The sequence below is a fragment of the Eretmochelys imbricata genome, chromosome 1 (genome assembly GCF_965152235.1).
Source record: "Eretmochelys imbricata isolate rEreImb1 chromosome 1, rEreImb1.hap1, whole genome shotgun sequence".
NCBI classification, from domain to species: Eukaryota; Metazoa; Chordata; order Testudines; family Cheloniidae; genus Eretmochelys; species Eretmochelys imbricata.
In genome coordinates this window covers 185,467,246-185,539,334 of record NC_135572.1, presented here as the reverse complement: position 1 = coordinate 185,539,334, position 72,089 = coordinate 185,467,246, and the positions used below count along the sequence as shown (strand labels likewise).

Sequence of the window (72,089 nt, the reverse complement as noted above, 5' to 3'; positions counted from 1 at the left end):
AGCCTGCCTGGGAAGATGCTCTTCCCTTTCTTAGTTAGGTGGATCCCATCTCTTCCTAGCAATCCTTCTTCCTGGAACAATATCCCATGGTCGAAGAATCAAAGCCCTCACTCCGACACCACCTGCATAACCACGCATTTACCTCCACAATTTGATGGTCCCTACCTGGGCCTTTTCCTTCAACAGGGAGGATGGATGAGAATACGACTTGCACCTCAAACGCCTTTATCCTTCTTCGCAGAGCCATGTAGTCTGCAGTGACCATCTCAAGGTCATTCTTGGCAGTATCTTTGGTGCCCACGTGGAGAAGTAGGAAGGTGTAGTAGTCTGAGGGCTTTATCAGTCTCGGCAGACACTCTGTCACATCTTGAATTCTAGCTCCAGGCAAGCAACACTCTTCTCGAGTCTCCCAGTCTGGATGGTAGATGGATGATTCCGTTTCCCTTAGGAGGGAGTCCCTGACCACCATCACCCATCTCCTCCACTTGGGAGTGGTGGTCATGGAATGCCCATCCCTAGGACAATGCACCGCATGCCTTCCGGTCAATGGGGTCTCCTTCTGATCCCTTCCCTCATATGACTCTTCCAAACCATTCTCTGCTGTAGTACCTGTGCAGAGAGCCTGAAAACAGTTTCTTACCTCTATCTGCATTGGGGATACAGAGGGCATTGACTTCAATCATCACACTGAGAAGACATGCATGGCTTAGATCTTCTGGTCTTCCACCTGAAACCAGAGCACATGTGGAAAATATTCCATTTGAAGGTGATGATTTCTTCAGTGCAAGGATGAATGAAGTGCTAGAGAAGATGATCAACAGCTATGCTGCTAGGGGTTTATCAACCCCCAAGGAGCAGTTTTGAAGCTCCCGTCTTCGGATGTCATAGTCAGCAATACTCTTCTTCGCCCTCATATTCGTATTTCACACAGGTGCCACTATTAGCACCAACAGCTTCCTGCTCAACAACAGCAGGGGAGAAAGACATTCAAGCTCCACCTATATAGCAAGCAAAACACACCTTTGTCTTCTGTGCCAGGCCTTAGACTCCAGGCTTGATGTGAGGCTAGAGAGCTGCAGACCAGTCTTAATTGGTCATTCTCCCATGACTGCTAATCCTTTAATTATTGAAATACATCACCACAGACAAGTGAAACAGTACAAAGGGATTATTTCACACAATTCAACGCCATCCTTTCCACTAACCCGGCACTTCCCTCCCTATTCAGGGACCCCGATCACAACCAAGAAGAGAGACTTGCTCTTGGAAGAAGGACATATACAGGAAGTTACAATGGAATTCACAGGAAAGGGAATCTATTTCAGATTTTTCTAATTCTGAAGAAGGATAGAGGTCTCCGACCCACCTTAGATATGAGAAAGGCCAACTCCTCCATCAGGAAATTCAAATTCTGCATGTTGAGCCTAGCATCTTTAAGTCCCCCTGTATCCACCAAAGAGCAGTTCAGAGCTCTTCATTTATGGGAGGCATATTTCCACATCACTGTCAGGCCTTCACATCGCAAATACCATTGCTTCCTTTAGGGGGGAAGATTATTATCAGTAGAAAGCCTTCCCTTTGGTCTTTCTGCCACCCTTTGCATATTTACAAAGTGCCTATCTGTGGTGACACACAACTAAGACGAGTATATATACATTTTAGATGATTGGCTCCTAAAGACATCACAAGAATGCCTGTCCAAGGACATGCACATGCTCCCTTTTTGAGAAACTGGGACTCAGAATAAATTGGAAAAAGTCACACTTACACACTATGTGCCATTCATTGTGGCACTTTTGGATTTTCAAGCAGGAAGAGCCTTCATTCCTTGCTTGAAAGAGGAAAGACTCCTGAGAATTTAGTCAGCTATACACTAACTTCCAGAGAATGCCAACCAGACAATAATGGTCTTCCTCAGACTGATGGGTCTCATGGCCTCAGCTACATACAGAAACCCTTATGCTTAACTCAAGATGAGAGTTCTGTAGCACTGGCTAGCAAAACATTATCTGCAGAGCTCTCTCCCTGGGGAAGTACTTGTATCCATCTCATGCTGGACACACATCACACTGTTCTGAAAAAGGTAGCATTCAGTCCTCCTGTGCCATCAGTAACTGTGTCCTCCAGCGCTTCCAACATGGTATGGAGAGCCCACTTCAACAACCTAGAAGTTCACAGACATTGGAAGCTCTTGGTGAAGAAGATACATATCAACATACTAGAACTGAGGACAATTTTCTGGGTGCTCAAGTCTTTTCTTCCTCATTTGCAAGGCAAGGCAGTCAAACTTCTTACGGACAACATGACAAAAATGTGCTATGGGAACAAGCAAAGAGGAGTTCATTCAATTCAGCTGTGCAAAGAAAAGCTGTGGCTCTAAGGGACTGGTGTATCCATTACAATGTTTACACATACACCCTAACAGATCAGCTCAACAGGGTAGGAGAGAACTACATGAAAGGTCTCTAAATGCTTCTGGGATGGATGAGATCTTTGCTTGTGGTGTAATCCAGAAATAGATCTGTTTGCAACAAGGCACAATGCCCGAAGGCCAAAGTTCTGCTTGACAGAAGGAGCAGACAGTCAGTCCATTTTGGATGCTTTCCTACTCAACTGATGAATAGGTCTCTTCACCTTCTCCCATTTCCTCTCATCCAAAGAGTAATAAGGAAGTGTAGTGGGGTGGTCACCCGCTCCTGAAGGGCTTAAATCAGCCCTGGGAGAGGGCTGTGACTGGGAGCAAGCAGTTCCCAAGCTGTTTGGGGGAAGCAGGCTCATCCGTGGCCACACCCCAATGAGGGCTCAGCTGGCCCTTATAAGAGGGCAGTGGGCCAGGAGCAGACAGTCTTCTCTAGCTGTGGGGGGAGATGGGCCTGGCTGCTGGGGGAGTGTACCAGGGTACCTGAGGTGAAGCAGGGCTGGGGAAGGCCAGAGGAGCTGGGAGGCTCCAGACTGGAAAAGCCCCAGGCTGCAGGCCTGGCAGATGGCCTAAGACAGGGTACTGGAGTTACAACAGGGCAGCTCACGGGTAGGCAGAGGCAGCAGGTCCAAACCCTCCTTGCCTGTGATGATTGGCTGATACACTGCAATCCGCCCCAGTGTGCAGGGGCTCAGTGGTGACTGGCAGTAGCCAAAGACTGAGGCAAGGTGGGGATACTGGGTGGGGGTTCCCTGAGGAGGGGAGACCCAGAGACTGTGGAGGTACTGCCAGAGGGCAGCACCAGGGTCTGGGAGGGACACAGGGGCCAGCGGCAAGTGGGACACTGGCCTGCAGAGGGCGCTCTGGAGGCTGGAAGAGCTAATTCCCTGAGAGACCAGCAGGAGGCGCCACAGGGGTGAGTCCCGCACCGTGACAGAAAGATAAAGCAAGATGAAGCCAAAATAACTGATTTTCCCAGCGTGAGAGAGACATGGTTTCTAGACCACCTTCATCTTTCCAGAGCACTATATCATCCTCTTCCTGTGCCCACAGCCCTGTTGCCTCAGCAAAACAGCCAGATTTATCACCCAGACCCTCATCACAGTACCTGACAATGTAAGCCATAGGACTGACAGATTCAGAAAGGTCCTGTTCAGTCCCCTCAGCCTGTAGTCTGGGACTGTGCCGCTGTGCACCCCTGACTCTCGCCCCTGCTTGCTGGGAGCTGATCAAAAAAAACTAAGCAACAAGCTACAAGCCAAAAACTACCCAACAAGTAACTCACAAGCCAATTAAGCCAAAAACAAGCCCAATTTCTATGTTTTTTTGCAGGTTTGACATGTCTGCTCCTGTCGCAGGTGAGCAACTTTTATTTTCTACTTCTACCAGCTTGTGTTGTGACTTGAGTACTAAGTAGGGTGCTAATCAAGATTAGTATTTAAAAAAGAAAAAGAAGATAGTGAATCTAATGCTCATGAAAATTGTGGTATTGACAATCCTGAAGAATTAAGTGTTTTCTTTATACAGAGAAGAGGTGCAGCATGAATTCTGGCTATGCAAGCTTCTTTACTCCTCCCTATCAATCGGCTTCAGATCTCCAGGGCTGTAGTGAGATGTTAATTCAGGCTCCATGCTCAGGTTCATGAGAGCATATCTTTGCCTGTTAGGCCTTAGTTTTCATACTGATGCATGTTAAAACAAAAGCCCAAATGATCACTTGGTACCACCATACTCTATGTATTGTAATCTGTAAAGAGCTATGAATGTCCTTTTGGGATATAAGATGATAAATGAGCAAGTTATTATCAACATAAATTGTCAGAACTCTTGACTAATTTTCTCATGGCTCTTTCATGTGTACATTTTAAAATGACCACTACAACTGCCTTACAAAAACATTTATTTTAAAAAGAATTTTCATCTTTCTTCATGTCTCTTACAGTGTGAAAGGAAAAACAAGGGAAAGGATTTTTACACACTGCTCCTAATTTTTGGGCTTGTCAACAGATGTATTTTATTTTTGTTTCCATGACTTCTAAATAAGAGCTAATTTTAGGAGACTAACATTTGGTTGGAATGTGATTGTGTACACTTCTTTGGAGAGCATGTACGTGTAGTACAGATTTTTTTGTACTGGGCGATAAAATGAAAATGGTTATCCACATTTATGGCCAGATTCTGCTCACACAGTAGCACCTCATGTCACAAGTAGTTCCACTGATTTCAGAGGTAAAGTATTATTTAACATGATTAAAGGGATCAAAATATCATCCTTAATTAAGAACACCTGACACATTCAGAGACTGCAAAAGTCACTTGACGATCTCATATTTGTAATTTGCAGTGCTTCCGATAATATACCCTTATTTGTTTCCCCTCATTTCATTTCACGTCTGTGTATACTTTAGGTGGCAGAAGATCTTCTTGGTTTGGGCCAGAATCTGCCTCCCTTTACTCAGTCTCACGAGATAGAAAATTGAGAGGAAGGATGGTCCAGTGTGTAGGGTGATAGCATATGTTCCCTCTAATTTTTGACAGGCCGTTCACACAAAAAATGTCTTCTGTGCAAATTGTTGTGCTTCTGTGCAAATTTTGGTGCGCGTGTGCGCAGGGTTTAGGATCTGTGTGTGCGTGTGCACACACGCACAGCTTAGAGGGAACAGTGGACTGGTAGCCTGGGACTAGGCACTCTATGGTCAATTCCCTGCTCTGACACTGCTTCCTGTGTGACCTGGACAGTCTGAGTCTCTCTGTGCCTCACCTCCCATGTTGTAAAATGGGGATAATAACACTTCCCTACCTAACAAGTTCCAATGCATTAACGATTGTGAGGTGCTCCGATTCTGTGGTGATGGGGGCCAGATAAGTAGCTAATCTTCCTCCTGTGGCAGGAGCCCCATTACTCACAATGTAGTAATACCTGGCAAACAAAGGACTATACTATTCGATGTGATAAAAGGGGCAGAATCTGCCCCTTCATTTTTAAAGGAATAACTTTCTGAACTAAATAGTGCTCCACTGCTCCTCCAGGCTCCAGCAGCAGCTGCTGCTCTTCCCACTGCCTGGTGGCAGAGGCTGGTTACTGCAGGTAACCAGACTTTAGGTGGCTGGTCAACAGTGCTGACCAGGCACTATCAGGTTCCCTTTTTGACCGGACAGCTGGCAACTCTAGTTTGGGTGCATGTCCAGGTTTTTAAGGTCAGGCTTGACAAAGCCCTGGCTGGGATGATTTAACTGGGAATTGGTCCTGCTTTGAGCAGGGGGTTGGACTAGATGACCTTCTGGGGTCCCTTCCAACCCTGATATTCTATGATTCTGTGATTCCTCAAACAATCAGACTGTTACAGGAGGCTTTTGGTATAGGTGTAATTTCTTAAGGAAGAAGAGGAGGGCTGTATTTCGTTAAGAAGCCAAGTAGAGAGAGAGAGAGAGAGAGTGTGTGTAAGGAGTGGCTGTGAATAATATGCATTCACTGGAGAATCCAATCCATAGCTGGAGAAACAGGCCTGATTTTCAGTTACTCTGGTCCTGCGCTTGGGGACAGAAGCCCCATCCTGGAGCCTGCTCAGTCCTCGTGTAAAGTTAAAGAGGCTGTAGAGGCACTCTTATTCAAGGCCTGCTTCCCGCGACCCCTTGAGAAACAGATAGTAGCCATAGTGCAGTGCACTCCAATCTCATCCACTGGGGTCTGGAAGCAGTGCTGGAGCCTTGGTGCCAGTCCTACACCAGCTGGGAGGCCCTCTGTGCAGGGGTTATTTTCAGGGATCTGTTTTTTGGCCTCTCCTGCCAGAGAGTAGTACACAGGCTTAGCATAACTGAGAGTCAAGGTGTATGGGGTGGGAGAAATTCTTATTGAAGGATCTCACTTCCTATGAGAAGCTAAACAACCTGCATGATTTCAGCCCAGGCCTGGAACCAAGACCCTGACTACACCTCTGGTGTTGGGGAAGTCTCCTAACCCCATCAGCCTGCCTTTCTCCATCTATAAAATGGGTGCAAAAGTATGTATTTCATAGTGTTGTTGATTATTTACATAATCATATTTTGAAGATATACATTACTATAAGTTCTAAGCATCGTTCCTCTCTTTTTACACCACTCCCGTTCTGTGTGGGCTAACACTGGGAGGGTATTGTAGATAATGTGCAGCTCCTCTTATTAATAACTTAATAATAATAATAATAGATGATGGTAAATAGTTAAGAAGGATTGTTAGAGTAACTCTTCCCCTGCCAGACATACAAACTTCTCCAGAAGATGAGTAAACATGTAATAGCTAAACAGAAAACTGAACTCAGGAGATTACAAGAAACAGTTTTCATATAAACTGAAAGAAGGGTAACAATCATGACTATTGTGATGAAATCTAGAGTGGCAGTAAATGATGCTATTTATTATCCAGCTACTCTACTGCGTATGTTTGCTAAAAGCACAAATAAGAGGACATTTTGTTATGGGTAGTTAAGTGCATTTATAAACCTGCACTTTCCAGCAGCAAAACAACTTTCTTTACCTGCAGCATGTATAATCTGAAATGGAGAGTGGTACTTGATTTTAAAAATACTGCAGTGCTACCTGCAGTAAATATTTTCCATTCCTTAGGCCACTAGAAACTTCCCATCTATATAAGCTGGTCCATTCAGCAAAAGTTCTGCCATGTTCACTAATGACACCCCGAAAATACAATGAGCACTTCTAGCTAAATTTATACAGAAACCACTTGCAACAAGTGGAGAAAGAGAACAAAGAAAATGAATGTTTGTTTAAATGTTCACCAGGCAATTGCTTTTTTGCATAAAGAATGCTCTAAAGCAACCTAATTGGGAAAGGCCACACCTGTCACATCTGGCTATGATATTGTGTGATTGTGGTACTAATTTAGAGATAAAGTAGGAACACAAAAATGTTGCTATTTTTCTGCACACTGGGAGATGCAAATGCTAGATGGCAGCAAGCGTCAGTGAAGCCACTAGTTATCAATTAAGGAAACCCAGGAACCATTTATATTCAAAAACAGAAAGGGCCAGAATCTGATAACTTACTTACATTGAGTAGTTTCTTACTCTCTGAGCAGCTTCATAGTCACCAGTGGGACTAATTGCAGCATAAAGTGTTACTCAATATTATAAGGGCATCAGAATGTAGTCCACAGAACATTTAAGATCATATCTTCCCAGGCTTTTCAATCATGTTTTCAACACAACTGAACTATCAGATCATGTTAGCAACCAATGTAACAACAGTTGGATCCAGGCCTCCGAATTCACACTCCATAGGCATAGACAACTTTTTTTATTTTTGGAGAAAGGGGTGAAAAAGGGGACTAGAGTTTTGTCTATGTCCATGCACTCATTGTAGCCATGGAGTTGGAAGATAGGTGGCTATAAGTCCCCTTTCTGCACCTGTGATCCCAGGTCAGTCAGGGACCAAAACAGCCCTCAGTCTTTCTTGGAACAGCCCTGAAGATGTTCTAAGTTAGGATAGCTGCAGATCTAATGGAGCACTATGCACTACTCCAACAGGCTCCCATGTGGCAGGGGGAGGGCAGGGGATATAGAACCAGCTACACCAGGTTCGCACCACTTGAGGATTCCCCTGTCAGATGAAATTCTCAGCCTCCCCTTTAGTGCAGCTCTTCAGTTACTTTGCATGACATCACCATCCAAAGCAGATGCAAGAGGGCCCAAAGATTCAGCCCATTGAGATTAAAGCATGTCTAATACACTAATATGAAAAAGATCTGCTGAAAAAAATCCAGTATAGATGGGTGGGCTTTGGAGTCAGATTCCACCTAGAAATTTATGTGCACAGATCCCATTAAAGTCACTGAAAATTATTCACATCTCAGGGAGGAATTTGGACCTTTGACACAATTCCTTTTTTTCTTTGGGAGCCGAACATTTTCAGTGGTAATAGAGAATATTATAGCCAGGATAAATATAATGCAGTTGGGCACTAAAATGAGTAACAGTCCCTGCTCAGTTTGCTGAAGGTTGGCAGATGTGACAGTTTCTTGTGGCTTGAAGAAAGAAAGCTATTTACTGCAAGTAGCACTGCAGCCTTGCTTGTATCTCAAAAAGCAACCACCCTATAAAGGGGATTGATATTCATATGTGGGCAAAATCATCAGATGGTATGTATCAACATAGGTGCCACAATACATCGAGCCCACAGTCTGGCTGTAGTTTGGATGTTTTGTTGTCTTTGGAATTAAGTGTAAATAATATTTCATTAGCTTCTCTGTATGTCATATGCTTCACTATTAAAGGTGCTAAATTCCTGCCAGTCTCTGTCTGCAGGTTTTTGTCATTTCTAATTTTAAAAAGAATAAATAAAATTACTTGCCTTTCCATGAAGGACCTTTTTAACTGAACTAAATTTTATAATACCAGAATACACAAATGCACATGAAAGTAATTTCAGTTTGCAGTAATCATAAATTGTTACCATCTGATGGCTGTTTGGCCTATGCAGAATTAGCTGTTTGGTCTCTGGCCATTTTGCAAGGGACTCATGTTTACATCACAACAGGCACTAACAGGCCTCCTTACTGGTAATCTCAGCAAAGAGACAAAGGATTGAATGGAGACAGAAATGAGCTACCCTCTCACTTACAGGGTTTGATCCAGTGCCCATGGAATTCAATGGAAAGGCTTCTGTTGATTACACTGTATTGGATCATTTCCATAGTCCCTCGAGGTACGGGTTGACAGACTGTAGTGAGCATTTTAGGGAAGCTTCCATCACCAATGCCTATGATGTATCTCTTTTGTGGATTAACAGAAGACTTTGATGATTCATCAATCCCAAGCATTACATTCAGTGAATGTTTGCATCGGTACTTATATCCCCTCTTCCTCCATTGTAATAGTAGCGGAGTGCCTCACAAATGTTAATGAATTCATTTTTTTCCCCCAACAATCCTGTGAGGTAGAGAAATTCCTAAAATGGAGAACTGAGATATGAAGAAATTAACTTACGGCTTGCATACGGACATAGGGAAAGTTTATAGTGGAGGTAAGATTTGAACCTGGATCTGTCTGGGTCCTGGTGCAGTGCCTTAATCACAAAACCATACTTCCCCACTCTATAATGGAATTTGATTGGTGTTAGGTGCCTAGGCACCCTTGAAAATCCCACTGGATGCTTAGTTGCATCTTTAGGCAAAGAAGAAGAGAGAGCATTTTTCAATGAAAACAAACAAACAACAAACTTCAACCAGCTCTAACTGTGGCTAATTAATTTTTTTTTCCTTTGGGCATCAACCAGAGATGTTCAACTTCATATCCCCTCCTGAAACCTCTTATGAGATGCAGTTGCCACGGAATGACTGCTGCATTCCACTCCAGGGGTGACAGTACTTCAGTGATGGGTGCATGAGCTCGATGTATGCACCTGGTGGGCAAAGTGCTTTGGGTTCCTTTGGGATAAAAGGGACTATGTAAATGAAAAGTGGTGGTGGTGGTGTGAATTTATTTGATCCTCTATTTCCCTTCTCTCCTTTTATGTAAGGACAGTTATCCTTTCCTTATTTTCATTTTCTTCCGACATTGCATTTATTCTGATCTGCTCTCCTCATTTACTGAAAATGAAGAATGCTTTAAAATGCTTGTTTACATTTTTTACTCAGAGTATAAAACTGTTGGTGTCATCGCTGATTATTAAGTATTTATAGAATGCCAGCGGAAAGCTGAACCCAAGGAAGAGGTGGGGAAAAGATGCTTGCTGGTTGGTGTTGTTTTTAATTTCTATGGAATTGTTATGGTACTCTGCTATATCTCCCCAGGAAGATAGTTGCAATGAGACAAACACTATTTAATTATATATGAAATATATTAAAATATTTGAAATATTAGTAACTACCTTCAAACAGTTATTTAGACACCTAAATAAGTGGTCTTGTCCTTAGAAATGCTAAGCACCCACACCTCCCAGTGGGAGATACTCTTTTCAAAGCCTCTGTGAGGGACTTTGTCAAAGACTTTTGGAAAGTCCAAACAAACTATGCCAACTGTTTCTCATTTTTCTGCTATTTTCTTGTAGCCATCAAAGAATTGCAGTAGATGAAAGACCTGATTTTCCTTTATGGAAGCTGTGCAGATTTGTCCTATCACATTGTCTTAAACTGGTTGAAACAACATTTAAACATTATATCTGGTACCGAAGCAGGGCTTTCAGGTTTGTGTTTCCTAGGGTTGCCCTTAGCTGACTTTAATGAAGTTACACTGGGAATGAATCTGCCCTGTTGAATTTAGAAAACTAGAAGGTAGGATAAAGATCAATCAACATCACTGATGGGTTGTCATTTAAATCCTTTTCTATGTTAAAGAAGTTAATACTGGTGTAAAACCAGTGCATATCCCCATTTGATTTGATACACTGTATCATGGCTAAATTATTTTCATTAATGGTTTGATGCTGCTGATTGACATGATTCATCATGTCAAACATCTGCCTGCTAATGGTTCCATTCTGCTATTTGACATGAAGCATCATGTCACTGTTTTTCACCTTAAAAGAACCTCATGGAACTGAAATGATTCTGTCAAAAACAATATGGAATATGCAATAACTGAATATTTGAGCATTTTGGCATCTTGCAAAATAGTACATGTGTTTTACTTTCTTCTGTAAGCCTCCTGCATGCACTACATTTAGAAATCATTAAATTACTGTACTAGGCTGAAATATATCTTCCCTTGGTATAGTAAATTATATCATATTTTTTATTTTGGTCCAGTTCTGCTTTGAGAACCGGAATATCTTCTTCACAAACCTAGCAATCTATAGACACTGTATAAATACCACCATCCTCCTTAAGATATAATGTAGATAAGTACTATTCGCTCTCACTTTATCTGAAAGGTGAGGAGCTGCATTCTGCCTTAGCTGAAGCTTCTGATTAGTCTTCAAGGTTAGCACTCAGCAGAGCCCCTTTAATGAGATGTAGAAATTGTGAAAACTACTGTGGAGGGGGGAAAATTAAGTTTTATGACCAACAAATGAACTATTTAAAAATATATATAACTCCCTCAAGTCTGTAGGTCACTCCTGTCCAAAATAAAAGTCAAATCTCATTTGAGAAAATTTCCATATCTGTGAACCAGAATCTGAGTATGGTGACCCCAGTCCTGCAAACACTTTTATGCACCTTCTAACCTTTGTCCATGTTAACAGTCCCATTGCAGTCAAGTGATAAGAACCGAATGGGACTACTCACATGCATAAATGTAAGCACATATGTAAGTGTTTGCAGCATCTGGGACGTTATCATTAGCAGGCGCAGCAAAGAACAATAACTCAGTGCATCTCAGTCACGCCTTACCTTGTTCTCTGTCTGGCAGATACATCTATGGCCTGACAACTCCTGTTCAGTTGGTGGGAGTCTCACCCATTGTAGATTCATTTTCAGTCAGTTTAGAGTTTCTCCTTCTAGGCACGAAGGATTTGAGAGTGTTATATTGAGACATTTTTAAAAAATCAAACCCCTGCCCCCCCAACCTCGCTCACTATAAATTATTCCAATGCTTCTGGAGGAGCCTTGGTATACATGACTATGAAACTAAAAGAAACCCTTCAAAGTAGCCCCTCTTCTGCCCTCCTCCTCCCAACCAAAGAATAACAAGTGCAATTAGAAGAAAGGTTCATATAAAAAGAAAATGCAGTAGAAAACAACTAATCTACAATGAAACCTAGACTAAGGGACACATTCATCTGGCTACCTTATGCCTCACACTACTTTAAAGTGTTCTAAAGGCTTCTAGTGCAATTTAGCTTCACTTATGTAAAGATCGCGTGTCCCACTTCTACTAGGTAACCAATTTTTGATGGACCACCAAGGTGGTGAATTATGAGGTTTCTCTTCACTTGTGCAGAGAGAGAAGCAATGCTCTCATCTGAACTGGCTGCCAGTGGGACCAGAGGGAAATGAGCTGACTGCAGGATGGAGCCCAAAGTTTTCAGGGGAGGCACGGTAAAAAATACTTTGCTAAGATACTACATCTTTGAACCTCCCTTTAAGAAATCACGTTCAGGCCAAAGGCAGACAGCACCTGACTACCAAGGTGTAGCCCCACTGCTAGCGTCTCCCTGCAGACAGCGGGCAAGACTCCTGTCAGCTAGCTCCAATCCTCCTCCAGGTGCCACTGCCATCCTCTGGCGGCGTCTCTTAGGCTTCAGCGGCTGCAAGAGGACCCAGCGCCTCACAGGACCACAAACTGAAGAGGGGGCCGGTCACCCTTTCCGAGGACACGCCCCCTTTCTGGTCCACTCAGCTTCCGGCCCCGCTGTCCAGAAGCAAACTTGGCTCCAACCCGGAGGCAGCGGGGCGGAGTTTCGGGACTTTGGTTCCTTCTCCCCCTCCTGCGCTGGGCGCTGGCCATTGGCAGACCCCGGGGCTGCTCATTGTGTGTATGGTAATAAGCGGCTGCGGCGCTGTGCCCCGCTCCGGCTCCCCGGGGCTGCGCCGCCGCTGCCCTCGCCGTTCTGCGCCCAGCGCCGCCGCTGCCCCAGCTGCCCCGCCGCCGGGCTCCTGTATAAGGGTCGGAGCGGGACCCCGGCGGCTGCTGAAGATGAGGGCTCCGCCGCCTCCGTCCTCTCTGCAGAGCTCCGCGCTTCTGGCCGGCCGCCTGCCCGGGGAGAGCCCAGCCCAGCGCCCAGCAGCCGCGGCAGGGGGCCGCGCAGGGCAGCGGCGCAGGGAGTAGCTGCACAGCGCTGGCGGCTCCCCTGCCCCCGCGGCCGCTGCCATGAGCTGCTCCGACGTGGTGCTGCACCATTCCCCGGCGGCGTGTGGGGCGCCCCAGTATCTGCCAAGCCCGGGGGCGGCAGCCGCGTATTGCCCCCTTCCTGCGCCCAGCCAGCAGGTGAGCCGCCGCTCTCCGCGGGGGCTCGGGCCGAGCGAAGCGGGGAGGAGCGCTGGCCCGGGCGTGGGTCGGGAGGGGCAGGGTGGGACTCCCTCGGGCCAGAGGAGCCGGAGCCGGGGTGCTGCGGGATCTCTCCATCGGAGCGGCAGCGCTGGGGGGAATCCAGCCAAAGGGGGCACCCTCTGGGCGGGCACTGTCAGGGCGCCTCGCTCGGGGACTTCCCTGCGGAGCCCCACCTGTCTGGAGGGGCCGAGGCAGAGCGGCGCGCCTACAGCTGTGTGTGTGGACCATGCAGCGGGGCTGTCTCGGTGCACGGGGTGTTGGTGCGTGGAGGGAGTCTCCCTGCACCGCCCGTGCCTGTGTCCCGGCCGGGGCTGGTCGGCTCGTGAGTGGCACCGCCGCGTAGCTGCCGGGCTGTTCTCTGCGGTCCCGTGGGGACCGGCTCGCATCGCTGCGCCCCCACTCCCTGTGTTATTCCTCTGTCCCTAGCGCGGGGGCACCTTGCAAAGGACCAGGGAGCGCGGCTGGGCTGGGCTGACTCTGGGATGGGGGCTGCGAGATGAGCGAGCGGGGTCTGCCATCCCCGCGGCGGGCAGCTCTCCAAGCCCCGGGGGCTGGCAGTGGGGGGCGCTTCCCCACGTCCTGCTGTCAGTTCACTGAGGGGAAGTTGCCAACCTGCGATGACAACCAGGAGGGAGGAAGCGGCAGGCGTCAGGCTCCTGGGGTGAGTTTCCCTCGGATCCCGGGGCTTGGGCTTGGGCTGAGTCCGAGGGGACTGAGGCAGGGCGTGTCGGTTGCCTCCGGAGACCTTCGGAACCGAGACCTTGTGCTGATAGTGGACACATCGGGGCAATCTGGAAAGGAAAGGGAATCGCTCCGGGTTGGTGAGAGAATCTCCGCAGGCTGCCCTGGCTTTGAGAGCAGGAGTGAGTTAGCTGGCAGGTTTTCACCAGTCTCGGGGAATGTACTTGGCACTCATAGATATCAACGTGTGAAATATACATGACAAGCAAGCGGAGACGTTTAAGTCTCTCTTCAGAATATCTCGGGTGTAACATTGAGGGGAGGGGAGGTGAAGTGGGTGCTTAATTTGTAACGAAAGAGGTGCCTGGGCTCAAGCTAAACACATTTCTTTTTTTTACTTTCGTAATTGAGGGAGCAAGCCCAGAGGTGTCGGGGCTCAGCCCTGGCAAATCCTGACAAAAATTAAGCCCTGGGCAGGTGTGTTTCAAAGAGACATCTTTTAGGAACTAGTGAGGCGGGTTTTTTTTAAGCCTAGAAAGTTGTGTCTCATTTTAAAGGTGGGAGGAAGCCAATCTTTACCCCCTGTTCTCGTTTCCAGGCACACCCTAGTAAGCCCCATCCCACATAAGGTCTGCTGCTTTAAATAGAGTATTTTGTGTTTTAATGTTAATGGTTACTTGTATTTGATAGTTGTCAAATCTACACTGTGATTACAAAAATCACTATCTGTACTGAGGCACCTGATGCAGATACATAGCTGAAGATGTTTTAGGGATAGGACAGACTACTTCATATGAAGCATCCTGTTTTCTGAATCTGTGTTTTGCTTACAAAAAGGCATGTAATTTTATGCCCACCTAGCTTTACTTTCCAGTGCAGCTTTCAACTGGTGTAGCTGTTAAAGTCCATAAAATGCTAGTGGGGACAAGGGGAATTTTTGAACAAAACCTTGCTCTTTTGGAATATCAGCTAATTTTACACTTGAACTTGGTGATCTGAATCAGGAAATTCTTATCAGGCTGACAGCATTTTTAGACTATGCAGTGCGTGGGTGAAGTGGGACTAATATTGACTTGGCCCTAACGTAGTCATCTGAGAATACATTTTTTGGTTGTTGCTGCATTCCATAAGGTTTTATCATTATTATCCATGAAGATTGTTTTCTCCATACATGGGAAGTGACCCCTAATATCAACTTGCCTGGGAGACACAAATATGGACAAAAAAATTAAAATTCCTACTGAATGTTATTGTTTCCTTTTTATTGTTGTGTGTGTGAGAGAGAGTTTTTGCAGAAATTATACGAAAGCTGACTTTTCCAGGTTGCTCATGGGCAATAGGAAAGTGTGGTGTTTTTATCCATTGCAACATGCTTTCAAATTGATTTTTCAGATCTAGGTCAGAGCTTGCAGAATGGAAGGATCTAACTTGTCTGGGAATTGTAGTTTTAAATTTTTTTCTTGGTGTCTATAAGCGTACTTGTTAACTTTAAAAATATGTACTGAAAATAAAAATGCTCCATTTGACTGGAAGACCTAAAAGCTTAAAATTAGGGTTGAAAATGAGGTTTTAGGTTTTGTCTGATTTGGTTACATTGTTCTTAGGCTTTTGGTATAATGTGCACAGTACTTTTTGTAAGGAAATACATTAAACAGTCATTAGCTTTAACTAAACTACAGTTTGATGTAGCTGTACCTGCTGCTTCACACTTTAGATTGTGATTGTCTTCAAATGATAGAAAAATGAGCTTGCATTATGCATTTAAGGATATCAGAGGTTTTAAATATGAATATGATGTTTGCTCATCCACTATAAGTTCCACCAAGTATAAAATGTCCCAGAAGCACCACAATGAAAGCTTAGTTGCTAGTAATCTTATTTTATTAATAAAGAGAATTGTTGTTGGGTCAACTTTTATTACTGCTTTAACAATAAAAGGAATGGTGTTAAATATACAAGATGAGAGAACGTAGAGTTGAACCAATACAATTTATGGGTTACTGCAAATAAAAAAAATGCTGTTATTACAAAAGTTGTATCAATTATTTGTTTTTAATCAGTTCATCCCATTAAATAGTTCACACTACTTCTGTTGGAATCAGAGGGTTCGTTATGAACTGTTGAAATTCAGGCGGTAGGACTAGAAAGTAGAGCAGTTCTATAGCTCACTGAACCAGGAATTTTGGATGTTCTAACAACTGTGAAGTTTGGAGCAGTTCATAAATTTACGTTGTAGTGCCCTGAAATCCAACACTTAAAAATAAAACACAAAAACTATATAGTAGGTTTCTCTTCTATCTGTGCAATCACAGTGAAAAAAATTGTTGTTCAGACAGTATTCCATGCTGCACAAAACAGACAGGTTTCTTCAAAATCAGATTGCCAGGGATATTCACCCAATCAAGCAATTTGATTGCCTGACACTCCCTAATGCTTTATAAATGTAACTATTGCTGGGATTTTATTCCTCTTTTTGTGATCACCTTGTAATGCTCGTCTAAGTGCTTGGTAATATTTTAAGAAATATTTTAAAGAATTTTCTTCTTTACCAGAATTAAGAGGTTTTTTTTGGAAAAGTGCGTTAATGGGACATCTTAAAAACAAAACTCTGTATCAGAGCTAACGAGGCGGAGGGAGCTTATACTTGACATTTCCAAGAACTCGACCTACCTTTTCCAATGTCATTACACAACTGTTGTTGTGTTTTGTACTCAATTTGGAAAAAAAAAATCAATTTTATGATAAAGAAGAGTAATCTGTAGTGGATTCCTTTTGGCCTTGGAGTTTCAGATTCTTTGTAGGGATTCGGTGGTGTGTTCCTTTCGCTGAAGTTTAGGCCTCTTGAAGGATTTTTTGGGGAATAAAATCTGTGTTGCATACAAAAGTTTCTATACTTGTTTTTGCTATCTGGGTTGCATCTTTTAATAGATCTAGCTAGTTCCTCAGCTAGAGGAACTAATCTGTTTTACACAAGATGAAGATTTAACCCATAATAACTATTTGGAAAGATAATCCTCACTTATTTTTATTGATATTGTATAGGTGTGTTGGCAAGTGTGCTTTTGGCATGCAACTAACTGTTGTCACATCAGCCCTATTAGCTGTGAAAGGATTTTGAAGGTAATTTTTAAAAAAGGGGGTAAGAATGCAATGGCATCGTCTTTTATAGTAATCACATGATTCAGAATTATGGAATATCAAGTACTTGTTGCATGCAGAAGTGAAGTCTTGGGTAGATTTTTTTTTTTTAAAGTAAACGATTCATCACTCCTTTAAGAGTAATCCCTCTGCCCCTTTATTTCTATATCTGTAATTCTGCATGACCTAAAATCAATGCAGAATTTCTAGAGCCTTGGCTTTTCACAATTCTGTAGCCAAAAAAATCCCTTGATTGCAAACTAATTTAGCATGGGATTTTAAAAAGAGTTTAAGGGGATTAGAACCCAACAGCCATTAACATTCAGTGGGAGTTGGGTCCTAACACCCTTGGGTTTTATTTTTTAATTTTACCTAGATCTGTAGGAATGCTGAAGTCCAGGGCATCCATCCAAGAAAATAGATGGGGTATGCGTGTGTGCACGTACGCACACACAAAGTGCCAGGTTGGACAAGTGAAAGTGAGGTGCGACCCTGGATTAAGCATCCGTGTGCATATTGAGTTTTCCTTTTTTCCTCTTGCCAAAGTACCAAAGAGTTGAAAAGTACACTGTACCTGTATATGTGTGATAGTGTTATATGAGGGATATACTGCTCCTATTGATGTGCAGTCAGGACCCATGCTTATAGAATTCCACAGTATTCAAGATATTAAAATCTGTCTTCTCATTTTTTATCAAAATGCTTCCTCAGGACCTGATTCAAGTCCAATGGGAGCCTTTCCATTAACTTCATTGGGCTTTTGATCAAGCCCATAAGGGTCATCTTTAAAAGCATCTGTCAAGTTCACATTATACATATAGTTGGCCAAATCCTGCCATAATTTACACCCAATGCAATCCCATTAACATCAGTATATATGGGCTGGCATGCTGTATTCCTGCTATTGTTGCTAGTATGAGTTTCTTCCCAGGTCTACTCAGTATAAATAATTATACTTATCAAGTATATGCCCCCTCTTATTCTCATCCTCTGAATTGGTGGTTTCTTTCTCTTCCACTTGCTTTCCTCATCAGCTGAGATTGCCAACCAGGGTGACAATAGTTGAGTGGGCCATGACTGGTTTATTTGGGAACTGGAGTGAGATCTAAATTTTGTAGCCTCTCCATTTGACATGGGCCACCAACATACGGTCAGATGATATCTACTTCCATTCATTCCATCTCAAACCAGATTTAAGATAGTGACCTAAAGAAGAGAGGCTCAGTATCCCATTCCCAATCTGCCGACCCACCCAGTGTCCCTGCGGAAACTTTATTAACCCCAAGTATATATTGTTTAATTCAGGTATCTTCCAGGGAAATAGTTTATTAAACTGTATGGCCACCAGCCCAATACACTGTTTAACAAAGGGTCATTTTAACTGTGCCGGCCTCAGTTCCCTTTCCTCTGCACTGCAACTGATAATCCAAAGGTTCAGGTGAAAAAATTACACTAACTTTGCTGTGCGAGCTATTCTGCATATGCTCCATCTCCTTACTTATTCATTTGTAATTATAACAATTAGCGCTTTATATTTTCAAAGCACCCTGCAAATACTAACTTGTAGCCCAGAGCCGCATTAAGGAATCTAGCTAGTTAGCTAGCGTCTGATTATTTAAGAATGTCCTCTTTTTTCCCTGTTTTGTTAAATGCTTTATAATTTATGTACAGGAGCCTCTTTTACACAGAATTGTGCCACAGTTTGCTACTAAAATTCCTTTTTGGTGGCTTCTACTAGAATGACAGGCTTTTTCTTTTGAGGGGGTTATGTGCTGTTTTCTCAGCCGCCTTGCACAAGATTTTCAATCCATTTACACCAATAGAAAGTTTAGCAATTTCAGTTTGATTTCTTGATCAGTGTATATATTTATCCAAACCTCTGAATGCTCATCCAACCTGAACCTTCATATTTTTGATGGCTAACTTGTCCCTAATGATTTGCTATAGACTTTTTTTTTTTAACTAGGCATAGTAGGATCTAAAAATCAAGAACCCTATTTTTCTCCCTGTAGGACGGGCCTGCTTGTGAACAGATGTCAAAAATGTAGGTGACTGTACTTGTCCAAAGATCCAATGGCATATGAATATGATTTGACCCACTACCTTAAATGCCATGCTGGATTCCTGATCTATGACCTAATCTTAATAGAAGGCTGCTGCAGAGACTGAATTCCCTTATTGGCCACCCTTGTCCTGTGTGCTAAAATGAGCTTTAATTCTACCTTCTGGCACATGTAGAGACATAGGTTTCCAGAGACTATAAAACTTCAAAACAGATAGGAAGGCTTACAAGCTAGAGGTGGTAGGGAAATGGAAAGGAGGATGTCATGACTAGTACATGAGCATATCGGAAATCTGCACATAATTGGAAAGTGTGTTGTGTGAGATGAGATCTGATACATATTACTCCACATACAATGCCATACTTTTGGCTCTATCTAAAAGAGAAGACTAGCAGTCTTAGACTTTACTGATGATATTGTGCAATCTGCAGCTGCTTAAATACGTGGCAGAACTGATGGTATGACAAATGTGCAAGTGAAACTGGGTTAGCACAGACTGTGGTTACGTTATCAGCAGCTTAACCAACACAAGCAAAAATATGGGTAGGCAAACTCAGGCAATGGTCAAGAATCTTGCATATATTTCAAATAGCACTGATGCAAATATAAATGCTCACGAAGAGATCACTACTCACATCCAAAGAAGCAGCTCACCAGTAAGCTGGCAGGTAGAGAAGTTTGCAGGGGGAGAGAACAATTTGATTTCTGTTAAAGGAAATGTCCTCTGAGAAGGGAGATATGTCACCATTAAGTGATCTCATTAGAGCTTCTTATTCAATAGTATGCTGTATTTAGTGAAGAGAGGATTGACTGTAACTTGCATTTTGATTGTCAGAGCTTTCCACTTGTGGCATAAAATTGCATATGTCTTTTAAAAAAAACCAACCTGTTCAATAGTCTTTTCATAATGGTAAACAGAATCATTCATAGATCCTGAAAATTTTATTTTAACATAGAGCTCTTATTCTTTGCAAGAATCATCAATTGTGACTGTCAATCATTTCACATTAATCTGTGCCCAAAAGCTTACACTTGTCAATAATTGGAACTACTGACTTAAAAAGAGAGGAAGAATACCAAAGATTCAGTGTTTGCTAAAACCAATCAGACAACCGCTTAGAATAACTTGTAATAGTTCCTCTCGTGGACTAGAAAGGAAGATTGAAATGGAAAATAAATCAGATTCTTTGACTGTGGTAAGCAGAACATTCCTGCACAAAGAAGCAACTCGGGAGATCAGTTTTAATTTCCTGAACTCCAGTCTCTTTATAGGAACATTGAAAGACTTCCTTCCTGACAACTAAGTCAACCCAGAGGCTATATTAAACAGCGTATGTCTACATAGAATCATAGAATATCAGGGTTGGGAAGGACCTCAGGAGGTCATCTAGTCCAACCCCCTGCTCAAAGCAGGACCAATCCCCAATTAAATCATCCCAGCCAGGGCTTTGTCAAGCCTGACCTTAATTGTGTGCATGCATATGTATTCGTACATTTGCAGTGTAAATAAATGTGGTATATCCATGATATATATCAACTTCTACAGTGCTCTATACATACTTTATTAAGGTCTGGCATATAGCCTAGGGCAGGGGTAATCAATTATTTTTTGTCAGAGTCCAAATTTCTTGGTCAAGGTATAGTCAAAGTCCAGACTCCAGAGAAAATAATTTAAAAAAACCCATAGTGATAATAATAAGTAAATAAAAAGATTTCAGGGTCCGTTCAAAAGTATCTGGTGGTCTGGATTTGGCCTACAGTCTCCCTCTTGACTACTCCTGGCCTAGGGTCTGATATAGACCCTAATATATCAATATCTGTTAGATATCTATAAAACTTTCTCTCTTTGTTTAAAACAAACAACAATAAAAACTCGCACACTTCTGGCCTGGTTTTTAATGAGAACTGGGGTTCCTCTGCACTTCTAGAGTATGTGTAATGTTATGGCACTCTCATATATATGAAGTACAAGATATGTACTATATATTGTAAATTCTATAACCCCATATAGTGTATTAAGGCCTGATCCTTCAGTGCTTGCTTAAACAAAAATATTAACTTCATTGGAAGTCTTTCCTGAGTAAGAATTGCAAGATCAGACATTAGGAGAACATCATTTTATGAAATTTCTTTCAGGGTTTTTATTTTAAAAAACATTAATAACATATATTATGTTCTCATTGCCCAAAACTCCTCCATTCAAAAAAATTGCCTGACATAATTTAATACACAGTTAGCTATGTTTTCACTTTTAAAGTAAAGCAGTTCACTTTTAAAGTGAAACCATTCAGAGTTTTGCTATTATATTCTGCACATTTGTCTTTCCTCCCCCAGTTTGTGTATATGTGGAAGGGGCTTGGTATAAAATGTGTGTTCCTCTAACCTTATGTCTAAATAGACAATATTCCACTAAGCAATTGCTCAGTGAGACTTGCTCTCTATTAGCTTGAATTGAATTTCCAAAAGTCATTTAGGATCATCTGAATGACAAATAAAATAAAGTGACCTATGGCTATTATATCTACCATAGAATTTTGTGTAACATCATCAGAATTTGAAAGATTGCTTCATTGTTGCAGTGTTCAGTTAACTAAACTATTACCTTAATGATACAATCCAAGACTAGCTTCTGCAGTATGTTGACTCTATAATAAAATTGTGGATGTCAAGCTTATAGGTTTGTTAGTTCCATTTGCAGTATTTGGATTATGATGATTGTAGTGAATTGATTTAAATAACATCATTTTCTAGTAATCACTTAAGTAATAGTTGTGTTTCTACTTTATTTCACAGTAATTAAACGCTGTCTTTTTAAATATCTCAAATGTAACTGATTATGTAGTTTGCAAATTGCAATAGAGCTTCCGATGATATAAAATATTAAAATCAATTTAGTGTGCGGTTCTGCAGAAGGAAGTTCATAAACTATCTAGAAACCAAAATTTGCTATATAAATAATACATTTGTAGGAAAAGGTAATAGCCATAACCATGAGAAGATACTGATGGCGCTAAATGTTGCCAAGCAGATCATAATAAATGGGTCAAGCTCTACTTTTTAAAAGAAGCTACTGAGTACTGATGCATGTGCATTTCAGTCATGTCTGTGTTGCTGAATCTTGTCTGTTTGTAGAGTTGGTTGTTTAAATGGCTGGCTGGCTGCGAGCTGTTGACACTGCAGCCTATTGGTTGTGGTGAGCTTGCTTCCTGTGAAAACTGTTGTAAAGTGGAACATCTGAAAAATATGTTCCATGCCAAATTGATCTTCACACACATTTATTTTGACATTTTGGTTTGATTTGAGGGAGCAAAGAGTTGGGCTTGTTCACAGGCTTCTGACTTTTTTTGTTTGTTAAAGTTTCAATATTCATTGTTTGGGGGTTTGTCAATGTTTTTTTTTCCTTCCAGAATTATGTTTGTTTATTTATGACTTGACTGTTTTTGCTAACCCCCCCCCCCTTTTTTTTTTTTTTACAAGTTGTTATGTAAAAAGAAAAATGCAACACAGGCTTGAGTGAGGGAGGAAAACAGGTTTCTCTACTATGGGTGGCAATGCTTTGTGCTATGAAACTTCTCAAGAAAGGTCAGATTCTGCCATCTTTACTCATGTGTAGTAGTACCTCACTCTGTAAGTCATCTGTGAATTGATCTCAGGGGCCAAAAGGCTTATGAACTTTTTCACTGTCAAACATTAAAACAGTGATACATAGATTCAGGGTTTTTTCTACAGAGGTCCTGGTTTACTCGGTTTCTTGGCAAACACCCAAAGCATTCATTCTAAAGTTGAGAGTAGATTGATCAAACAACCCCGCACCCAAGAAATCAAAACAAACATTTATATTGAAACTGAAATTGAATGATTACACAAAACAAACGTAACAAAAACGTATTAAAGTCTCTATGCTTTTGGAGGGAAAATATAAGCATCTCTCATTTTCATTAACGACTTTCTTTGATGAAAAGGAAGCGTTGATTTTACTCTCAGTCCTGATGTGTGAAAGAATATTCACTTCTGTTTTTAACAGTCAGACACAAGGTGGAAGAGAGACTGATGGGGGAAATACGGTTTTTGTTGATGTTTCTGAAACACTGGGAGGCTGGTCAGTTAGGAATGGATGCTTTAATCTTTCAGGTTGGCCAGGACACCTGTTGCTTGGACTCAGGCTCAGATGCCAGTCAGGGATGTCATCTGGTTGGGTCCTTTCTCCTCAGACAAGACAGGACTGGGCCGTCTCATCTTGCTGTGATAGTGCATGCAGCATAGTTGAGTTCAGGATTCAGTGAAAAGCTGAGAGATTGAGAGAGATCGTAGGAGGGAAAAAACATTGGGGCAGAAAGTAACACAAAAGGGAAGGGAGAGAGAACAGGATCTCATGTACCTTTGCAGTGCTGACAACTCAGTATCCTCACTGATGGACTGAGGACTGGATGTCATTATGATATGATGACTCTCAGGACTCAGAAGTGAAAAACAGTTCCTTGAATAAGAGCAAGGCCAGATCCCTTCTTCTTGGGAAGGAAATACTTCCATCTGGTCTTGGGGTGGAGGAAGGTTAGTTGAGATGAGTTGGGATGAGACAAGCTGGGAAGCCGAGTTGGGTCAAGGTGAGCTGGGATGAGATGAGGTAGATTTTGTTTTCAAAGTGTCTCTTAAGAACCCCGTAAAGGAGAAAAGTGGGTGGCATAATACACCCCCTCATTATTTTGTCCACCAATTAGAGCCACACCAATATTGGTCCATTAATTTCTGGACCCGTATCATCTTGTGTATTAAGTCCAACCTCAACAGAATTCTTGAATCCTATCATTAGGCCTTTTTTTTTTTTTTGGACTTATTTGGTTTCCCTGTCTAGTTTTCTTGCACTTGTTCATAACATTCATTACTGAAAACAACTTGGCCTATTTTAACAACAAGCAACAAATATGATTGCGGGGTATGGAACAGCTGCCATATCAGGAGAGATTAATAAAACTTGGACTTTTCAGCTTGGAAAGGGAGGATAGGATAGAGGTATGTAAAATCATGACTGGTGTGGAGAAAGTAAATAAGGAAGTGTTATTTACTCTTTCTCATAACCCAAGAACTTGGGGTCCCCAGATGAAATCAATAGGTAGCAGGTTTAAAACAAACAAAAGGGAGTATTTCTTCACACAATTCACGGTCAACCTGTGGAACTCTTTACCAGAGGATGTTGTGAAGGCCAAGACTATAACAGGGTTCAAAAGAGAACTTGATACATTTATGGAGGATAGGTCCGTGAATGGCTATTAGCCAGGATGGGCAGGGATCGTTTCCCTAGCCTCTGTTTGCCAGAAGCTGGGAATGTGAGACAGGGGATGGATCACTTGATGTTTACCTGTTTTGTTTATTCCTTCTGAAGCAGTTGGCATTGGCCACATGGACCTTTGGTCTGACCCAGTATGGCTGTTCTTACTTTCCACAGTTATTTCCCAAGCAGGGAAAATGTTACAGGTTATTTTGACACCTTATGTACTTTCACTTACTTTTCATAGTTGAACTCACAAAGTGAATTTGTAGACCCAGTTAACAGAATATAATCCATCTCCTTTATGAACCATTTCTTCCCATAATTGGAAGTTTGCTCATAAACTCAGTTATAAACAAAACAAAATAAAACTTTAAATTTTCTTAACATTACATGAACTTAGATTGGCTTGGCAGTACTTTATCAAATATGGAAAAATCATATTAGTACAACTATTTACATTTCTGTCGTGAAATCAGAATAAATCATATATACTGCATACCTTCAGCTAAGGGTAGGAGGAACCTTGGTCTTACAAACATTAGGATAGTATAGTTTAACATGCACTGTTAAACTCATTTGTTACATTTTAAAAATCAAACACCACTGTGTTTCAGACACTTTTACATCTAGGGTTGCCTAAAATACAAAACCAAAACCTTAAAGCCAGGATGTAGCATACCCAAAATGTTTTGACACCTTATTAAGTTGTTGTTTGAAGGGTGATTTGAGGTTTAATTCACAACTAATGCAGTAGCAGACCTGAACTAAGCTGGCATTTTGTTAACAAGAAGGTTATTTCAGTAAAAGTCTGCATTGGCAACTTCAACAGTTTAAAACACTTTATTTTTGCCACTTTTTGTTTCTTTTAAAAAAATTACTTTTTCATTAAACCGTTAAAATGATTACTAATTACAGAAACCATGAACTTTAAAACAAAACAAAAAAGAAACAAACTATTTGTTTAAAGATTTTTTTAAAATTAATAACTTTAAAACCATTGTCAACCCTTTTTCTTTTTTTTTTTTTTTTTTTTAAGCAAAATCATTAATGGTTTGCTTTCACTATTATCTCAAACAAGCCCAACACATTTAAGAATTTTAAAGCAAACTTTGGTTTTAAACTTTGGTTAAAATTGCTTGTTTGCTAAGGTGCCAGCTTGTAAACCCTTAAAGACCCACATTGGGCACCAAAAATGATGTATTAATTTAGATGTAATAAATGGGCCAAAACTGTTAGCATAATCCAGTCACTGTCTTACATTAAACAGTGTTAAACAAGTTCCAGGGTTTGGGAGACAGAGACCTCAGCCTGCTTACTACTGTGGGAAACTCACCATTTTAACATTTTATTAAAGATACAGGAAAGAAGGAAAAACAGTTAAAACATTTGAAATGTAAAATTTTAAGTAAGTCTTTTCATTTTAACAACATTTTTTGTTCTCTTTTGCTTTAGATGAAGAGAGTTTTAGAAGGAAAAAGCTTGTTTGATAGTTTCTTAGATGATATCAAAGATGGTAATAACTGTCCTTTTTTGGGAAAAGAGAAGAAGTTAGTTGCGATGGGCTGGAGCTGCTGTTGTTAAAGTCTGATCCTGCTTCATGTCAGGTGGTGTTTGGGGTTCAGCTGGTGCTTGTAAGGGTGATGATGTCATCTGGATCCCTCTCCCCAGCCTGGTTTGCATACGACATTTCTCAGGATCAGGATGACAAAGTTCCGGTATCCCAGGAATCGATTGAGAGGCAGCCATGATGCTGATGCCCTTTCCAGCAGCCCCTGTCTGTTCTTTCCTCTTCTCCCCCTCTCCTAATTTTTTTTTAAGGAAGTGTCAGGTGGATAAGACCATCCCCTCATTATTTTGTCCACCTGTTAGGCCTAATTTCTAACGCACCAATTTTGGTTCACTGATTTTTCGGACCTACATTTTCCTGTTTACCAATCATGATCTTAACACAGTCTTTGAGTTATGTCAGTAGGCCCTTTGTTTAGACTAATTTAGTGGATCTGTCTCCCTTTTGTACCTTTTCCCATCAACATTTGTTATTATAGGTTATTGTGACATATCATGAACGTTTACATACCCTCTGCCATGTACATTGGCCAAACCGGACAGTCCCTACATAAAAGAATAAATGGACACAAATCGGACATCAGGAATGGTAACATACAAAAGCCAGTAGGCGAACACTTCAATCTTCCTGGACATTCTACAACAGATTTAAAAGTAGCTATACTTGAACAAAAAAACTTCAGAAACAGACTTCAAGAGAAACAGCAGAACTAACATTCATTTGCAAATTTAACACCATTAATTTGGGCTTGAATAGGGACTGGGAGTGGCTGGCCCATTGCAAAAGCAGCTTTACCGCTCCTGGAATTGACACCTCCTCATCTATTGTTGGGAGTGGACTACGTCCACCCTGATCGTATTGGCCCTGTCAACACTGGTTCTCCACTTGTGAGGTGACTCCCTTCTCTTCATGTGTCAGTATATAATGCCTACATCTGTAATTTTCACTCCATGCATCTGAAGAAGTGGATTTTACCCATGAAAGCTTATGCCCAAATAAATCTGTTAGTCTTTAAGGTGCAACCGGACTCCTTGTTGTTTTTGTGGATACAGACTAACACGGCTACCCCCGATACTATATACTTTTAACAACAGTTAGGTTGTTGGCCCAGTTGTTACAACAGGTTCCATTGCATCCCATGGTGCTAGTATGTGTCAAATGAGGTGGTGTTTATAGGGAATGGGGATGACAAAATCTGTTCTAAAGTGAATGTTTTAAATTATACCGTGTGTAGCCCACTCTTCTGTAAAGTTAGGGTCCATGCCTACAGTGTTTGGGCCTATTCATCGCAGTGAAGATGAGTAAAGACTTCAGGATTGAGCTGTTATCATCTGCATTATGTTTGTTTTTTCAGAGGTGCTGAGGTACTGCAGCTCCCATTAACTTTACTTGCAGTGGTGGCTGCTCAGTACTCGTGAGAACTGGGACTTTAATGAGTGCTTGAGCAACGGGAAACTCTGAAGTGGGGCTGGTTGAAAAATTTTGAAAACTTTCTATGAAAAACAGGGACAGTCTTTTTTGTGAACATGTTCATTAAAATGTTCCTTTTTTTTTTCTACCAGCTTTACTCTTAAGACATTACGCAATGTGTATATTAAATATATGTAATTTCCTATCAGGAAACTGGGTGTTGTGCTTCCATAAACTGCCACTAGTGATGCATCTTCTTGTTTTGTTTTTGTTTTTAATCCCAGAAGAAGTTAGCTGTTTACAACAAGATGCAAGAGTCCCTGGAGGTGACCCTTCCCAGCAAGCAGGAGGAGGATGAGAAAGACCAGCCTGCTGAGATGGAATACCTTAACTCTCGCTGTGTCCTTTTCACTTACTTCCAGGGAGACATTGGGTCAGTAGTGGACGAACACTTCTCAAGAGCTTTGAATCAAGCCAGCAGCTTCAACCCAGAAACTGCCCTTTCAAAAAACAAGGCAGGGCTAAGCCCTCTGTGGAGAGGTAAGAGAAGCAATAGCTTGACTACATGCTGTCTAGCTTACACAGTCAGTACGTTTTATGACAACACATGCTGCATTATGGCTGGAATCTTGCTGATTTATTTGCGGTGGAAATATGCCCTTGCTCCAGAGTATGTGGAAGCAGCAAGGAACTTCTTGGAGGTAAATGGCTGGAAGTGATGGGAAGAGAGCAAGAATCAAAGATGTACAGGATGTAGGCTTTTCAAATCCCCCCTGGCATTCAGTGGGGCAACTGAAGGCTTTGAGGAACAGGAAGGAGCTAATGTGGCTTCAGAAGGAACTGCTGTGAGATCTAAGGCATAACTTTAAGCCCCAAAGTTTGAAAAAATTGGTCATAGAGGATAAAGGGCACTAGCCAGGGACTCAGGAGGCCCAGGTTCAATTCCCTGCTCTGCCACAGACTTCCTGTATGACCCTGGACAGGGTCATTGGGTCTCTCTGTGTCTCAGATCCCCATCTGTAAATTGGAGATAATAGTACAGTGCTTCCATGCTGAGGTGTTGTGATCATAAATATGTAAGCAGGGTATGAATGAACTCTCCCCTGATAGCTAGCTGTGAGGGGGAGAAACTTCAGGAGCAAACTGTATTTACATGAACACACCTACTCTGCTTAGATATCCAGCAGATAGAGCGGTGTTGCTCAAAGTGATCAACTTTGGTGGTGTTGGGCATTACAAATCACTTTATTACTGAATGCAGGGATAGTGAAATGCTGTTATCAATGTTGTTGTGTTTATTACATGAATAAAAGAGAGCAGAACTGTACTTAACCTGTCCCAAATGAGGGGGTCACCCTCAGCTGAAAGAACCTTGCTAAGCAAAGGGCTTGAATGCCAGAACCCTGTGAAAGTCAGAGGGGTGGTGACAGGTGTCCCAGCCAGGAGGTGTGGATTCTCCCTAAGGGTCCCTTGTTTGGTTTAACTTGTTCTTCCCCACTGTTCAAAGATAGAACTAAATAGGCTTCATTAGGAGACTTTGTTATTTCAAGTGCTTAAATGAGAGATGAAATCACTTGTGGTGGGACAACATTTCTGCCCATCCTGCTAAAAGCTGAAAATCACTAAGAGCTGTCCATCACTAAGAGACTGACCTGCAGAGGTCACAGCAGAGAGGCAGGTGGTAGCAGAAGGTAACTGACAGTCAGCCAGCAGGAGCAGCAAGCAGTTGGCCGGCGGAAGTGGAATGTGCGGCTGGCAGGGTGGCCAGCCAGAGAAAGCGCTCAGATGGCGGAGCAAGCAGGTGCCTTCTTTCCTGGGTGGGAGGTGAACTCACACAGATGCACCTCTGAACCCTGGGTCCTCACTGACCAAGGACAACCACTATGAGTGGAATATGGTGAGGGAGCAGAGAGGGGCACAGAAAAGGAACTTTTGCTTGTAGAACTCAAGAACATGAGGCGGAAGGTACTGCCCCACGCACTCTAGGGTGGGTGTTCTGCTCACCGTTTTATGATTATGAATCCTGCTTGTGGCATTTTCCCTCATTGTCTGGTGACTTCCCTCCTTTCATTAAATGTTTCTTTTCAACATTCAGACTCTGTGCTTGCGAGTGGGGAAATATTGCCTCTCAAAGGCAATCGGGTGGGGTGTAATTTTCCCAGGTTACTGGCTGGGGGCTTGAGCCAGTTGTATTGTTGAAAAGGAACCCCTAGATATTGAACACAGTCCTGGTTGCTGCTGGCTCCACCTGGCAGAAGGGTTACAAACACAATGGAGATTGTGAGGTGTTTGTATATGATAGTAACGTGGGCTAAATAAGTACGTAAAGTATGTGTCTGTCAAAGGATGAACAAGCAGTGTGAGTTTTATAAAGAGCAGATCTTGCCAGATAAACTAGATTGCTTGTTTTAATAGGATTACGAGATTAGTGGATGAAGACAGAGTAGTAGATATAATATATTTGGATTTTGGTAAACAAAGCATTTTATACAGTGTTTCTCACAACCTTACTCAAAAATAATTGAAACAATCTTGTGATGTGTATTGAAATTAGCAGAAGGGCTGTAAGCCAACAGTGGTGAGAAATGGCTACATATCAAGTTGGGTGAGTGAGATGCCATGGGGGATCTGTGTTGGGCTGATCATGTTTGACATCTTAATTAATGATCTGGAAGAAGGAACAAACAGCACATTAATGAAATTCATGGTTGATAAAAGGGAGGATTTTTGAACACCACTGGGAAAAGGAAAAGATCTGTCCACATGCAGACCTCTCACATTCCGTGCTGGATGGGAAGAGTCTGTTACATCTATGGCATCATACGCTCTTCACTCCTTCTCCAGCACCTCTCTATGGTTCCAGGACTAGAGCTGGTTAGGAATTTTCCAACTTCTTGTGTCAAAAAATGCCAATTTATTGAAACGGAACCTTTTTGCTGAAAAGGGTCAGTTTTGACAAAACTTTAATTGGGAAGATTTCTCAAGTCCAGGATGAGAGGGAAACAGACATGTGCCCCAGAATAGCCAAAATCCTGGTGGCCAGGGCTCTCATCTGAGAGGTAGAAGACTGTGGGTTTAAGTCCATGCTCCAAATGAGACGGAGCAGGGACTGGACCCTGGGTCTCCTACCTCCCAGGTGAAAGCCCTGACCACTGGGCTATAGGATATTCTGGGGTGTTTCGGTCTGTTGGGTTTTTTGGGAGGGGGAGTTCATAAAATTTTTGAAAGGTCTTAGTTTGTCCCAGTGCAGAATCGGATTTTTTTTTTTCAAATCTCAAAACTAATTCCTGATCAGCTCTATCCATGTCTCCTGTGGGGCTTTGCAGGGGTACAGAATAGCCCAGCATAAAAATGCCTCATCCAATATTGTCTTTTGACACAGAATACCCCATGTAACCTTCTGCCCTGAAAGTATTCAATGGATGGGGGAAGAAAGGAGGATATGCATCCCTTCTGGCCCCTTTGCACCAGTCTAGCTAGTGTAAAGGTGCCCCAGTGAATGCTGAAAAGAGCTCTTTGATTCTGCAGATTATAGTCAGAGAAATAAGTAGCATACTTGTTTTTCAAGGTAAATTAGGATGAAATAGATTTTTGTCATGCCCAAACTAATCTCTCAGCATTCTAGTTTGAAAGAAGGAAAAAAGATAGTTACTCTGATATTTCAATCTTCCAGTTCATTCATTAAGGTTAATGTGCTCTAGTTAGCTAATGTATATTCGTTTGTATGGAGGAAGTTGATGCTTTGTTAGTTTGGAGATGTTAACATTATTAATAATAATCAAGGGTAGTTTGGAGTTTCATTCAATTTCATAGTCAACAAACTCCTTGAAAGGTCAGCAAAAGAAATAAGCAGTGCATTTATAATTGCCTTGTGGAAAGATACAGAGAAAAAATTGGGAGTGGGTAGGAGTGTGTTGTACATTATTCTTCCTGCATTATCTCTCCTGAACCCTGAATTAGGCATAACAGTTGGATCCAGGAAATATTTAAAGAGCTCCTGCTTTTGAGATGGGGGCGAGGCGCTAGTTGTGATTAAGGTTGAATTGAGTTTTCCACTCAAAAGGATAAGGGTTGCCGTTTTGGGGAGGATGCCTTGTATTTTGCATCAATAAGAAAGAGTGCAAAATAGAAGGCATCCTTCCCAAAACGGCAAACCTTATCCTTTTGAATGTTGAATGAATTTATAAGAAAATCATTTATTAGTTTGAACCAAAATTAATTTAGCACCAGTGTCAGACAGTTTTGTCCTTAAAGAATCTGAACAACACAGGTTCTTCAAAATTCCCTGAAATCTTGGGCATAGACTACATTGGAAGATGTTTTTAAGATTAATCATATTTTTTCCCATTATTCTTCATAACTGAAAGTTTTTCTCAGGTAGCAGTAACTGAAGAGTAATGTTATACTGCAGAGAATTCTAAAAAGAATTGTCTCCTTTCTTAGCATGCAAGCCTGTTATGTTTTCAGTGCAATACACTGTATGCTGACCACCATTAAAAAGTTAACAATTTCCATTAGTTTACCCCTATGGTATCTCAGATATTGCAGGCTCTTGGCACCTCTCCCCTCATATTGAGAAAAGGAAATGACTGTGGTAAATCTGTTGGCAAATGGCATGTGTTTTGTTTTGTTTTTTATGGAGGCCAATGTAAGCTGATTGGTATTTTTGTTTTCTTTCATAGGGACAGTGTCAGGTTGACATCAACCAGATGGCCAAATTGACATCTCCCCTGCCCAAATGATTGTCTCACCATTAAAATGCCACCTTAGGATGTAGGTTCTTTCATAGGTATCTGACACTGTAGTGTCTGTAAAGACTATTGGTTATGCTCCTTCATTCTGAAAAGTAAGGAGAAGGAACAACTTTCTGCTACAATGGAAACTGACATTCCCATGTGTGCCATTTTGGGCTGTGGCTCAACTGAAAGGCTCATAGAAAGTATAGTAGACATTTTTGTTGGTAATGTCATTTGCTTACATAGTGCTCATAAAAAATGCTGGCGTGATAGTCCTCCTGTTTATCCACAAGTAGAAGTACAGCATGGGCAGCAGAAGTGCAAACTTCTCCACTGATCCCTACCACTCAGGGTGGAAGTGTAACACCTTGTCCACTAGAGACCTCCCTGGACCATTCAGTCCCTAGGACTCTGAACTGAGTCTGACAACAAGAGCCAACTACTGCCATTGGTCGACTTGTTCAGTGGGAACTGGCTTGCAACAACCAGATATTTGATCTACTCTATACCTGTTTCAGAGTAGCAGCCATGTTAGTCTGTATTTGCAAAAAGAAAAGGAGTACTTGTGGCACCTTGGAGACTAACAAAGGTAGTTTCATGCAACCGATGAAGTGAGCTCTAGCTCACGGAAGCTTATGCTCAAATACATTTTTTAGTCTCTAAGGTGCCACAAGTCCTCCTTTTCTCTATACCTGGTGTATATTAAAACTTTTTCTTTTGCCATCATGAATTCAACCAGATTGGTAATGTAGTGGTTGAAGGTTTTGCCCATTGTTAGTAACCTAGAATTATCCAAGGGATGACTAGCATTTGAACATTTGTTTGGCTTTTGTGTGTGTGTGTGTGTGTGTCTTGTTTATTTTATGGGGTTGTTCAGATTTGGAGCCTTTCAGCATTGATAAGAGCCACAGTATTTCACACACACACACACACCCAAAAATGGGGATGGATTCCTCAAAATACTGGCAATGAGCTGAATAAAATAAGCATGTATTATCTTGCAAAGAGAATGAAGCACTGGGAGTGAGGAACACAGTCACAGGGGAGAATATATGCATGGGGGAAGATGTTTAAATAACTTGCCTGGAGAGTTGGCAACAGAGTTTAACTCTCTACCTCAGTATGCCCATTTGTAAAATGGAGAGAATACCTAAGTCACAGGGGTGTAGTGAGGCTTACCTCGGTCATATTTCTGATGCACTTTATGATCTTCTAATATCAGGTGCTTTAGAAGAAGATTACCAAAAAAAAAAAAAAATGGAATGCAGCCCCATTAAATAAAGACACATGCAGTATTTTACTAAATAGCCCTGTAACATTCAAAGCAGTTTGGCATGAAGGTAACTTTTGCTTTTGTGCGTATAGTGTTTGCCAAAAAAAATACCCATTATAGAAGTTTATTTCATACACAATAAGCTAAAGTTATTAATAGTGGCTAGATTCAAAGCCACTGAAGTCAACAGAAGGATTCTAATGGACCTTGAATCAGCCCATAAATATGTCTTAATGGTGCAGACAGACAAACAAAGCAATTTTACAGTTTTTATTTTTAAGACTGTTTTTGTTTAAAGTCAGCAGAGTGCAGTTTAATGGCTTTTGAAGCATCTATTCATTTTAAAAGAAGTCTTCACCCAAGTCTCTTTGGGGATCCTTGTAAAAAATGAATAGTTCTCAATTAATATAAGTATTGTTATAAACTTTATATGGGGCACAGAGGATTCCCTGACTAGTCAAACATAAAACTTCACCAACTTTTTCCCCTCCACTGGGTATTTTTATGACTGTGTTCTTTCATAACAGGGTGGAGTCCCATATTTTAATATATTTCAATCTTTGGCCTCAAACCCCCTCTATTAAAAATGGGGCTATTCTTTTAAGTAATACTTAAAAACCATGAGTTTTTTGACAAGGAAGCCAGTAGATTGGAGGTATTAGTCACTGCATCAAAAACACTAACCACTGCTTACAAAGAGGGAATGTTTAAATGTGATTTTATGATACAATGATATTGGAATTCTCCTTAAGCATAGATTGAACCCCAATTGTGAATGTAAATAGGTCTTTTATTTCCAATTAAATGATTTGTCCTATTAAAGTTCTTTAGCTAGAGTTCACCCAAAGTTGTGTAACAAACTAAAGTTCTTGTTGGTAACTTGACAGAGAGAGGACTCAGAATATGAAAACACAGATTTATTTTGCATGCAGCTTTTGAGGTTCATACCTTGTTTTTAGTAAAGTTGCAGGATAACAGCAATTGTACACTGGACTTAGAGCCAAATGCAATTCTATAAGGAAGTAACATAAGATGTATTATGCATGATATACCCCACCAATTTAACAAGGTAATCAATTTAACAAGATCTTTTATCCTGCCATTTTCCATATGCAGAACTAGTAGCAAATGTCTTTCAGAAAAAGCTTTCTTTTCAGGAAAAGCTTTATACTGTAGCAGTAGTGGTGGATTCTCAATCACTCAAAGTCTCTAAATGAAGACTGGATTCTTTCTAAATTATTTGCTCTAGTTCAGACAGAAATTATGAGCTTGATGCAAGAATCATTGGGTGAGAGTCCATGGCTTGTGATGTACAGGAGATCAAACTAGATGATCATAAGGGTTCCTGCTGTCCTTGAGATATATTAATCTAACCTGTTACTTAAGGAAGGATAGATTAGAAAGAGCATTCAATGAGCATCGTGTGGACTACTCCACAGGTCCTGACTTGTTCCTGTGCAATGCAAACTGGTGGCAAGCTACTTCACCCACTACTTGTGCTGTGTTTTTGTTTTTAACTGGTAGTTCTAATCTGTCAATTGCTTTCAGTATTTATACTTTTTTTTTCTAGAGAGCTCAACAATTTCAAGCCAACGGAGCAGTTTCCCAACTTCATTTTGGACCAGCTCTTATCAACCTCCACCTCCGCCATGCTTGAGTGGAATCCACCCTGACTTCCCAGTCACTGCACCAGGCACCTTCCACACAGCAGATCCTAGCAGCTGGCCAGGACACAGCCTTCATCAGACTGCCCCACCTCCTCCCTCTACCGCATCAGAATCCTGGCATTATCCTTTAGCATCTCAGGTTAGCCCTTCATATGCGCACATGCATGATGTGTACATGCATCACCATCACCCCCATCCACACATGCATCATCACCATCCCAGCTCTCACCTTGACCCACGGTATGGATCCCTACTGATGCCTTCAGTACGTGCAGCCAGGATTCCTGCTCCACAGTGTGACATGACAAAGACAGACCCTACTACGGTCACCAGTGCTACCTCAGCATGGGCTGGAGCCTTTCACGGAACTGTGGACATCGTGCCAAGCTTCGGGTTTGACGCAGGTAAGGTCATTTGTTCATTTCTGTGGCTTGACTAACTGGAGTTATTTGCAGTGACTAAATAGATTCCCTGCACCAAAATGACACATGCATACAGATAGGATGAATAGATTCAGTAGACCATAACCTTTACAGAGATAGGTTACATGGCATATGTAGCATAAGACATATTCCAGTTATGTCATATATACATTCAGAAGCATATTTCCGTAAAGCCTTATGGGGTGCAACATCACAGTGACTTCTTCCTACTGATGCTCTCACTGACTTTCAGTAGGAACTGGGCTCCTAGCATTTAGCCTGACCCAGCCAAATGATTTACACGAAGCATTTTGATTTTTAAAAAAATCTTGCAGGAAATAATGAGTGAATTCATAAAGAAGTGCCCAGGCAGTTTATGTATTCATTTTACATGGGGTGCCTGATTACCATACCTACCTTCTGTAAAATGGAACAGTTTGCAGCCTCCTTCATCTGTAATATGGGGATGCAATGTAAAGAGACCACAAGTGCCGGCAAGCAATGTCTTCATCCTAAAAGTCTTTATAGTGATCATGTAGACTCCAGACTGATGTCTTTGTATTAGACATCATTCCATAATGACTGTACTGCACTCTTCATAGGTGAGATGAGAGCACCTACAGGCCACATTTAGAATACAGTAACTCCTCACTTAAAGTCATCTCAATTAACGTTGTTATGTTGCTGAGCAGTTAGGGAACATGCTCATTTAAAGTTGTGCAATGCTCCCTTGTAACGGTGTTTGGCAGCCACCTGCTTTATCCACTGCTTGCAGGAAGAGCATCCCATTGGAGGTAGTGGTGGGGGCTTGGAACCAGGGTGGACCGGCAGCCCGCTATCAGCTCCCTGCTCCCCTAAGTTCCCTGTGCAGCAGCAGCACAGCAGGTTATCAATTGCCAGGCAGTTCAGCTGTCCCTCCCCCCACTGCCATGTGCTGCTCCTGCCCTCTGCCTTGGAGCTGCTCCTGAGAGCCTCCTGTTTACTGTGCAAGCGAGGAGAGAAGAGGGGTGCTAATGTCAGGGTGTCCCCCTCCCTCCGCTCCTTTACCCCATCCACAGCCGGTGCTGGGGGATGGGACACAACGGGGCTCAGGACTGAGGGAGCTTGCTGGCAGCGGCTGCTGTCTCAACTTGCTGATCTACTTAAAAAGGCAGTGTATTAAGAGGGGGGTCAGCGTTTTTAAAGGGGCAATGTGTGTGTGTGTGTCTCTCTCTCTCTCTCACACCAGGTATGTGTCTCTGTCTCTCTCTGCCATGCTGTCTCCCCTCTCTCTATTCCTGCTGCCTTGTAGAGTGTGAGGCTACATTAACAACGAGTTAACCCTTGAGGGCTCAGCCGAGTGCTAGTTCATCATTTAGCAGTAAGGCATTCCCTGGGAAATATCCTACCCTCTTCCACCCTCTGACTTCACCACCTCAACCAAGCTTCACAATCATCATCGCTGTGTACAGTATTAAATTGTTTGTCTAAAACTTATACTGTGTGTGTATGTGTGTATATATAAAATATATATATATAGTCTTTTGTCTGGTGAAAAAAATTTCCCTGGAACCTAACCCCCCCATTTACATTAATTCCTATGGGGAAATCAGATTAGCTTAACATCGTTTCGCTTAAAGGAGCATTTTTCAGGAACATAACTACAAGGTTAAGCGAGGAGTTACTGCACTGCAGGTCACACTTGACCCGCAGGCTGTAGTGTAGCTACGCCTTATTGTAGCAGAACTTCAGTTTCAGTAGCAGTCTAGCACCACTGTTAGCATATGTATGGGAGCATGTGTGCAGGGCACTAATGACTGATAAGTATCCTAGAGCTCGTTTATACTGCATGCTCTTCCTTCTTTGATGGGTGTTTATCTGATTTGTTATCTACCAGCAGCAATGCAGACCATATGTTACTTTTGGAATCCCTTCCATGCAATTATGTTACTGAAGGAATATTAGGTTCCTCCAGCTCCCCTTTCCTTGAGATGTTTGTTGGATTTCAGTTGAGGGAGGGTTTTTCATACCTCTGGTTGACTGATCTATTTGCTAGAGTATGATCCACTCTCTTATTTAGTCTAATGTGTGTCAGGGGGAAAAGAACAGGTGGGGAAGGCTTGTGCCAGATGAACACAGTGTTGGATCTTTTTTCAGTCAAAATAACATGAAACCAAAACCCAATTATAATTAAGCTAAAGTCAACTGCTAAAAATCTCTTTAACATTTCTTTCTGTCTGTCTCCTATATTAACTGCTACAACTCAGCAGACCCCAGCCAGAACCCTCCTTTATACAACATATAGTCAAACTGTGCTTCATCACGACTATAACAGTGTTAAAAAAAGGACTAGATACGTTCATGGAGGATAGGTCTATTAATGGCTATTAGGCAGGATGGGCAGGGATGATGTCCTTAGCCCCTGTTTGCCAGAAGCTGGGAATGAGCAACAGGGGATGGATCACTTGATGATTACTTGTTCTGTTCATTCCCTCTGGGGCACCTGGCATTGGCCACTGTCGGAAGACCGGATACTGGGCTAGATGGACCTTTGGTCTGATCCAGTATGGCTGTTCTTATGTACTTGTTGCCTCAAGAAATTAAGAAAAATAGCATAACAGGATTCTTTAAAGTACTGGACAATTTTATGGTCATTAATAACATCTGCAGCAGTGCAGATGATACAAGGGTAATTATGTTTCACGTTGTAAACTGATAATCTGCCAGGATTGGGAACAAATGTTTTCCTCCTCATATGACGTGGTTTTAGGCAAGTTACATTAATGAGAGGGTTTTACCTCCTTCTGAAGAATCAGCAAATTGCCATTGCCAATGATAGACTAGTGGGCTGATTCAGCATGATAGCAATTCCAACAGTCATGAAGGCAGGCAGTTGACTCAACTTTCTGAGGATGATATAGGGAGTTATTTAAGGAAGCATAGATCAGAAAACCCATTTTTTTATCATGGTGTGGATTACTCCATAGGTCCTGACTTGTTTGTGTTCAATGCAAGCTGGTGGGAAGGTGATTTACGAACTACTTGCTTTTTGTTGTTGTTTTTGTTTGTTTGTTTTTTTCATTTTAAACTTGTAGTTTCAACCTACCAATTGCTTTCACTCTTTTCTTTGAGAACAGAGTGCTAACTGTTCAACATAGGTCACAGAGCTTGGCACCTCCTTACTGGTTTAATTGAGCCTGAAACACACTGCCTTGCTCCTATGTGTAAATCCCTGGTGCACAGGTACAGTTGGTGGATAATTCTGATTTGGTACTATTTACATGCATTTTGCATAGGTGTAAGTGACTACACAAGGCGCAAGGCAATGAAGAGAACCTGGACTATAATTGCTAATCTATGCTCGCAGCTCAACTCTGTAGTGCTATGTTAGACTCATAGACATTAAGGTCAGAAGGGACCATTGTGATCATCTAGTCTGACCTCCTACACAATGCAGGCCACAGAATCTCACCCACCCACTCCTGCAATAAACCTCTCACCTATGTCTGAGCTATTGAAGTCCTCAAATCATGGTTTAAAGACTTCAAGGTGCAGAGAATCCTCCAGCAAGTGACCCGTGCCCCATGCTGCAGAGGAAGGTGAAAAACCCCCAGGGCCTCTGCCAATCTGCCCTGGAGGAAAATTCCTTCCCGACCTCAGATATGGCGATCAGCTGAACCCTGAGCATGTGGGCAAGGTTCACCAGCCAGATACCCAGGAAAGAATTCTCTGTAGTAACTCAGATCCTACCCCATCTAACATCCCATCACAGGCCATTGGGTCTATTTACCCTGAATAGTTAAAGACCAGTTAATTGCCAAAATCATGTTATCCCATCATACCATCTCCTCCATAAACTTATCAAGCTTAATCTTGAAGCCAGATAGGTCTTTTGCCCCCACTGCTTCTCTTGGAAGGCTGTTCCAGAACTTCACCCCTCTGATGGTTAGAAACTTTCCATCTAGTTTCAAGTCTAAACTTCCTGATGGCCAGTTTATATCCATTTGTTCTTATGTCCACATTGGTACTGAGCTTAAATAATTACTCTCCCTCCCTGGTATTTATCCTTCTGATATATCCCTCTGAAAACCTATGAGAAAGCTGATACATTTGCAGAAGCATCAGGATTCAAACTGACAGATGTTTTACTTACTTCTTACTATTCAGAATGCCATGTGCTGTAAGCACAGTCATGCAGACTCACTGGAGTGTCCCCAGTTTGGTATATAGCAAGTGCTTAATTTTGTAATGAAAGAGGTTCCTGGGCTCAAGCAATTATTTAATTATTTTCATAACTGATGCAGAAAGCCCTGCAGTGCCGGGGCTATGAATTGCCAAGACTACAGGTGCCAGGGCACAGCCCTGGCAAGCCCAGGCACAAATTAAGCACTGTGTATAACCCTAATCATGGAGCAGGTCCTCAAGGAATCGGTTCTGAAGCACTTAGAGGAGAGGAAAGTGATCAGGAACAGTCAGCATGGATTCACCAAGGGCAAGTCATGCCTGACTAATCTAATTGCCTTCTATGACGAGATAACTGGTCTGTGGATGAGGGGAAAGCGGTGGACGTGTTGTTCCTTGACTTTAGTAAAGCTTTTGACACGGTCTCCCACAGTATTCTTGCCAGCAAGTTAAAGAAGTATGGGCTGGATGAATGAACTAAAGGTGGATAGAAAGTTGGCTAGATTGTCGGGCTCAACGGGTAGTGATCAATGGCTCCATGTCTAGTTGGCAGCGGTATCAAGTGGAGTGCCCCAAGGGTCGGTCCTCGGGCCGGTTTTGTTCAATATCTTCATAAATGATCTGGAGGATGGCGTGGATTGCACCCTCAGCAAGTTTGCAGGTGACACTAAACTGGGAGGAGTGGTAGATATGCTGAAGGGTAGGGATAGGATACAGAGGGACCTAGACAAATTAGAGGATTGGGCCAAAAGAAATCTGATGAGGTTCAACAAGGACAAGTTCAGAGTCCTGCACTTAGGACGGAAGAATCCCATGCACTGCTACAGACTAGGGACCGAATGGCTCGGCAGCAGTTCTGCAGAAAAGGACCGAGGGATTACAGTGGACGAGAAGCTGGATATGAGTCAACAGTGTGCCCTTGTTGCCAAGAAGGCAAATGGCATTTTGGGATGTATAGGTAGGGGCATTGCCAGCAGATCGAGGGACGTGATTGTTCCCCTCTATTCGACATGGGTGAGGCCTCATCTGGAGTACTGTGTCCAGTTTTGGGCCTCACACTACAAGAAGGATGTGGAAAAATTGGAAATAGTCCAGCGGAGGGCAACAAAAATTATTCGGGTACTGGAACACATGACTTATGAGGAAGGCTGAGGGAACTGGGATTGTTTAGTCTGCAGAAGAGAAGAATGAGGGGGGATTTAATAGTTGCTTTCAACTACCTGAAAGGGGGTTCCAAAGAGAATGGATCTAGACTGTTCTCAGTGGTAGCTGATGACAGAACGAGGAGTAATGGTCTCAAGTTGCAGTGGGGGAGGTTTAGTTGGATATTAGGAAAAACTTTTTCACTAGGAGGGTGGTGAAACACTGGAATGCATTACCTAGGGAGGTGGTGGAATCTCCTTCCTTAGATATTTTTAAGGTCAGGCTTGACAAAGTCCTGGCTGGGATGATTTAGTTGGGGATTGGTCCTGCTTTGAGCAGGGGGTTGGACTAGATGACATCCTGAGGTCCCTTCCAACCCTGATATTCTATGATTCTGGGGGGGCGGGAAGGCTGGGCAACTCAGAGGAATGGTTCATGAGACACAGCAGGCTAACATTGTATTGAAATATTTGCATCATCATGACTCAACATAGTTGTGTACTGACGCAATAAAGACATTGAAAGGCAAATTGTAGGATGTTGCATCATGATTATCTTTGCTCTCTGACTATATTCAATATTCAATCTCTCTCTCTTTTCTTCCCTTCTACCCCCTTTCTGGTTGTTGGAAAGGGCATGGCTTGGAACTGATTCCTCCAGCTTTGCCTGAGTTGGGTGGAATGGGGGAGTGCTCTTGTGACTGGCATTCTGCACGAGATCAAGCAGAGCAAAGGAGTTTCAATCATGTGCATGCACTCCCCCAGAACCTCATACACGGCCCCAAAGCTATGTCATTCTAAGGCCTTGGGTTGACTATGACTACCTTACTTTGTATCCTGCATGGGAAGGGGAGTGGGCTGCCCAGGAGAATAGTAATGGCATATGGAGCCTTTCACTTCTAAATCAGTGGTTCACATCTAGCTCAGGCTGGCAGCAACCAAGTTTATATCAATTGGCGACTGTTCAGGGGCCTACCTGAAAATTGATTCTAAGTGGATAAGGGTAAGGATAATGACATTTGGCATTAATTGGCAGCCATGCTGACAGTATCAGCAGAAAGGCTAAGAACTCAATGGCTGTGGGGAACGAACTAGCCTCTTTCAGAGAGATGGTCCATCCAGAACAGGATAGCGGCATATTGGCAGGAAAACTTGAACTCTAGCTGTCATTGCTTGTACCTCTTTGGTGAAAAGAAGGACATCAGCCTCTATAGTTGTCAAGTATCACATCCCATGAGCTTTAAATTATTAGTATAAAAAATCATTTGGCATACATTTTACAGGCATGCTGAAATTTAAGCAATTATCCTTTTTCTAATAATTACTGTGGGCCACACTTCACATGTGATTATAAAAAAAATATTTTGCAAAATTCTTCATTTTGAATTATGTTGAATGAGGGTGTTCTGATCACCAGAGGAGACCAGCTTGTAATTTTACCAATGCCGGTAACACTGCTGCAATTCTGCTGTTCTAAGTCAGATCTCTGGTCTCATGAGTAGATGATGATGCCAAAATACTTCAGTGACTAATGTCATGAAGAGGGGATTCCTTTGTATATTATCAACACCCAGGGAATTTGTGATTCAGAACATTGTTAGCTCCATGAACAATGATTCGGTAAAGTACTGATCTCTGTTTTGCACATCTTCTTACACTTCCAAGGATTCAGTTTTTGTGTGGTGCGGGGGTGGGTGTTAGGTACCTCGTTTCCATTAAATGTAGTTTAATCCCCACATGTTGTGCTGAAAATTAACATGCCTACAAACTTTCACTTTAACGCTGTGGGTTTTTTCTTAAACAATTTTTAAGCAAAAGCAAAATCTCTTAATACATTATAAACTGGTGAAGAGTCGAGAGCCCAAGGCACAGAATTTGGAGGAAACTGACATTACGGTGCGTTATGTGTAACTGGTCCTGACACTGGTGTAACTCCATTGACTTCAATGAGCTTTAGATCGGGCTGTAACAGAGTAGCCTGCCAGCACTTGCTGCCTATGTAAAGAGGCCGTTGACTAGGCCATGACCCCTAGTGGGCACCTTTGAGACTTTTGCTTGGATTAAATCCCTTTTGTCTATGTGCAGGTCTAACAACTTGGCTGTGCACTTAGCCAGGGCCCCAGGAGAAGGGGGAATCCACACCCTACCCCTCAGACTACAAAGCTGCTCCACAGCTGTCACAACTTCGCAGTAAGCTGTGACTACCTGGCTTCACAGTCCTGGGGAACGGCTGCTGGAACTTGTGGTCCAACCAACTCCACCCTCAGAATCCACTCCTCACCTCCCATGCACTGGGATACAGCATGCCTGTGGCAGAACAGTGCTGTACAGCACCCAGGGAGTGTAGGCATCCTTCATCCTGTCCATCCACCCCCCTAGTACAGTGGACCCATACTCATTCTGCTGCCTCCAGAACCATTGGTAGTCCAGGGGGAAATGGGAACAGGATTATTTACCCATTAAGAGTGCGCTAGAAGCGCTGCTGCTGTACAGATGTTCTGGGAGTAGAAGAAGAGCTTTCCTGCTCCCACGTAACGGAGGATTTTAGAGTATTTGAGGTCTATATCTCAATATTGAAGGTGAGGATCACCTGAATAAAATACAATTTAAGTAAATCAAATGTAGTCTTCTGTCTCCTTGTCCAGCTGCCTATGCAGCCCTCCTTTTGGAAATATTTAGAAGCCACTGTGGCAAATTCAATGCATGCTTAAGTGAGCACAGCCTACGGTCTTCAGGAGAGTTGACTCCATTTACACCTGCCATAAATTTGACCCTTTGTCTTTGAATTTCACTAGCTGGGTTAGACTTCTTCTAAATGACTTGATTTTTGAATACAAGCAGTAATTAGTCACAGTGCCAGCATTTCGCAGATAGACACTTCTCTCAAATGTGGAAATACTGAGTCATGCAAGACAAGTGAAGACATTTTTATAAAGAGGAAAATGTTTGCTCAATAAGCCTATTATCAGTTAAAGCACTGTTGTTCAGAAACTTGGCTAGACTGGGACAGCATGCTGGTAGAACTGCAGATTGTCTTCCAGTAAAAGGGGTGAGGAGATAATGAAGAAAAGGCATATAAACTGTTCCATGCTCAAGATTTATAAGTGAAACTTCAGTTTTTTGTTTGTTTTCAGTAGCTATGAATTATAGATGCATGGGCTTAATTACTGTCCCTCGTCTATCAGTTCACCGCAAAGACACCTAGTGGAAAGGGTGGAGCTGATCAGTGAGTTAGTCCCTTGCTATTGCATTCTGTCGACAAACCTACATCCTCTTAAACAGATGTCTTTGTTTTTAAGGCTGTTAGAACCATATTAACTCCTTTCCCCACACCCTCTTTTATGGCCTCTTAGTAGTCCTTAGTGCTTGCTGGGGCACCTTAATGACTTTCTTACCCTCTAATTGTGATTGCCTGGCAAATGACTCTCTCTCTCTTGTTTTATAAAATATTTCCGTAGATAGAAGGGGAAAATAACACATAATCACAACAGCTGGTTCTGAAGTAACTTTTAAAAAAAACCTGTATTTTGGGTTGGGTGTGTGTGTCACTCCCAGGGAAGCAAAATTTGACACCTAAACAGAATGAGAGTGTCATCACATAACCAAGTCCCGTAGTCTCAGTCTCAGGAAGTTTAAAGACAGATACTTTACATCAAGGATGCCCAAACTTTGCCTAACTGAAGGGAACAATGAGAATTTGATAGGAGATATAAAATGGAGCAAGCAACAACCTCCCTCCTCTTTAATATGGAGTTATGGCCAGCAGAGTCCACAGGTCCCAGCATGCTGTGTTCAATCCAGATCTAGGCAGCTGGACCCTGGCACCCTGGGACCAGTAGTCTCCTTATTAAAGGTTAGGGTAGGCATATGCTTCATTTGGCTCGTCTGTAAGCTGCATTTGTTCCTGGATCACACTTCTGCCATCCCTATGTTAAGCTGAAGATCAGTGCTTGTCTGGTGATTAAAGTAGAGGACTGACAGTTGGACAGTCTGGGTTCTGTTCTTGGCATAATCACAGTCACGAAACCTCTCTGTGCTTCACTTTCCCCACCTATCAATTGCAGCCCTCACAAATATATGCAAACGCCTTGGAAATCCTCGGATGGATGGAGCAATATATTTTTGTTCTCTTCCACTAGCGATAACTAGTCACTTTGTAGCTGGCTTCTGAGGTGCTATTGATCATCAGCAGTTTAGCTATATACATTCATGGGGGAAAGAGGTGGTGGTCTGATCCAGTACATGTTACAGTTAGGTTTAGGCAAATCAGGACTGGGGTTTAAATATGATGATAAAAATAAGCTGTTCTCCTGACATTTTTGCCAAATGGGAATTTGCACCTGCTTAGGCCAGTAGTGAATTTACAACAGATGCGTTAGTGGCACTGTTCATGTACTAAAGAGGAAGACAATACTATTTATAGCTCAAATATAGAGCAGAAATGCTGCTGAATATTTCTCATGGTGATAACTGTCATCTTATGGCTATAATGGGAAACATCTTTCAATTTCCACCTTGTCTTTAGCTGTGACACTCTGAGTACCTTTCCCAGACCTGAAGAAGAGCCCTGTGCAGCTCAAAAGCTTGTCTCTTTCACCAACAGAAGTTGGTCCAATAAAAGATATTACCTCACCCACCTTGTCTCTCTCACTTTGCTTAAAGTAATAGGACATCAAAGCACTTAGCTTATATGTTTTGCTATAAGTAACCTAGCAAGTACATTTTTTGTATGTATTTTTTCTACACTTTGTATTGTCTGTTTCTAAGTGCTAGCTCTTTCATGATGTAACTCTAGCAAAGAGTAAATCCCTCTGGACTAGATAAATTCCAAATTACAGCACAGATTCTACTGCTATAACATGAAAGCCCCTGCACAGCACGTTTATTGGCTGGTCCTTGACGTTTATAAAGGAAAATATCAGAGAAACTCATACCAAAGTCAAGCTAAAAGTCATTTATTTTCCCTGTGTGAAAGCACAAGCAATTCTTGGCTAAAAATCTGATGTGCTATAGGTGAAATTGCTTGATATTTTCACTTGCTGTGGGAATTTCCCCCCCACCCCTGCTACCCTCTATTCAAGGTGAAAAACTGCAGATGGCTCTGAGACCCTAAAATGTTAAAATGTATCAGGCTTTCTAGAAAAGAGGTAAAGTTCTAGTAGAACCATGAGCTAATTCTGTGAGAAAACTGGTTCTGCTCCATGAAGGCCCATCAATACTACAAATACAACACTTAGATTACACTGATTACAACTCCCAATGAAGTTAAAACATGATACAGTTTTGCTCAGTGTAAACTATCAGCATTACTGAAGTATGCAAGCATGTCTAAGGCGTTAGTGTAGTTCAGGGCTACTTACTTATCCTGGGGGGACAGCAGTGTTGTAAACAGGTCCCCCCCAACCCAGTTGTAGTGTAGATGGACTATTAATACAGGATTTTTATAAATATATTTACCCCAGCTCACTTTCTTTGGGTGAAGGGAATGTTTTATCAAATGTTCATTCATTTTTTTACCCCTTCCCTAAAACTAGGTCTACAGCATCAGGACAAGAGCAAGGAATCTTCTTGGTTCTGAAGATCAGATGCATCTGAGCACCAGATAGCATCCCCACAGCCGGGATGATGATATTGAAACTCTTGACTGTTTCTGCCTGGGGGCAGAGGACACACCGCTAAGGAGAAGAGGAAGAGCCAGTCATTCTGGTTTTGCTATTGAGCCTTTTCTTTGGCAGGCCACTTCTGGGTCCCAGAACATAGAAGAAAAAAAAACTTGTTTTTCTTTCTTTCCTCATCTGAGCCCTACTGCAGCTGTGCAACCTAACTCCGTTTTGCTCCTTTCCCAGTGTTTGGTTTTGTTTGTTCTGGTTGTTGTTGTTTTTTTTTTTTATGCACAGCCTTGATGGTAGGGAAAAGACTGTGCCTTGACTCCAGTGCTCATCCTTTCAGGAACAGGGGTTTTGCAGTGTGTTGTGTGTCGATTTTTGTAGAAATACAGAAAGTTTGGGGCAGGGTTGGTGGACTATTTTAGGATGACATATTTTTTTAAAAAAAATCGTTAAATTGTTAAGTTCTGTTTAAAGAACTTGCTCTCAGAGAAGCACTGACAAGAAATGTATAAAATGCTTATTTTTAGATGTTTGTATTTGTGTGTTTGTTTTGTTACCTCAATTGTCTTTTTTTTAAAGAGCAAACCCTTTCCTAGTCCAATCCTTCATTGTTTCCGTTTTGCAAGATTTTGCAGCTTCTTGTCCTTCATTCTAGCGTAAACAGCTATAATTTACTCTTAACATTTCTGCTAAATATTTTTCCTGCCTGTCAGATTGTAGAAATGGTGTCTATATTTTTTTTCTTGCTTCTGAAAATGGCTTTGTGCTGGTTGTGCTGACTATGAGAAGAAATGTGTGAAACCTTTAGCATGGGGCAAAGTCTGACGTTGTTATAGGAACTATAGTATCAACCCATTCATTCTTTCAAAACGGACCAAATATTTATATGGACTTAAAGGAGAAAATGAGCCTGGCCCAGTGTCATGGAAAGCCTCTCGTTGACATCCGGGGACTCTGGATCAGGCCCTCTTTCTGTGAGAACCATCAACACACACATTGATATTTTCATTTCTAATAATTTTGGGAGGCAGGAGTTTCAGTTTAGGCCATCTGAAGAGTGATATTTTTCACATGAACATTCAAGGATAAAATACAGGTATTGCAAAAAGCTACAACTCGTGGAAACAAAGTGTTTTCATAAGGCCAGATCTTGCAATTTGCTGAAGAGCTTGTATGAGTTGCTTGAGTGCTTTCAACTCCTATTGAATGTAACCTGGGCTGAAGTTTTCAAAAGTTGGCCTCTGATCCCTCCATTGTGTGGTTGCCCAACCTGAGACATGTTAGGGACTGGATCTGAAAAGGGCTGATCACCTGCAGCTCCTATGGACTTCATGTGCAGTTGTGAATTTTTAGCCTTAGGCTGTCCATTTAAGAATCCACTCTGAGATAACTTTTTGATAATTTTAGCCACAGAAGTTTGCAAGAGGATTGCTGGATTGGGCCTGATCCAGAAGCCTGCCCCCCCCACCCCCCACGAGGAGTCCTTTGGAAGCCAGTGTGAAAGGATTAATTCCATGAATAAGGGCTGTAGCATTGTATATTAAAAAACAAACAAACCAATCCTGCAATTATCTTGGTGTAGGTGGAGCTATGTGCAGAGCTCCCTTGACTTCAGTGAGGCTTTTGTAGGGTCAGGAGTCTGCCTGTGTAGTGCTCACTACAGAATGAGGGCTGAAGTTGGTAATGCAGTAATTGTTTGGAAATGTTGCCATCCTTTTTGCTCCATCCAGCTTTTAAAATACATATTTAAGCTTTCTCTCATTTTTCAAAATATTCCTATCATGTATTCTATTTTTTGCTACCAGCCTTCCCAGCCAAAACATTCAAAAGATGAACAAAAATAATCTAAGTGTGATCAGTACTGAGACACAGGCTGACTTGTCTTTAGGGCAGTGAACATCTTAAATGTGGGATTTACAAGTGCAGAGGACCCACAACTCCAAGTGAAGTGAATGGGAGCTGTATGTGCTCAACCTCCTGAAATTCAGTTCTATATCCTGATGAGACAACCTTCCTCTACGCTCTTAGGTCCTGGTGCTGTGAGGGGCTGAGCAGTTTCCACTCCCATGGAAGCTCGCTGGAAATGGAGGCACTCAGAATCTCAGCATTAAGCCCTTAATGCTAAAGCACATATTTTGCTGATTTGGGGCATTAGGCCCAGTTTTTTAGTGGTAGTTAGACATTGCAACGCCTGAAGATCTGAGTGCCAATTACAACATCCTTAACTCCTTCTTCCTATCTCCCTAGTCATTAAAATTTTTTTTCCTGATGCTGAACTTCACTCCCACTATATTCTCATAGCAATGCTGCTCTCCTGGGGGAGCTGGTTTCTTTGTTGCTCAATGGGTTAGTTAGCAACGGGAAAACCTCAAGGGTAGGAAGCTAGCATAAGTTTCTAAAAGTTTGGCTACTTATAGGAAAATTGTAGTTCAAGAAATACTGCAAGATCAGACTCCTTTGTGACAGTGCCTGAAGGTCCTGGGTTTGGCTTTGCTGGAAATGGTGAAAAACAGTTTTTCGTAGATTTAGCTAGGCCTGCAAGGGAAAGGTTCTAACCAAACTTTTTGAACTAAAAACAAACCAAGAAAAAAGTTCTTTTTTGATCTTGGTTGGTTCTTATTGTATCTGAATTGGCTCACCTCTTTCTAGTAATAGTGGCCAATTGATTGCTCTCCACTTTGCAACAACAGAGCATGGAAGGACCTGCTCTCGTTCCCATTGGAGTCCATGGCAGAACTCCCAGTGACTAAAAAGGCAGTAGGACTAGGTCCAAAGTTTCTGCTTGAATCTCAAGTAGTAGTGTTTTTATGGGTTAGCAGGTAAACAAGATATGAATGAGTGAAGATCCTACCACCTCCTGCTCCCACCATAAGGGCTGTTTCCACTGGCAAAACCTGAGAATAAGTCTAAAGTACTTCTGCCACTCTGCGGGGTCAGGTAGACAGAGTGCCAATAAAAATGCGCTACTGGCATAAGAGTTAATGCATCCGATCAATTGACTTAAAGGTTTATTACATTTTCCTCCTTGTTAAATTTGATTTCACTAAACTGGGCAACTAAACTGATCTTTGCTAAGAAATCAGCTGGGAAAAAAAAAATGAAACCAAAGCTGTAGTAATGTGCTTGCTCATATAGTCTAAAACTTGAAGGACAGGAACAAATCTTCCACATGAAAAACCTTTACAGTTGAAGTCAGCAGATTTACTTCACGAAAAAAGAAAAAAAAAAAAAAGCAAAGCAAAGAAAAAGGGCTTATGAGAAGCAGATGTTGGGTTGATATCCATTCCTGAAGGAGCAGATTCTGTACTCACAACACTTCAGTTTGAGAGTACTGATGGCAGCGAAAATAAAAGGGAAAGGTTCTGACATAAGAGAAAAGGTCTGTAAAAACAGGGCTCAATCAGTCTACAAGTCTTAATACACTGCAAAAGGAATCATCTCATTGCTTATATGCTAAATTCTACTGCCCTCCCAGGAAAATGGGAGATTTATTTTGTGAGGGCCTGTACTAACATAATGTACTTTATTACTGTTTCCGTGAGGAGATGCCAAAATGATTTTTGTGTCCATACAAACAATCAAATTTATATGATTAAGTACTTAACTCTTTTTTTTTGTAGAGGTTTCTGCCTTCTGAGTTATCTGGGGTCTGATGCTACCCCCTGTGAAGTAAACTGGACCACTCTCACAGATTATAAGTAGGAACAGGACCTGTCAACTGGATTGAACCATTTCTGAGACTCTGTTTGTCCATTAGTTTTTAAACTGAACTCCCCCATATGTAATATAGGGGGAGTTTCCAGCTTAAAAACTGATGGTACAAGATGGCCCTTAGTTACACAGCAGACACAGTTGTTGGAAATTTTGAATACCTTTCTCCTGGTAGGAGCAGACCTACTTTTGTTCTGATTCTTCAGATTTTTCAGTACTAGAAACATAATTCTGCAAGGTAATCAGAGAGAGAGAGAGAGAGAGAGAGAGAGTGAGAGTGTTTTATAACATGGAAATCTTGGATTTTTTCCCCCCGCTTTTTAAAAAAAAACATAGTTTCTTCCTCAAAACATGCTTTTTAAATAACACTGTCTTTTCCCATATTTTTTGGAGTTGTTATACAGTATATTTTATCCCCTTCTCCTCCCGTCACTTCCTCTAGAAATTGATTGGAATTGTATGGTAAATCCCATCTGACCTTGACTATTTAGACATTTGCATTTAATTATGTTCTCCATGACTTCAGGGTTGCGTGAAATTCTTTTGTCTGTACAAAAGGCTTTCAAATGCTCTTGATAAACCCTGATTGGTTGTACCTACAAATGTGACCAGGCAGTCAGCAGGTGTATATAAACAGAGGTGCAATGTCTTTTCATGTGGTGGACAAGTGCATAACTGCTGACCATGGGTCATTCTACTCACTTCAGGCACAATTCTTCTTAGCAATAGAGCATTAATTTACATTTCTGTTCATCTAAAATCTTTAAAAAAATCTCTGTTTTTTAAAAATATTCCAGCCTCTTGAGATTTCTAAAGCGTGTTTGAACTATTAGAGGCTTTAAAGAAAAAAAGTTCACTTGACATATATGTCTTTTAGACTGAACTCCCAAGTCCAGCAAGAAGGGATTTTTTGTTTTTTAAGGAAACACTGCCTTTTAGTATTAGTCCTGTGGGCACAGTCTGCAGTTGTGACTCAGGCAAAGCACCTGTTGAAGTCAATGGGACTTTTGCCTGAGCAAGATCAAACCCTTTAATAGTGACAGGGGTGCTAAAGGTAGTTTTCTTACAAAGCTTGATCCTGACGTGCTTGAAGCAGAGAAGAGTACCTCTTGCATTTCATGCGGATGCTTGGACAGCCCCGCCTAGTGCTGTACCCAGTCCCCTTTCTACATGGGCAAACAAGACCCAACAGGGGAACTAGATATTCCTGAAACTCAGTGTTGCTGACCCCTGATGTCACTGATGTCAATAGAAAGACTTCAATGACAGCTGTGTCAGCTGATCTCCATCCCACGGTGTTGGTGGGCACAAAATGCCTGATCTCCATCCCACGGTGTTGGTGGGCACAAAATGTTGACTTTGTGTCTTATCCATAGTCCGCTGAAGTCAGTGGGAGGCTTTTAATTGATTCCAGTGAGCTTTGGATCAGGCCATTAGTATTTATGCAACAGCAATTTTATAGTACCTGAAGTTTACATGCTTTATTAGCAAATTTGCAAATTGTTGTTGCGCTGAATGAATCCCCTTTCCTTTCCAAGATTTGTAACTGTTGTTTAAAACCATCAATTAAATCAGGTGCCTCTCCCCTCCCATCCACATTCAAACTTTACTTCCCCCAAAACTCCACTTAACTCTTTTGTGCCCCTCATCAAAATTGATGGGGGACATGATGTAAAGAAAAGTGTTGGGCTTTTTATTTCATTGTTTAATAACTAATTTAATGTGAATTTTTTATTGTTATATTTTTATGTAGCATTTTTGGTTTTGTCTGTATTTCTTGACCATTAGGTAATGCTTTCATGTTTTATTCTTATGCAACTAAAGAATTCATAAATCTCTTTGTAAATTCCAGCATCCTGGGGTTTTTATTTTTTTTTCCCACAAGGTTGATTTTTAGAGCTAAGGAATTCATTTTCTGATGAAAAGCGCGTTGGGAATTGTAAATGAGACTCTTCCCTGAAGGTAGTTGCTGTTGATTCCATACATTATCATCTGACTCAACTGGGATTATTTGTTTTAAATTGTTTGTTTTGCTGACTTCATTGGGACACATGGAGCCTTCAACAATGTTCTTTCTTCCTTTCCAGGACGTAACACTGTAATTAGAGGTGCATCAGAAAAAGGTTGTTTTACTGTATAGTCTTTTAATACATGCTAGAGGCTATATTATAGATGAAGGTGGTAGCACCATCTGTTGTTAAGGTTGCTTGACCTTCCAGTTGGAAGATCCTGTTTTTCAATTGCTTATAAATCTGTAATCATTCAGTCTGAAACTTTTCATGTTAGGTGTCTGCCTCAGACTGCTTTTTTTCTAGAAAGTTTCAGTAAAAATGGTTCAGCCACTTCTGAGAATGAGATAGGCAAAACAACAGTTTCTGCTAATGTAAAAAAACTACTTACAACCATTTTGATGAGAAAATCTTGTGGTTCTGTGTTTTGGAACGGAGACTTGACATTTGGTGGTGGGGGGAGAGGGCACAAGAGCTGGGCAGTTGATACAGGACAAGGAGTCTGTGAGAGAAGAATGAGAGTGGGAGCCAGGATACTGAGACTAGCTGAATAAGATGCCGGGAAATGGGAGCAGGCAAACTCAGAGGAGGAGGGATGGGGACTGGGAGCCAATGTGCAAGGGAGCATGAGAGGACTAGGAATGGTGAAATATAATATATAGGTATAGCTTGACTAATCCATGAAAAGGGGCAGGAGGTATATGATCACACCGATCATATATTTGTTGATGGTTAACACCAAAAAGTGAGAGAACTTGTTCAATGGGTTTATTATAAGCTAGGAGTAATCAGGGTCAAGAAAAATTCAGAATGAATAACAGGAAAACACTTCTCCAAAAAATCTGCTACACTGCATAGTAGTCCCCAATGGACACCCTATTGCCCTGAGGCAGCTATGAAATATCAAAGGATCAAACTGATTAACTCCTACTTCTTCTCCCTCTGATTTCTATTATTCTTTCCATAATAAGGCTTCAGTTATGTTATTCCAGGCCTCAACCTCCATACTTTCAAGGACCCATACCACAGGGGTCTCAACTTGCCATATAGGTGCCACTGTAACGATCAAGAAAGGGCAGTATGGGAAATAAACGTCAGGAAATATGATGTTGACAGACCCCGTTCATCAGCAGGCGAGATCAGATCTGGGACCTGTGGAGCTAAATGCGTGAACCAGTACTGCATGTGCTCAAAGGCCAATGGCTCTTAGGTAAGGCTGTAGCAGACTCACTAATCTGTAAGTGGTCTAGATGCCACTAGAGGAGGACAGAGCACACACCACCAGGCCTGGATTACAGAAACAGCAGTGTACAGGTTGATTTTAATTGTACTGGGCCCGATCCTCAGCTGATATCAATCAGTGTAGCTTCAGTGGTACTTTACACCACTTGAGAAGCTTGCTGTAATCTCCAAATGTTTATTTTAAATTTGTACCAGTTTAAGGCTGAATTCCAGTGCTTGAGGGCATAGGAAGGTGCTTCTCCCCATACAACGTGCAAGACAGATTACTTCCAGCGTGCACATGTAACCCACATGCCTTCTGGGTGTGGTGCTCTGTCCTCTAGTGGCACCGAGACCACTTACAGAGAGATTAATAAGTCTGCTCTACAGCCTTAGCTAAGAGCCGCGTGGCTTTTAGCTCATGCAGTAGAGGCTCATGCATTTATCTCCAGAGGTCCCCCGCTGACGACCGGCGGTCTGTTAGTGTTACACGCAGCAACACATGCCACACATTCCACAGGAAATGTTCCACACAGGGGAGCGGCAACCAAGGCAAGGTGCTACTGCAGCTCTCAGTGGCTGGCACATTCCCTGTAACAGAAGATGCCCTGAGCTCCGCCTCTGGTCTTTATTGGCCCCTATGTTTGAGATCAGGATCATCTTTGTGAAGCCTCTGAATTCAAAAGGTTGGGTTGTCTGTGTGCATCTAAAACACACAGTATACAGGGTGGAGACCAAGCCATCTGGTGAGAATTCTTCACAGCTGAAGTGTGTGTTCTATTGGGACACCAACTACCACTGAAATGATTATTTCTTTTTGGAACCTGTAATCATCCAGTAAATTCCTACATTTTGAAACATAATTTTTGGCCTCATCAAAAGCAATTGATAACTATTGTAAAAACCCTAAATCAGAGGGTCTTTGCTTTGACAATAGCTGCACATCTGCAATTGATTTATTACTCAGGGAAGAAAGCAATTGAGCAATAAAGTTTTGATGCTAGACATAGCATGTAACAGAGGTATCTCTGGCTTTGAAAATGAATTGTCATGTGAATGGCCATGGTAGAACCAAAGTTCAGAGAGCAGGGTTTTGTTTTTTTTCCATGCCCACTTAGTTTAGACAGAATGAAGAACACCAGCTCTAGTTACCCACCGCTGACCAGGCACCAGAGAGCACTGCATTGGAAGCCAAATGTAGCAACAAAGGTTTCTGTATCTAGTCAAATACTTAAAAGCTGTTCTTTAAGTGTAACATGCTGGTCTTTTCACGTGACTGAAAATAAAAGAGAAACGTTCAGTCGTATGCTACCCAGCTCCTTCCATTGGAAGCACCCTAATCTCTTTCAAAGGGGCAGGTCCTGAATGTAGAGATGTTCTTGTTGTTTGTGTAAAAAACCCATTTGAAGAATTGCATAGGGATTCCACACCCCCAAAGTATCCCTAAGCTCCAAGGCTAAACTCTTCCATGTTTGGCTGGCTCAGTGAGGACAAAGCTCCGGGTTATCATCTTACAGACATTTTGACAGAAACCTTGCACCACCCCCAGGAAGAAACCTGTCTCTCACTGGAGACACAAAGAGCCAGGATGCTGCCTTTGCTTTTTCTGCACCCCAACCTTCTGCTGGGGGAAGTTACTGTACACTTTTCTGTTGAGCAGCTTACTCCTTGCCTATCTCTTCATGGTCTGGTCGGCTACTCTAGTAGATTGTGGGGTATGGATCAAGGCTTCTCCCAGCCCCTGCCCCTTTTTTCCCCTCCCCCACCCTTATCCACTTGCTCATGCTCCTCAGGTGAGCAGCCCCTGTTCTCCTTCCCATGGACAGGATTGCAACCTGAGCTGCGCCGAGCAGAGGTATAAGCAGGGACCTTGCTCTCCCCTGAATGGGCAAGTAAAGGCTGTGGAAACACAGGCCTAGTTAAAAGGTGTAAGCACTAGATTGGAACACAGGCATCTCTGAGGGCTAGTATTAAAATACTTTAGCCTAAATGAAGTTAGCAGGTTCAGTAGAGAGGTATTAGCCTGTATAGCACAGGCCATAAATTTCACCTGTCAAACTGGATGATCCAGTGGGCCCTTTCAGCCTTATGTTCTCTGATAGGATGAAATGAACCCTGCTGACCATTAATCCACCTGTCCACCTTTTCTGAAATAGGGATGATAAAATCTATGCTAACCCTGTGGGAGCCGGGGCAGGGAGGGGAGGGTTAGTTTGAGTCTGAAGTTCTTTTAAGATGGGAAGCAAATCCCAAGCCCTTCGCTCTCCCAGATCTTAAGAAGGCTGCCCGTCTCTGCTCCTTTTGAGTGAGCATCAGCTGGGAAAGGCTATTCAATTTCTGGAGGGGTTGTTTTGGACAATTTGCTTCCACCCCACCCACTCACCCACACATACACCCCATTTCTTGTATTAGCATTTTGCTATAGGAAGACAAAAATTCCTCTCTTAAATACAGAGACTGTCCTTATTTGTGAAACCCATGCCTCAGCTGTTTTAGGGCGGGTTGGCTGAAGGTTGGCACTGTAATAGGGGGCCTGATCCCTCTCCTCTAGAAGTCAGTGGGAGTTTTGTTATTGATTTCAGTGGGAGCAATGGGGGTATATTAAAAACAGTTGGAGCAAAAGTCGCCCAGTGACTATATGTCCACTGGGTCTCTTTTGCCAGACATTTCAGTGATGGATTTTAAAATAAACACGGGGATGTTTGGAAATATTTTGTATCTGTAAATATGTAAAATATGCAAAACAAAGCTAACAGCTGTGGGGTGTACTCTGGCCACGTGAGGAGGATTTGTGTAATGGTGGGGTTTTTTCCATTGCCTCGTCTTTTTTTTTTTTTAAGCCTCTGTGTTTTTTCCAAGAGAATCACTTTGCTGCCATTCCCAGTGGAAAAGGCGGGAGGCAGTCAGATGGGCTCGTCCAATGGTGTGTGACGCTGTACAGACTGCCTCAACTTCAGTGAAGGGCCTTGTAAGTCGTAGTGAAACTTCCTTTCCACGTAACATGCAGACACTTTGAACTCCATGTTCAATAAAAACTTTGCCCTGGAAGTGGGGTGGAGTGTGGTTTTAATTGAATCTGGCCTTTCAAGAGCAGTAACAGAAGGCAGAACATCACATGGGGGGGGGGGGGGGGGACATGTTTTCTGTAGCAGTTCTCAGTTACCTGAGACAAGTGACACCAAAGTGTTAACAACTGGTATGCAATTCATTTCCTAAAGTGAATTCATTGTTTATGAAAGGGGATGGATTGATGCCCTTGCAGCCCGCAGTTCTTCATTTTATCCACACTGAATGGTCCCATTGATGACAATGAATGATATGGGAGTTTCGCCACTGACTTCCATGGGATCAGGATTTCACCCAATGTAACCACTGGGCTAAGGAGAGCAGGTTTGACCCAGATCAAGCACAGGCTGTCAGCCACCCTTACGCATGTTATTTTTTTAGTGGGCCTATTCGCTCCATATGGTATTGCTCAGGAGCAGTAAGGGCATTAGAAGCCCTAAGTAAGTGGCAATGTGCACCAGCCAGGAGGCGGCCCTGGGAGACATAATGACTCACTCAGAGAGTTGACTCTTGCTCTGGTGGGGGAAGTAAAGTGCTGCTGTCCTGAAAAATGTGCAGGTGTCCCCTGCCCCAGTCAGTTCCATAGGCCACCACCTGGGGCTAGGGAAGGTAGAGGCAGGGTTTTTCTTGCTCCCAGTCCCTTTCCACCTCCTTCTCTACCCACTTCCTGGTGGGCTGGGGAGAAGGGCGTTTCCCCACTTCCAGAGCAGCTCTACATCTCCATTTCATGGAGCAGGTAAAACTACCCCACTTCCACCATCTACATGTCAGAAAAAGACTTGGCCTTGCTATAGGAGGTGCATGGACATTTTGCCTCCCAGGAGCCACCACAATGAGTGCAGGGCAGATCCCTGAATTAGTGATAGCTGAGTCTAATTGTCTGCTGTCTTAGACTGAGGGGCTTGCATCACATTGTTTGTATGGTACTGCAGGATGCTGGTGTAAGTCTGTTGAAGGTTGTTATCTCCTTGGGTCCTTCCTGAAAAGAAAAGAAAACCATGTTCATCTCATGAAGCTGCTGCAATCAGCAAAATCTGAAATAAGTAAATAAATAAATATAAGATTCCCATGTCCAGGGCTCATGGCAGCCTGAAGTCCTTACACATGACCTAATGTACATAGCTGCACCATGGGAATAAGGTAATCTGGGACCCTTAGGCCCAGATCCTCAGGAATTTAGACACCTAACACACATTGAAATTAGGCACCTAAATACCCTTGAGGATCTGAGCCTTAACATCTACATATGGTGTTAAACCATGTTCTCAAAATTAAAAAGAAAAAGCAGGTACAAAGTTCAGCACCGCCCTAATAACAACATACCCCACCGACAACCAGGCTGGATATCTCAGAAGGGTGTTTCACACCACTGCTAAGTCTATAGAAGAATTTGGACACTGTTATGCCCCACACAGCTTGGTGAACTTTTTACTTTACCTGTGACAGGTGTGTGTGAATTTAGTGCTTACAAAAGATGCTAGCCTATCTGAAGGCCCTTTAGAGACAGAGGGCCCTCAAGAGGGCATGAAAGGTGCATTGGACAGATATGGCACAGGCCGGAGGGCCAAGGCCTCAATGATATTTAGGCATTGGTATTAGGATCAATGGAAGTTAGGTGCCTCAATACCTTTGAGGATTAGTCCTAGGTGACCAAGTATCTCTGCAAGTGCTTTCACCCTGAGCTTGAGAGACAAGATCTAGAGGTGAGAGGCTCCTTCCATCTTCGCTCCTATTTGACCCTTGGCCTCTCGCCACTGCCAGCCAGCAAAGGTGCCATTTACCTTAGGTCCAGATCCTCAATATGGGCACCTACATCCCATGAATTTCCCTAACTCCTCAGTGGGAGTTAGATATCTGAATACCCTCAAGAATCTGGACCATAGCGGTTGGTTTTTGTGTTGTAAGCTGAGATCACCGACTTTGTGGACAGTGTTCACCAAACATTGATGACTTATGGTCACTATTAACCAGTGATTTAGCTGTGATAGGCCTTCATTCTTCATTACTAAATCCATAAGCCCTAAGTGTCCCCCTGCAAACTAGCATTTGTAACATAAATGACTGATGCTAATCAGGAAAGAGCACTAGGTTTTTGAGGGATGAAGCTATAGATATGCCTAAAATGTGGAAAAGTTGAAAGGAATACTGTAGTTGTACCATATAGCTAATAACTAAACTCTTCCTTATGGCTAATAAATTACTCCATTCTTATGGTTTGGGCTGTATTTCAGTGACTGTTAGCAAAGGAGAAAGGAGAAGAAGGTTAGGAGCCATAATCCATGACATTCCTACAGCAGTTCAAGCCAAACACTTCTGATTACCTTGTAGATAGCTGACTGACAGTTTGAAGATGGTTGAAAGGCAATATTGGCAGCCCAGCCTAATACAGTGTCAAAACCTCCAGTTCCCCATGCTCAACTTAATCCACAATTACAAGTCCTTTTCTGCAAATCACAAACCTGTCATTTTCTTTCTATGAAATCAGCAATCACTATAATTTCCTCTCAGCTGGAATATCTTTTTTCATCCCCCCCATCCCCCTTTTGATGGGTCAGATTTAAACCATCTGCAGGCAGATGGAAAGGAAAAGTAGAATTATTGTTTTCACTGAAAACTTTTGCAGCTGTCAGGGTGTGTTTGAGACAGGCCTGATGGCTGAAAACAAAGACAGGACACACTGTCCCGGCTGGGTGTAATAGGAGCAGAACTCCTTATAGCCAGCTCTTACTTGGAAAATTTGGGGCTAAATGAGGTGAACAAAATTATTACTGAGTAATTCTCAGAGGTTTTCCGGTGGGGATTCTTCACAGATCTGTTCTGCTTTTGCTGGGCCTATATGAGATCCTTGTCTGTGTGCAAGCCTTTCTAAGTGCCTGATGTGAAAAAGAAGTGCATTGTTTTGTAACTTTCACACCACATGGTGGTCAAGGGGCAGTAATCATTGACTCCATGTTACACTCTCATGAACCCCAGTACTGCAATCCCAAGCCACTAAAAAATAACCCACAAAACAAGACATGTAGGTAGGTTATCAATTAAAACTTGTAATAACCATGAACCGGTTAGGTCAGGAACAGTCTGAACAAAGCACGAGAACAGTCTGAACAGAAGATATGTAGCAGGAGACCATGAGTAGCTGCGCACGCTCAATGCTATGCACACGTGCACATCCACACACACAGAGCACCTTAAATAGGAAGAGGAACACTGAGTGTAGGGAGCAGGAACCATGAAACAAAACAGGAACGGGGAGCAGGAAGCAAGAAGGCAAATTCCTTTACTTCACTCCAAAAATTTAGCAGTATCTGGCTGGAGGCAGCAGGTGAGCCTGGGGCCTTCGGATATATTTCTGATTCACAACGTCCTCCACCGGCCAGATGACATCATCATATGCAGAAAAATTGTCCTCTTCCCTATCTGTTCCCCTTCCAGTAGGCAGTGTATCACACTGGCTAACAACGCGTTCTCCCTGTGGTAAACACACTCACCACGCTCAGTACCTACAAAGCAGCCTACAAAGTCACGTCACAAGTATTGCTTCCAGACCCTCCCCCACAATACACTGCTTGTTCTGGTTAGAATGCCTGGAATCTTGCATGGCTAAATTCATTGAAACATGAATATTTCCTAGTCACATCAGTCGGCTTCGAGGATGGCAAAGGGGCGGAATGAACTTTTTCCGTCAGTATAGATAACTTGCTCTATCAATTGGTTGAAGAGTCCATGGAACAGGGTTTCTCCAATATTTCTTGAAATGTACTCGGCATATCATATCAAGCATGACAACGCAATAGGGGAAGCTGTATCTGATATGCCTCTAGTATGAGAGCTACATGCTTCTTCAGAGCCCCATATAGTCTCTCCACTGTCCCGCGTCCCTGGGAATGGTTCACAACAGATTTATAAAGCACTGTGCCCGTATCTGTCAGAAAGCATTCAACTCTTTTGAAACCAAAGGGGTTCCAATATCTGAAACAAGGCTCTCTGGTAGGCCAAACATAGCAAATACAATGGTTAGGCAAGAAATGAGCTCCTTTGAGGTGCCTCGTGAAATTATGACTGCAAAGGGGGTAAGGTAAGTAATAGTCTATAACAATCAACAGTGTGTAACCATGCAGTACAACTGAGGGCCCAATAATGTCTACTGCAATTCTCTGCCTGGTCTGTCTACGACTGCCTGTTTCAAAGGGGCCAGAGGAACAGCAGTTCTAGACATTGTGAAGACTGAACGTGCCTTCACATGGCACTCAGTGTTTGAGCACAGCTCTTGTCACCAAGCATAGCTACATAGAAATTACTTCTGCTTCATAACTCCAAAATGTCATTCATGACCCACATGAAGCGTGCTTGTTGCAATGCTGCTGGAACAATCAGCTGGGCTTCTCCTCATAAGATATGTTGAGTAGCACCTATCTTCACTGGGAGCTCAGAACTAATTTTGTGAAACGTAGACAAAGTTTGCTTAAGGACTGGGGCCATCCAACCTGCTTGTACAGGACATAGCACTTGCACAGTTCAGCATCTTAAGGTGTGGTGTCAACTGCCATATCTTTCAGTGAAAAGCATAGGGTGGATGCTGCCATTTCTGCATATAAGGGCGCCAACCCAGAATTTCTCAAAATAGTATCAGCAAGTAAATCTGCCTGTGATATATATCGTATCAAAGGCACACTGCTGCCACTGGCCAATCCACAGTTGTAGCATCACACACAGTAGCCTTATGATAGAGAGGTCTAGAATAGGCAAATGATTAGACTCTAAGGTGATACATCTTCCCACTATGTATCCCTGGAAGCATACAATAGCAAAAACCATCTCCAAGAACTCTAGTGCAATTTGGGAGAACTTTGCTTCCACTGGGGTGAGTATACAGGATGCAAATGTAACCAGGTGTCCCTCTCGGAGTACAACTGAATCCAGACCCTGATTGCATGCATCAGTTTCAATCACTATAAGCATTAATGGATCAAAATAAGGATTATTCTGCTTCTGTCAATTACAACTATCTCTCTCCCTGATCATGCCACCATTTCATGTGCTCTCAACAGTCCTTTCTGCAGAAGTCTATTTGGTTGGAGGGGCAGATCTACCACCTGGAGCCTGTATTGGCTGTCTCTGGTGTTTTTTGTTGTGAGTGTCTGGGTGGGTGTATGTTACTTCTGCCTGCAGCATTCTGGATGGCTTCAAGAAACACAAGCCAGCATCCAGATTGGTCGAGGAGTGTTCTCCTCCTCCACTGTCCTCAGTTTCTCAGGCCGGACTCATACTCGGGTATAGTTATAACATATGACTTAATGGCATATTAGTCTAGCTGTTGGTAGCAGGTTGTCAGCCCCTTTCCATTTGGAAACAGAACTCTCTAACATTCTCTTTCAATTGCAATGTGGGCATTCTTCTCTCTTTTTCCTGGTATGTAGCACTTCTCTTTTTTATTTTTTATTTTAATTTTTTTTAACAACTTCAGGGTTAAGTTTCTGCTGCTTATGAAGCTTGTTAGAGTTGGCACTAAAGTTTTTGTCCTTCTGCTCATGAGTCTCTGAACTGATAATCCCAAGAAAGCATTACAAACTGTGTTGTGTAAGTGGTAATGAGGATCCTTTTAGTCTGCCAGAGCCATTGTTATCAAGTTTAATGCTATTCATTTTGTGTTTTTCTTGCTAAGCCATTTGACTCTGCATAGTGAGAGCATGGTGTGCTTGGGCTCATCTATCATAGAGAATGGGCAGAATATGGCACTCATGAATTGTGCTCTATTATCTATTATGAAGTCATCTGGACCCCTGCAATGAACAGTTTGTGCATTACAATGTGTTATTATATTGTTACTGAATGAGTTGTGCAACACTTCAACTTAAAAACAATTTGAGAAATAGCCCACTAATAAAAAGTATTATTTTTCATTTAAGTCAAAAGAGCTGCACTGAGCTTGAACCAGGGGAAATCAGGAATCCCATTGCTGTGGGGTTTTCTGCATTCTGTTTCAAGCTTGCATTTTGGAGTTAAACAAGAAAAATAATGATGAAAAGGCAGAACCAAATAGAAAGACGCTGATAACTGCTGCTTTGAGGAGACTGAGAAAGGTAAATCATTACAGACTAGAGCTCAATTCCTGTTCAGGTTAGTCACATGAGGCCTCAGTGGATTTACCTGCATAAGTAAGAAGAGCAGGATTTAGCCCTGAATCTGGTAGGCCTAAGTCCACTGCCTGGCTCCTTTGAGCAGACATTTACTCACATACAAAGTAAGTGTAAAATTTTAGCAAATAAGAATCTGCCATCCTTTTGCGTGATATGCAGTGGGGAATCAGTCCCACTATAAACAATTTTAGCTAGAGAATGTAGCCGGCCTGATTCGCTATTGCCTTGCACTGTGTGTAGTCATTTACCCCCGCACAAAGAGAGCATAACATGCTACTATTCTAATTCAATTTGGTTCATATACAGACATTCAATATATGTGTAAATGTGCAAGGCAGTGGAGAACCAGGCCCAGCATCCTCCTGGTGCTCAGGACCAACTCAGGTCAGGCTTCCTGAACTGATAAACCTAGCTCATAAGTATAACTGGTCTTATTATTGTGTCTCAAAGTTTCATCACCTCCTACAGTGAGCAGTATTAATGAAAAGAGAGGGAATTAGATCAGGCTGACCCAGCTCTGTTCCTTTGACAGCTGTGTGTACGTAGGAGTATTGTTTTCTGCATGGCTTTCTTTGGAGTGCTGAAAAAAATAAACATCTGCTTATGATATTTGCTCCCATTAGTGTCTATAATAATGTTTATAAATTAAAGAGATGTAGGTTATAAATGTGTAGAAGCTAATACTGTTCTGCCAACTCAAGGCTATTAATATTCCTGTATCTAATATTCCTGTATCTATTCTAATTTTACTGTCTCTAGGCTTAACAGAACAGATTCCTTTTTATACAGGGTATACAAGTTTACATTCTGCATTCACCTGGATTCCTTGGGGAGCTGGAGTTTACAGAAATCTCAACCACAAAGGGGAGCTGGGGGATGGGGGAACCACCCACAACAGCCATGTCCAACTCTGGTTGATTGGAAGGTGTGGTTAGCCCAGTCAGGGGCTTTTGAGAAGTAAGGGTGGAAACCCAGTCCTGAACTAAAATGGAACACCACTGAGGCAGAAGAAGCATGCCAAAAAATTATTCATGAGTATATCAGGATCAAAAAACAAGAACACAAGAAATGAAACTAAGAAAGCAATGGTCACTATTATAATTCAGGAGATGCTACTTTATGTAGCTGGGAATTAATCTGTTAATAACAATACTTCCACTTCTCTACCACCTCGTACACAAGAATCTCAAAGAGGCCATCAGAGGTCACAGATTAAGAAGGGAAAGAAAGACAGAAAACCTGAGCTCTCAATAAGCAGTTAATGAAGAAAGCATTCTGAGTTACAAATGCAACTTCTAGGTGCTATAACTGCTCCACCCCTTTTGTTCCTCAGGAAAAGCACACATTCTCCAGTTAGTGGTACAGACTCAGCACGGATTCATTATTTGTCACAATCTAGCTGCCTCTACACTGGGTGTTAGGTTGGCATAGATAACCTGCGTTTTTCACACCTCTGAACACTGTAGCTATGTTGACCTAAATTTTAAGTGTAGACCAGGCCCAAAGACCATTAGCTACGTCAACAATTAACTCTTCCATTGACATAGCTGTGTCTACATTGTGCTTTTTTTTCACACCCTGATGGACCTAACTGTGCCAACATAACATTTAAGTGTAGATCACACCTGGGATAGAGAATCAGAAGGTTTATGCTCTATTCCTCGCTTGCTGTATGATCTTGCATACATTAGTTAGGGACTGAGCAAAAACCCACCAAAATCAGTGAAAAGATCCCAGCCATTTCAATGGGCTCTAATCCCTCTATGCCTCAGGGCCTCATGTAAAATGGGATTACTACTATTTACTTTCTTCATAGATATTTTGCAGTGCTTAATTCATTAATATTTATAAAACTTTTTGAGCTCTTTGAGTTGGAGGTGCCATAGAAGTACAAAGTATTATCATTATCAATCTGCTACATCTGTGTTTTGGAGTATAACTGATGCTACTCACATCTTTGGGTTCCTCAACAGTCAAACTTGCAATTTCTATAGTCACATTTTCATTTCTTCCCTGGAAATCTGCAAATCTGTCTACATTTGAAACAAAACTGCTCTGTAGGCATAGATATGTTGGTATTATGTCCATTGTTTAAAAATAATAATAAAAGGAAGCATGATCTATTCACTTCTGGGGATTCAGCTGGCAGGACAAAATCACCGACTGCAGTTTTAGACCCTACTGAAGCAATAAGAGTTTTGACACTGACGTCTGTGGGGATCAGGATTTCACCCTTTGTCTTACGGTGTACTTTTTCATGGCTCTTAAGAATACCTGGTGAAGCTGCTTGTGGAATGCATCCATATGGGATGGATAAGCATGTACTTTCTGATGTTGTAAAATAGTTCAATTGCTTTTATCACAAAAGTCATGACCTAACCTATGATTAAGATTTTGGGCTCATTATAAGAGAAATTCTGCTGCCAAAGAAAGCTACAATACCATCAGCAGATGAAACACAAGCTTCTGAAAACCTGAATAAAAAAGGACTACTTGATGCTCATAGAATGCTGAGTACATTGTCTTAAAGAATAAGTAATAATATAGTAAATCAAGGTATCAAACATATTAGTTTGTTAGTAAAAAGGCCGGTATAATTAATTAATTATTATTACTTATTTGTATTATTGTAGCATCAAAACTCAGGATCTGGGCCCCATTGTGTAGGCACTATATGCACACAAATAAACATGGTTGCATGATCAAATACTTCCTTCCCAACTGGAGTGAAGCCAAGATGCTCTGAGAGAAAATACTCACCTCTTATACTGCCAGGAAGCAGAGAGGAGCACCAGGAGCAGCAGGTGAATGCAGACTACAGTCATCTTTGCAAAGGGCTGCCTGTGGTGTCAACCCACTGGGAGCAATGGGTGATAGCGACCATGCTGAAGAAGACAATTCTTTGGAAGTTTCCCTGATGAAGAATATTTTGTGTGTCAGCCTCTGGTGAAGGAGATACTTTTATTTTTAAGACCATGTCAAAAAAGGATCATTAATCCTAAACATTTATTTTTAAAAAATCTACCCATTGCACCAGGGCTCCTCAAGATTCACCTCTGTCAATTGTTGTGTAGCTAGGCAATGCATGAACTGTTGACCTAGCTCTGTCTATACGCTATAATCCTAACAATTAGACCCAATGGTTCTTAACAACTTAGTTTAATTACAACCTAATTTCTTCTACAGCAGCCTGTCCACAAGATTTCAATGAGGTATCATTGTACAAAAAGTTTGAAGTGTTTTTGTTGTTCCTTTATTTGCTTGATTTTAACTCAAACTCAACTTAATTACAGACACCTGACTGGCCCTCCATATTTAATAATAGAGGCAATAACAGGTGTAATGACACTGACCATTTAATATGAAAAATAACTGTTAGAGGGACTTGGAAAACCAAGTCTGTAAAGGTTTTAGCTGTGCTTTTTGAAGAGTTAGCAAAAATGTAAAATACAAAACTACTTTACAAAATATATACAGGTCTGTACATGTGTCAACAAGCTTTGCAGAGACAGGTATATGGAATTTAACTTGTGTGATGCTCTGGCACATCAGATAGTTCATGTCTCTTTAATATAGCTGTTAAATATTGAGCTAACTTTCCCCTCTTATGCAAGCAAAGTATCATTTCCAGTAGGGTGAAATCCTTCAGATGTCTGTGGATTGGCTATGAACAGTACGTCAACTGATCTCTATAAAAAAGAGTCGAACTAGGAAACCAGAAAAACAAGCAGAGGGGTGTAACTTACATCTAAATTAACACTACAGAGAAGACAGGACTGGCCTCATATTTTACCTACACTTGCTTTGACAGTGCATTTTACCACATACCAATTGCTTAACATCAACTTCTGTGACAGAAGACATTGACCATGTCACAAGCATACTGAATATACAAGTAGAGGCATGTAGCTTGGATCCCAGGTATGACTGTAAAGCATGATATGAACCAAAACCTTGGCTCAGAACATCCATGAACTTTTTGGGAGAGGAAAAATGGAGAATCTGAACCCTTCTGTCTCTAATGGTCTAAACTAGTGGTTCTCAACCTATTTACCATTGTGGGCTGCATATGCAGCTCTCTATGTGTTATGGCCCTGAGGATGTAACATGGGCCGCCCCTGTGTGCTGATTGGGCCGTAAGTGGCCTGCAGGCCAGAGGTTGAGAACCACTGGTCTAAATCAAAACCTCAAATCCAGCCTCCACCCCATAACGCTTAGTGTTCGAAATATAGATCTAGAGCTGGATTTTCCAGCCCATGGTCCTGTCATGAAAAGTCAAAGGAAAGATTTCAGAGTAGCAGCCATGTTAGTCTGTATCCACAAAAAGAAAAGGAGGACTTTTCTTTTTTCAAAGGAAAGAGTTTGCCAACGATAGAATCAGTCACATACAGTGAATCACACCTCGACTAGTACAGTAATCCTGCAATTCACTCTTGTGTAACTCCAAAGGGACAGCTGGGGTATAATGAGCTGAGTACAAGGCTAAGAGACCTGGATTCTCTTCCTGATTCTGCCTTGGACTTTGTGGTCTCTGTATGAAAGTTGCTAAATAAGGATTAAGTGTTATTAGTACTGCTGTCAATAGGTCCTGTCCTGACACATTTAATCAGGCATTGACTTCAATGGAAGTCTTGAGTTTGGGCTCCAGAGACCAGATTTTTAAAGGTATTTAGGTGTTTAACAGCCATTGAAATAGTCCCACTGAAATCAGTGGGAGTTAGGCATCGAAATACCTTTAAAAATCTGGCTCTACATTCCCAAACAAACGAACAAGTCTCCTGGTCAGGATAATTTTGTACCTGTAAATAAAGAGCAAAGGAAAAAAACCAGGATAGTTTTCTTCTTACTGAAAGTTAAGGGTATTATGAAAATGTATGTCGTCACTATTTTTTCTTATATTTTTCACGCCAAGTAGAGCAAAGGATTATTGTCAGCCAGGCAGCAGAATATGCATTGCTTTGTCTGCAGCAGAGACACTATGGTCATGGTGGGAAAGCAAGGAAACTCCCTGGCAGCCCAGCTGCAAAGAAGCCAACACTTGGTAGGTGAGACACTCTACCAAACTCCCTACGGGCAAACTTAAGACTTAGCCACAGGCCATTAACAAAGTTTTACCTAGTTATTGTAAGATATTGAATTGTTCAAAATTCCTAGCAATTGAAAGGCAGATTGCAATCAGGCGTGACCACATTGAGGAGACAGTTTGTGAGCAGATTTATCATTCTTTCTGGATGATACAGTGGTTACTGTAAAATCTTTGGCAGCTAGGAAATCACCAGAATGTTTCCCTTGTTGTACGGGGGGTGAGGGGAAGGGGAGAGCATGCTGCCTCCAGCATATCCAGCCAGCATTTCTGGAAAGCAAATGGGAAAGATGAGGGGTGGGTAGCCAGGACTATGCCTATTTCCCACTCTCTTTCTGCTACCTTTTGGCCAATTCCTCCATCGAGGAAGCTACTTGGTAGGAGTCCTTCACTCGCTTGGGTACAAGGGCTACAGATTTGACTGGCCCTTATACAAACCATGCAGAAGGGAGGTAGGAGGTACCCTATGCCCAGCGCACATGGGATATGGGTTGGCACAGTATGTCTCTCTATAAGATATACTGAGAGCAAAATAAAACTCCGTCAATGCTTTCACTAATAAATAAGCAAAACTGGAAATTCTCCATATTTTCATAAACATGATGGTTCCATTTTTTTCAATGATTTAACACTAGGAGATAGAAAGGGGCACACTACAAGATGGGAGAGATTCTCTAAGCTAGCTCCATAATGTAGATAGGGATGACTCCTGTCTGCACTGAGCCACTTGTTGCCTGTCCTCAGAAAATCTTTCAGTGCTGCAGGATTGAGTGGGTCTCTCAGGCTATGTCTACACTACAAAGTTAAGTCCACTTAAGTTATGTCAACGATCATCCATTGCTGTCATTAAACTGCTTTTGCATGTCTACAAAACGCTCCTTGTGACAGTGGAGTGCATCCACAGTTGGTGCTCTTGCATCAACAGAGAGAGCAGTGCACCATGGGTAGCTATCCCACTGTGCAACTTTCCACCATCTGCCGCTGGGTGTTCTGGGACAGGGTCACAGTGCCTCATGGGGGCAGGCTGAGTGTCCCATGATGTAATTTTCTCCGTCCCATCATTCCATGGGCATATGACTACACTTTGTGCTGCTTTTCAACAGCCCCTGTAATCTGTGTGCCCACCATCTCTTTCAGAAAGCATGGATCCAGCACTGCTCTCCAGTCTTGTGATGAGCATTATGAACACAACATGGCTGATCCTACAGTGTTTCATGAGCTACAATTCTAGTAATGACACTGTGGTGTCTGCCCTGCTGTGTGTGCAATGGAAAGAAACAAGTCAACATTGCTGTTGGCATTCAAGGAGCAGTTGCACACAGTGGACCATTGTTACTGGGCTTAGGAAACAAGCACTGAGTGGTGGGACCATATCATGATGCAGGTTTGGGATGACGAGCAGTGGCTGCAGAATGTTCAGGTGCGCAAAGCCACCTGCCTGGAACTGTGTGTGGAGCTTCCCCCAGCACTTCAGCGCAAGGACACCAAAGTGAGAGCTGCCTTCATGGTGGAGAAGGAAGTGATGATTGCTGTGTGGAAGCTGGCAACTCCAGACTGCCTACCAATCAGTTGTGAATGAGTTTGGAGTGGGGAAGTCCACAGTGGGGTTGCAGTGATGCATTAATCGCCTTCTGCTCTCAAGGACTGTGACTCTGGGCAATGTGGGGGAAATAGTGGATGGCTTTGAGGCAATGGGTTTCTCTAATTGCGGCAGAGCGATAGAGGGTACTCATATCCCAATTTTGGCCCCAGACCACCTTGCAATGGAGCACAGTAACAGATAGGCTACTTTTCCATCGTATTACAAACACTGGTGGATCACTGGGCTTGTTTCAGCGACATCAGCATGGGATGGTTAGGAAAGGTGCATGACACACAGCTCTTTAGGAACACTGGCCTGTACAGAAAGCTGCAAGCAGGGACTTTCTTTTCAGACCAGAAGATTCCAACAGAGGATGTGGAAATGCCAACTGTGATCCTGGGAGACCCAACCTACCCCTTACTCCCGTGGCTCATGAAGCCTTGCACCAGAAACCTTGACTGCAGTAAGGTGCGTACCAACAATAGGCTCAGCACATGCAGAATGGCTGTTGAATGTGCCTTTGGCAGATTAAAGGATTGTTGGTGCTGCTTTTTTGGTAGGTTAGACCTCAATGAGGAAAATATTCCCATGGTCATAGGAGCCTGCTGTGCTCTGCGTAACATTTGGGAAGCTTAAGGGTGGCTGCAAACCAGGTCTGTATGCTGCTTGCCTGCAAAAGTAATTGCCGATTGGGGCAGCAAAGTTTCCTACAGTGGGAGAAGAAATAAGGCAGCCCTCCCAAGGAAGCTGCAGCAGGGGATTGCGAAGTACCTCTAGGAAAGTTTCCTAGAGATTTCTACGGAGGATTCCTGGGACATCCCAGTGTGCATCAACAAACTTCTTCAGGGCCTCCTCTGCCTCTGCACAGGGGAATGAGAAGCAGATGCAAACAGTGCTAATGTTGGTTTTTTCTATTCCTCTTCTACCCAGGGGGAAAAAAACCCCAAGCTCTACCTCATGTCTCCCTGCAGTATAAAAGCACGAGTACTTATCCAGAACCAGAGTGCTGGGCTGGCTAGACCCCTCATGAGTTGAAAAGAGGTCCTGGCTCACCACACCAACAGACGACCCTGTCACCTGTCCACCATCCTCCTCCACTTCCACCACTTCATCCTTGGGGTTGACTCCGCTGGATGCTGCCTCCACACACCCCAACTCCGAAGTATCCACAAGGCTCTTGGTGTTGTAGGTGGAGGTCATCGCCAAGGATGGCATGCAGCTTCTTGTAGAAGTGACGTGTATTTGGTGATGCACCAGACCCACAATTGGCCTCCCTTGCCTTCTGGTACACCTGCCTCAACTCCTTGATCTTAGCATGGCACTGCTGTGTGGACCTTTTTTGCCTCTTCTCCTCCATGCCACAAGGAATCTGCCTGGAGGTATCAAAGCTCCTACAGCTGGAGCAGAGCTATGACTGCACAGCTTCCTCTCCCCACAGACCCAGCAGATTCAACAACTCCGGTGTACTCCAGGCAGGAGCATGTTTGCTGCGGGAAATCAACATGGACAGCTGGGCAGATGTTATGTGAGTTGTCCATGCTGAGCAAACATGAAGTGAAATTTCAAAAATTCCCAGGTGAGGGGGTGCATGCCCTTGTACCGGGCTGCAGGGCAGAGACATTCAAACCGGTGACCAGAGCGATCATGCTGGGCAATGTGGGACACCTCCTGGAGGCCACTTAGGGTGACATAAGCAAGTGCACTGTCTACACTGAAGCTGCGTTGCTGCAATTTCATCGCAAAAAGTTCTACGCCTCTTGTCCGAGTGGTTTTATTATGTCGGTGTAGAAGCAGAGTTAAATCAGCGGGAGGAGCATTGCAGTGTGTACACCTCCACTGTTTTGTCGACAAAAGCTGATTTTTGTTGACAAAACTGTAGTGTGACAGGCCTCAGTGTAGGCAGGATCTGGAAGAAAATGCAAAACAAGGCATTATTCCATCACCAACCTTTCTTTTGCACTATTGACCTGCTTGCTTAGGTGTTGTTGTCTTGAGGCTCTCCCTCACAGTCAGAGAGAACATTTCAAAATCACCCAGCAATTACATTTTCACCGTGTACATCAAAGGCCCATCCACACTGTATTAGTCAGAAAAATTAATTCCCATTCTTAATAAGAGAGAAAAAACATAATCACATATGTTAACATTAAATAAATACATTTTTAGTGGAGTGAAAAACAATTGACTAAAATGGAGTAGATAATGGTAGTAACACAGAATGTGTCTGTCAGAGAAAGTAAGCAGATTTAAAACAGATCGTATTTATTATTTATCTCTACTAAAGATAAAGTACAAAGTATCAAACTTGTGTTTCTGATATTTGTGTTAAGGCTCCAAAACTCATACCTCAAGGCTTGGGATTGGGACTATCTCGCTGTATTATTGCCTGATTATTATAAATTTACAAATAAACTTAGAAATTAGCTGACAGAAGCACTGCATCTAATTCCTATGTAAAGAAAGAAATATTGCACAAATGCCAATGAAAGTCATATTTTAAGTCATTATCTGCAAAAAATAACTTAGTTTCCCATTGCCTGAGGAGCCCCTGGCGTCACGGTTAAAGTTGCGCCCTCCTACCCAAATCTGAGATTATGCCCAGGCCTCCCCTCCTGGTTCACACCCGCAGTGTGCAGCTCCCTGCCCTGTGGCTGCTGAACCTACACATGCTTCGCCCCAGGCTGGCAACACGTAGGTTTGTAAACTGGCTGGGGCTCAGGAGCCACATAGACTCAGCATCCATCCCCCTTCACACTCACCGCCTCCTCCAGCTGCTGCATAGTATGAGGACTGAGCAG

At 42.3% G+C, this 72,089-nt stretch overlaps 1 protein-coding gene across 1 annotated transcript; it reads left to right on the top strand.

The window, feature by feature from the left end:
* Positions 1-13,164: 13,164 nt before the first annotated feature.
* Positions 13,165-69,288, top strand: VGLL3 (vestigial like family member 3). Its single transcript, XM_077815711.1, has 5 exons — positions 13,165-13,281; positions 27,757-28,012; positions 35,052-35,552; positions 62,475-62,569; positions 69,055-69,288. Exons 1-5 carry the CDS (start codon positions 13,165-13,167, stop codon positions 69,286-69,288), a joined length of 1,203 nt encoding a protein of 400 aa, XP_077671837.1.
* Positions 69,289-72,089: the final 2,801 nt, after the last annotated feature.

Bases quoted from the DNA above. Each gene is read 5' to 3' on its own strand.
- VGLL3 (XM_077815711.1), top strand. From the start codon at position 13,165: ATGAGCTGCTCCGACGTGGTGCTGCACCATTCCCCGGCGGCGTGTGGG. The intron at 35,553-62,474 runs GTAAGGTCATTT...TTCTGTTTCAAG, and splicing joins AAGCTTCGGGTTTGACGCAG to CTTGCATTTTGGAGTTAAAC. The intron at 62,570-69,054 runs GTAAATCATTAC...TACTGGGCTTAG, and splicing joins CTTTGAGGAGACTGAGAAAG to GAAACAAGCACTGAGTGGTG.